The sequence below is a fragment of the Peromyscus californicus genome, unplaced genomic scaffold (assembly GCF_007827085.1).
Source record: "Peromyscus californicus insignis strain IS unplaced genomic scaffold, ASM782708v3 Scaffold_14__1_contigs__length_90479793_seg_2, whole genome shotgun sequence".
Lineage (NCBI taxonomy): Eukaryota > Metazoa > Chordata > Mammalia > Rodentia > Cricetidae > Peromyscus > Peromyscus californicus.
In genome coordinates this window covers 68,729,298-68,801,386 of record NW_026294436.1, presented here as the reverse complement: position 1 = coordinate 68,801,386, position 72,089 = coordinate 68,729,298, and the positions used below count along the sequence as shown (strand labels likewise).

Sequence of the window (72,089 nt, the reverse complement as noted above, 5' to 3'; positions counted from 1 at the left end):
TCACCAGGCAGGGTTCGGGACTCTGATGTCACCTCCCACTCTACTTGCTATGGGTTAAATGTGCTTTGAATGTAACCCTCCCTGCCCCACCTGCCAAATTTCTTGTTTTAGAGGATTGGTCCACAATGTGGTGATGTTGGGGTGGAGAAATTTTGGAAAACATAAATCCCAATGGAAGGTAAGTCACCAAGAGTCCATGCAGACAAATGGCTTCATTTTGGGTCTTATTAGTAGGTCAAGTCTCTAGGTTCTAGATTAGTGTCCAAGAGAGGGTGTTATAAAGGAACAAGGCCAAGTCCTACTTTGCTCCCTAACTCTGCATGTGACATCTCTCGTCCATATGCACTTTTACTGGAAGCTGAGGCCAGAGGCATATTCATGGGTCTCCATAATTATGAGCTAAAATAACCCTTTCTTTTCTGTAGAGTTATACAGCCTGGAGTCTCTTGTTATAGTAGCACATGACAGGCAAGACCTTAGGTTAGCCCCCAGAAAAGTCAGGAAAAGTCTGACAAGTTGCAAGGCAAATGAAGTTTTCCAGGGTTGTTGGGAAGTCCAGCCAGCTACACTCTCAAACCCACATGAATGCTAACGGAGCTTCTGGCAGGAGAAGGACAAAGTATCAGAAAAAGATGGTACCAAGAAAGTTAAGCAAAACTAGACTGTTTAGCAAGGAGCACTCCTTCTTTTCTAAGGACCACATAACTCTATCCAGGCTGCTGGGTGTCTGTGGAGGCTCTTCACTAGTGGCCACTGTGCTTCTTGGTGCTGTCCTTACGCCTCTGTGACTCTTCTGCTTGAATTTCTGTTTCTTCCTTACTCCATCATACACTTCTGCTAATGACCTCTGGTATAGTTCATGCAGCAGACAGTGACATGTTCCTGTTGTTAGACCATTTGACATTCCAAAGGAATTTTATCTTGTTTCATATTGAATTCTAGAGATAATCCAGTAATAGGGGATTCCAACAATTCCAAGCAGCCTTCTTTTCTGTCGTAGCATGTGATTAATGGTTGCTAACAGACTCATGTGATACTTCTTATATTTGGTTACACAGGGAAATATACACACACATATGTGTGTGTGTATGTGTGTGTGTATGTGTATTCCTTTTTTTCCATATACACACATAGACATGGCGCCTATTCCACTCATCCCACATGCACACACTTACTGACAGATTCTATTCAAGTCTGCATATTGCAGAAGGTAACCTTTCTCCTTGTTTTATAGTAGTGTTAAAAGAATCACTCCTTTGGACCAATTTATAATTCATTAATACCAGCTCTAATCTCTGAGAGGAGTTGTAAAGGACTATTAGTGGGATGTAATGGCTCTTTTCCAGGACATTGCTGGCAAATGGTTCAGCAGACTTTGTGTCATACCGAAGGATACTTGATGGTTTTGGTGTCTGTTGCTCTTGGACTATATCTCTCCTTGGGACAATAAAATCTGAATTTCAGCACTAATTTTGAAACTAGTGGCTTATGTAACTGCCTTTGAATATAACTCTTAGTCCTTCAAATAATACTACTATAGATAGACAAGACATTCTTTTTAACTCTGTGTGTGTGTGTGTGTGTGTGTGTGTGTGTGTGTGTGTGTGTGTGTGTTCACATGAGTGCAGGTCCACACGGAGGCTGGAAGATGGCCTATGATCCTCTTGAGCTTGAGTTTCAGGTGTTGTGAGCAGTCCATGTGGGTGGAGGAACTAACCTCTGATCCTCTGCAAAAGCAGTGCAGGCAGGCTTTCAACTGCTGAGCCATCAATCCATACCAACAAGTTGTTCTTAAGGAGATCCAAGGAAACTGACCGTCCTGAGACCCTCTAAAGGAGCCACTAGTTATGAATCTTCTTCACAATAATCCCAAAGCATTACCATCCCTCTGACTGTATTGATATTTATACAAATGGTACAAAATTAACGATGAGTAACATGCCTGGGACTGAGCACAAACCGAGATGCTGATAGTAAATCATACTAATAGTTATTATTATCCCAAGGCCCATATTCACATTCCCAGCTAAGGGAAAAAAAACACCTTTTAAACAAGAATGTCCTTGATGAGCCAATGAACACTACTTACTGGTGACATAAAATGTCAGTCTCTGAGTAACTTTCTTTTGTCAGTACAATAAAACATGAAGTAGGCATTAAGCAAACCCGATATATAACAAAATACTCTGGGGTTCCGAGGGTGAATTTAGAGACCACCAGTGTTGAGTTGAAAGAATTACTAACCAACAAACTATAGTTTTCCTAGCTTTACTTTGGGTTAGCTATTTTCTCAGAAATAAAAATAACCTATTAATCAAAGGGATGTAACTCAGAATATTTGATACTAATGGCAAACACCCAAGATTTTATGTGATAATTAGTATTTTGGAACACTTTTATCTTGAAATTAGCTCTTTTTGCTATGACATTTAGCTTGACAAATTCTCACTATTTAAAGTCCTTTTTTTTCTGATAGGAGTGATGTGACCAAATGTCACTTTCAAATATTTCATAATGGAATATATCAACATAGAAAGGGCTGCAGGACTGAGTGTAGAAAGCATAATTTTAACCATATGACTCATATGATATTCAAGTCTAGCCTGATTTATGACGTACATTTTCAATAGTACAAACACCACAGCTTGACTAATATGATCTCCTCTTACAGAGTACTTCAGTTCTATCATGTATGACCTTTAGTTTATCCTGGGACAGGCTGGGGATGCTTCAATCAGTATGTCAGCCACATAAACATGAGAAGCTGAGTTCATATCCCTGGCACCCCCATAAACACCTGGGATGACTACCTGTAACCTCAGTGCTGGGAGACAGACACAGGCGGGCCCCTGAAGCTCACTGGCCAACACATCTAGCCATTGGTGAACTCCAGGTTTGGTGAGAGATAACTGAATCACAGAACGAAACTGGAGAATGATGGAGATGCACACATGCTCACAACTGTTCTAGCAAATACCACACAGACACCGTACCCTGGAACTCTCTTTTCTCAGTAGGGAAATATGACATGTATTCTTAATTATGCCCCTAGATGGCCAGGTCAGAGGTGGGTATGACAAATCTGTTCCTTAGAAACATGAAATCCCAGCAGAAAAGCTGTAAGGACATTTTCATGTGTCCTATTTTTTTTTTAAACAACATATTATCTGGTTAAGAGTGATATTGTTAACACTCTTTTCTTTTTAAAAAAAATCATTTATGTGTATATGCGTGTGTGCCAGATTGTGTGTATATGTGTGTGTGCCGGTTTGTGTGTGTGTGTGTGTGTGTGTGTGTGTGTGTGTGTGTGTGTGTGTGCAGTGCCTCCTGAGGACAGAAGAGGGGGACTAGCCATATTGGTGACTCTGGGTTTGATTGAGAGACCCTGCCTTAATGAATAAGGTGGGAGAACAGGCCTCCACCTATTTGCATGTATGTACAGGCACACTGACACACACATGCACCCACACACGTGCACAAAAACCCACATGTACACACACACACACACACACACACATACACACACACACACACACATATATATACCACACACATAAACGTAAAAAATGACTCACAATAGATGTCTTTATGGGGTAGACTATGCCCAATGGGGGGAAAATTCACATGTGCTGTATATTTACCGTAGACCATGAATCTACAATCCATACTGCACATACCACCTTCACCTTTGTAGGATCATCCTGAGGTAGAAGTTGCCCCATCACTACTTGTTTGAGGAAGTCAAAGAGCTCAAGCCACTTGGTGGAACACACGGACAGGGTGGGGCATACCTCATTCTAGAGGACAGCCCTGAGTCACTTCCTTGAGAATTGTATGCACTCACATAGCACATTTTGATCAAATCAATCTCCGCTTTGCTTCCCTCCAAACACCCTTGTATCCTCTCCCCGTTAGCTCTCCCTCTCTTCTTCATGTGCTTGTATTTTAAGCCCACAGAGTCCACTTAGAGCTGCCTGTATATGCATGTGTGTGCGACCACCTACTGGGACATGTGTAGCCTCTCAGGAGCTGCATCCCTGAAGGAAACTGACTCTCCCCTTCCCAGCAGCCATCAACTGCCAATAGCCCCTCCCTCATCCAAGCCTGGAATTTAACTGGCTTGACTTTGGTCTTGCACACGTAAGCTAGCCTCTATGAGTTCACAAGTTCAAGTGTGTGATGGCACAATCCTGTCCAGCAAACACGTAATGCACGGACCGAAGAGCAAATTTTGCTCTTCATCCTCCTTCAGCCCTGCACCCCCTTTTTGGTCCCCTCCACTTCTTTTTAGTGTCTTTAGGTGGCCTCTGTCTGGCTAGCTCCCACCTTAAGCTTCCCTCCCACCCAAGAGATACCCAGGGCATGAAACTTGGCTAAGGGCTTCTCAAATCTCCTCAGTGCCTGCCATATTCAGTTCTCTTGGGATCTTTGTATACATAGGTTGTGGGTTGCAATGCAGTGGGTGACCCATCCTTCTAAATCACCTGGGGACTGAGCCCGTGGAAGAGAAACTGTGTGGGTGTCTCCCCTCAGAACTCCCTGGAGTGAAATAGGTGGTACTCACACTCTCCATCTCAAGACAGCAAGCCTGGCTTCATGGAACCAGCGATTGCCTCCTTCTGGATTAGAGTGTGCAGGCTGGATTTGGTGAAGGCTCTTAAGCAGCTTATTATGGACGATTGAAGGCCCAGTAAAGCCTCACAAGTTGAGTATATAAAACAGGCAGAAGAGGACTAGACACATCTGGAGGTAAGGATGATAAGACAGAGTGGTAACGTGGCCAAAAGCCAAGGAATGCCAGAGAACTCCAGCAGTTTATAGAACTGGGAAAGGGAAAGAACAGAGTGTCATCCCTAAGGTGAGTGCAGCCTAGTTTAACCTGTTGATGTGAGACCTTTATTCCCTCTAAGAGAACAGGTCCCGTCTCTTAAAGGTGCATAGCCACAGTTAGCTAACATATTCCTTAAATTTCTGCGGAGCTGGCATGTTGAGGAGTCGAATAGCTCCAGCCTATCCCAGAGAACCTCCTGATGACACACAACAGAATGTCTGCTCAAAGGGTGGGACCTGAACAAAGACACATTTCAGATAGTGCTAAAGTGGTATGACCCCTGCTCCAGACATCTCAGCCTTCTGGGCAAGGAGCTTTGGGAGGTCCATGGTCACGACAGCTGATGGAACGTGCATAGTAAGCATGGAGGATAGAAGCGTTGGAAGGTAAGTGATGAGCATTTTCAGAGGCACAGCTATTGCTAGCCTCAGTTCCTTGCTTCGGCCCTCACTTACCTCATCCAGTTGGCCAAGCAGCGAAGGAAGCCCAGGTCTGTTTACAGAAGAGAAAGTTCAGCACTGCAATGAGAGAGCCAGGGCTTCGGGTGAGTCAGAGCAGACTTCCCATTCCAGGTCCTGTCCCCATCCACAGGACATTGACAGCGAGGAAGTGGACTTGATGGAGCTTCCATGTACCACCCACAAAAAACAGGTGTGATGATGCCTACTTTCCAGGAGTGGGATGTGTCCTGTGCAGTGACTCTTGTAGGCTTGTCACAACCTGTTTAGCTTTCTTCATTGTGTTTATAGTGTAGAAACAGTTGGATAGACAAGATAGTTGAATATAGCTACTAGAGCTAGGAATTCTGGGAAATTTTACTGCCATATCACTGCATCTTCCATATAGCCTGGAATGTTCCTAGGCTATCTTCATGAACAGGTGGTGAAGGAAAGCACAGAGAGGGGAGGAAGGAGAAGAAGGAGGGGAGGAGGAAGGGGAAGAAGGAGACTAGGAGGAAGGGGAAGAAAGAGAAGAGGAGGAAGAGAAAAAGCTAGTCCACCTATCACCTCAAGGACTCTGGAAGACTCCTCTCCTTCCCAAAGGAAGGTGGGAGGTAGCTTGGGAGCTGTCAAGGGGTTTTCCCTCTTTCCTACTTGTTGTGGGTTACTTCTTTAATCATGACGCTCTTGGGTCTCTGAGATATTCAAGCAACTTGACCAAAGACAGAGATTGACATCCCAATGACTTCTCCTTCCGCCAAATCGTCTGGACCATAGCTAAGGTGCTGTATTTCTGTTAACCCCAGAAAAGGTCTGGCTTCTTCTCCACGATCTGACATTGTTAACCACCTCCTCAGCCCATCACCTGCTGTGCCCCACTTCCCTCACAGAACGAGAATGATGGCTGCCCTTGTCACCTCCTAAAGTCACTGAGGGGTCTAACAGGAAATGATCTTTGCCACTTGCAAAGCTAGCCTCCTGTGAGAACCCATAATGGATGCACTCTCACTACGGTGTGACAAACTGATACTAGATCCTCGATCCAAGCAATGAAAAAATAAAATATTAACACCGAAAAGTAAGAGAAATCGGAGTCGGTTGAGGACATTTGAGGGACACATTACAGTCCTGCCATAACTTCTGGAGATCACTCCTGCCTGGATCGAATGTGGTTCCCTGCACTTTTCCACACTGTGTTCTTGTGTGTTAACCTAAGATCCCAGGATCTATAGAGTGCTCCTCACTTCCCCCACCAACACGTTTCTCATCCCTGGGGACATCTTTCCTTCTCCAAATATGTACAAAACCAGCAGCCCCAAAGCTGGCTGTAGGCTGGCTGAGCTCAGGGCTATTCTGGGGCAGCCGGTTTGCACGCTCGCTAGAGGAGGATTAATGAGCCAGTCTGCTCATCCATTGCAATTAGAAACAACACCGCAACTATTCTGAGGCTATTTCTATGCAGGGAGCTTGAACTGCTCATCAGCCCTCCTCACTCAGAGACCTGTGGGTAATTAGGGCCCTGTTAAATATAGGAGACTTGAAGGAGAGCAGCCCCATCTATGTAGACACCCCCAGCTGGCACCCCAAGAGAAAGAAGGGAATTTAGCTCCAACCTGCAGACTCAGAGCTAAAAATGCCCTGGCCTGTTCAACCAACATGGGCTGGGCTGTCACATGCAATTTAGGAGTGAGAGTCGATTGATCTTAGTAAAGCATCCTGGCATTCATGGGCCCAGATCAACTAAGCCGCAGGTTTGACACCAGCCCATTAAAAGGATGATTCAGTTTCAGGCAAGGCCATGGGGGAGTACTGTGTCCCTGCATCTCTTATATTTGAACAAGAACAACGTAGCAAAGAAAAGCAGAGAATGGATGATCTTAGGGGTGCTGGAATGTGTGATGGTCATAGCAGCCCTTGATTCCAAAAGCCCTATATTCCAATAGTTATGGGGACCTTGGCTGATGAGGAAGTGTTTTTCTGTCCTCTGACAAGGTACTCTTAAGTAGATCATAGCGCTCTGGATTTGAGAATACTGTGTAATTCTTAACTTGTTCCCTCATGTCACCAGCAGGCTGAGAAGGAATGAGTGGGGTCAGCTATGCATTCTAGATTTTCTTATTGTCTCTCTTTTCTAGAAATTTGGAGGTGATAAGTAAAAGTAAGTACATAGTCAGAGCCCAGAGCAGGTGCGAGGGAGATGTCAGGAGTTCTCTGACATCTTGTCTCTGTGACATTTGCTCCTGCGAGTGTGTTCTCTGAGACCCGCTACTCAAAGTGTAGAACTGCCTGAGAATGTGGCAGAAATGTGGGGTCTCAGGCCTGGACTACTGAGTCAGAGCCTGCCCTTCAAAAAGGTTACCAGGCAATCTGTAGGAACATCCAGGTTTGAGACATGCTCATTGCTGGGTACCTGGGAGTAGGGATGAGCATTATTGGTTAAGATTCACCAATGTGAGGTGAGGAGAGATCGGGCACAGCTGAGCTTTGGGAAGTTAAAGGGTGGAGGCACACCTGTGCCTTGGCTCTGTTGCTTGGATTCGTTATTTGGGATTTTCCAATCCCAATGATGAGAGAAGCTGATCACTTCCTGAGCTCCCAGGATAACAGGAGACACTGAGGTCTGGGTGTCCATTCTGGAAGGGCCTCAATTGTCTACAACTTCACTTCTGGGTATCATCCTCCTTGTTGAACTTTGGGTGGTTTTTTGGCCAGTGCTGTCCATCTTTAAAATTGCACTTAAAAATGAAGATTTAAAGGACCTGGGTGGGAGGTCTTCTCCCCTGGCTTAGGCGATTCAGTCATCTTTGTGGATACTGTGGTTAACATTGTTCTAGGAGGTCATCATCCTCCACTTACCACAGGTCAGTGACTGGTCCTTGAGACAGGGACTCAGCTCAGTGTACCCCCAGAACTACCTACCTCATCCCCTCTGACAAGTAGCCAAGCTTCTAGACATGCTACTTTCCTTGGATCCATCAAACCTCTGTGTAGGGACAAGATTCATTCTTGTCAGGAGTAGGTTTTTGGTGGAAACTGGCTCCCATTGAGAAAGGAAAGGGAGTCACTCACTTTCTGGGTATTTAGGGACCTGGTGGCCATGAAGGTCACTCTCAGGGCTTGAAGTGCTAGGATGAGTGTCAGAGCTCAGACTTTCTAAAGCCCAGCTGTTGAGTCAGGCCCAGGTGTTTCATTTCGGAGAAGCCATGTGGGCTGTATTATCTGAATTCTTTATATTTTACCAAGTTATGAGGGTAGGCAACCACAGTCAAGCAGAAAACATGCTCTCTCAGCTGCAAAGCATCCAGAAGTGGCAGACACTGTATTACCCCAGTAACCCCATTCTGTGGGCAATTTTACTGACTGTTAACCCCAAGGGGAATAGTACTTATGGCTTTCCTGTGCCCCCAGGCTGGTGACGGAGGTAGAAGCCGACCTAACATAAGTAACGAAAGGATTGCATCGTTAACATTGTGATGCATACAACAAAGAAAATGCATGAAGTGATTATTGTTAAACTATTTTCCAAAATCCAAAGTACCAATGAGTAGCATCTTCCAGCTTCCATAACTGATGGTAAGCTATTTTACCCTTTGCAAGCTCAAAAATCTCCAGAATATTTAGCAATCATCTCTCTTGAATCAATCTGAGCCCCACTTCAGCACTCCACTGGGTCACATGGACCATCGAGAGGACACAGACAGACTTCTGGCTTCCAGAGTATTCCTGATGTTGTAAAATCTGAACTGAGCCTGCCAGACCGAGCATCTACAGTTGTCAAGGGAAAGATCAAATGAAGAATTCTTTATTGTTGTTATTTGTTTTTTACTCCTTTGCGGAGGGGGGGGGGTCCACCACCCGGCTCCCAAATAAATTATCACATGGAGGATTTTTATTACTTATGAATGCCCTGCCTTATATTGGCTTAGTTTCTAGCCGGCTCTCCTTATCTTAAATTGCCCTGCCTATCTTTGGCCTCTGGGATTTTCCCATTCTCTTACTTCTGTATCTTACTCTTACTCCATAGCTTGCTGTGTGTGTAGCTGGGTGGCTAGACCCTGGAGTCCTCCTCCTTCTCTGGCTGCTGGATTTATCCCTCTTTTCAGATTTCTTCCTCTATATCTTCTCTCTGCCTGCCAGCCCCGCCTTTCCTTTCTCCTGCCTTACTATTGGCCAGTTCTTTATTAGACCATCAGGTGTTTTAGACAGGCAAAGTAACACAGCTTCACAGAGTTAAACAAATAGAACATGAACAAAAGTAACACACCTTAAAACATTCTACTACATTTCCCCCTTTTTGTCTAAATATAAAGAAAGGTTTTAACTTTAACATAGTATATATATTATCAAGTAGGAATTATATTTACAATATTCTCTCCATTTGTAGTTAGCATATTCAGAGAAAATAATGCATTATCTATCCTATATTAGTGAATCCAATGTTTTATACCTAACTTTCTATCATAACTAAGAAAAACTGCAACTATAACTATCTAGTCTTCAATTCCATCAAAGACCTAGAAGGATGTAATATTACCTAACAACAGAGACATTTGGCTACTGAAAAGTCACCCAAAGTTCCTCTGTAACATTGGGGCATCCATCTTCAGCCTACAGGCCTAGAGTATGTGGCAGACTGTTCTATGAAGGAATTTTGAACTGTCCTGCCTTGTTTTGGCAAAATTCATCAGTCACTTTCCTCTGTGTCCTTCATAATGTCTGGCAGACTCTTCTGTGAAGCAGGAAGTTTGAAGGACTGTCCTGCCTTGTTTTGGCAAAGTTCAACAGTCCTTTTCCTGTGTGTCCTGCATGTCCAGTCTGCTCAGCCCATTGTCAGCAGTCAAAGGCAAGAACAGTTTCTTTGCCCAGTGGCTAACCTTGCCACAATGAAAGCAAACTTCATAATGAGTTTCTTCAATGCCCATCATTTTCTCTGAAGTATATTGGTGCTGCCAGGAGCAGATGTGTCTCATTGCTATGAAAAACTCAAAGTTAACAAAACATTTTAAATGCCATATTCTGTAGGTCTTGAAAGGTTTGAAGACCATCTATCTATCTAAAATATATCTCTGTATATGATCTGGAAAGCATACCTAACATATCTACAAATTTGTTAAAATGATTAACTACTGACCTATGTTTCTTGATTGTCCTATATATTGTATAATAATAGCTTTCAAAAACTAGAACTTTATTTTACATTTTTAAATAAACTGCATAGGTGCAATACCTTAACCAAGAGTTGAAGCACAGATACAATATGCTGTAACAGAAACAACCTTAAATTTGCAATGATATGCAAAAACACTTAAGACAAGAGTAGAAACATGTACAGTATAACAAAATTAACTTTAAATTTATATCAGTATACTATATTCTCCTAAATGATAACAAACATCCATAACCCCCCAAAAAGAAAAACACCCAACAACAAATTGGCGCACCAACTTGGAGCTTGTATATCAATCTAGAGCCTGAGAAGGCTGAACAACAATTAAAAAAAAAGGATATGGCTCCTTTAAAGTTTAAGTCAGACAGATTCAGCTGGTCACTGAGCCCTTGAGCAGCTCGTACATTAAGTAGGAACAAAAAAAATTAGTAAAAACGCCTGTCGTAGTGCAAGCATCAGCATTCTAGAGCTCTAGGAAAGTCTGGATGCAGTTCCTGGTCAGACAAAGCTCCAACCGGCCTCATGCTTGGCTTTTGCAACCTGAGAAGTGGGCAGAGCCAGCTGAGAGCTGTTCATATGCGGAGAATCCGGGTGTACCCTATTAGCTTAAAAGTTTGCACATACAGTCAAAAAAGGCTAAAAGATACACAATAAAAGAGATCCAGACAGAAAAACGTCGATTCCAGAAAAACAGATTCCAGTGTGTTTTACAATGTATGTAGAGAGAAAGAAAAAGGGTATGGGCAGTCAAAGAAAATAGTTTAAAAATAATAAAGTCTTTGAAGAGAAAAGTATAATAATAAAAAATAAGCCATGTAGAAATGGGAAATACACAGAGAGTTTGGATTCTGTATGTTGTATTGATTTTGAATTTTTTAAATCGTCATAAAGCAAACAAGAGCCACTAAGAGACATAGGATTGAAAGAGGGACTGTTGAAATAAATCAGCCTTTATACCTTAGGAATGCCTTAACTTTTGAAAAGTCAAAAAATGTATTTGTCAAATTGAAATAAAAAATGCTTTGGAGTTTTGTTCCCACAGGAGATGAAAGGCTGTGGATTCTTTCAGGGTTAATATGGATCAGGTTTGATCAGGCAAGACCTCCTGAAACTTGACAGGTGATATCTATCAGCAAAGGTCATTGCTGGTCTTCCCAGGACTTGGTCATTATTTCAAAAATTTCTCTCTAGGACCCTGAAGATACTTCATCCACAAACAGCAGGAAGAAGTATGGAGAAAACTATGCCCACATTCCCAAGAACTGAGGGGTGTGGGTGGTTTTTGGTTATTTGGTGGGCTATGGATATTGGTTATCATCTAGGAGAATATAGAATATTGATACAAATTTAAAGTTATTTTTGTTACACTCTGTATATGTTTCTACTCTTGTTTAAAGAATTTTCTTGTGAACTGATAAAAATTTAAGTTTATTTTTGTTACAACATATTGTACATATTTTTTTTTTTTTGTTTTTTTGAGATAGGGTTTCTCTGTGTAGCTTTGCGCCTTTTCTGGAACTTACTCTGTAGCCCAGGCTAGCCTCGAACTCACAGAGATCCGCCTGGCTCTGCCTTCCGAGTGCTAGGATTAAAGGTGTGCACCACCACTGCCCGGCCATATGTTTCTATTCTTGTTTAAGGTATTGTACCTATGCAGTTTATTTTAAAATGTAAGGTAAAATTCTAATTTTTGAAAGCTGTTTTTATAAACTATATTTACTAATCAGGAAACATAGGTTAGTGGCTAGTCATTTATAACCATCAAATCTGTAGATATGTTAGATATGCTTTCCAGATCATATAGAGAGATATATTTTAGATAGATAGATGGTCTTCAAACCTTTCAAGACCTACAGAATATGGCATTTAAAATGTTTTGTTAACTTTGAGTTTTTCATAGCAATGAGACACATCTGCTCCTGGCAGCACCAATATACTTCAGAGAAAATGATGGGCATTGAAGAAACTCATTATGGAGACTGCTTTCATTGTGGCAAGGTTAGCCACTGGGCAAAGAAACTTCTTGCCTTTGACTGCTGACAATGGGCTGAGCAGACTGGACATGCAGGACACACAGGAAAAGGACTGTTGAACTTTGCCAAAACAAGGCAGGACAGTCCTTCAAACTTCCTGCTTCACAGAAGAGTCTGCCAGACATTATGAAGGACACAGAGGAAAGTGACTGATGAACTTTGCCAAAACAAGGCAGGACAGTTCAAAATTCCTTCATAGAACAGTCTGCCACATACTCTAGGCCTGTAGGCTGAAGATGGATGCCCCAATGTTACAGAGGAACTTTGGGTGACTTTTCAGTAGCCAAATGTCTCTGTTGTTAGGTAATATTACATCCTTCTAGGTCTTTGATGGAATTGAAGACTAGATAGTTATAGTTGCAGTTTTTCTTAGTTATGATAGAAAGTTAGGTATAAAACATTGGATTCACTAATATAGGATAGATAATGCATTATTTTCTCTGAATATGCTAACTACAAATGGAGAGAATATTGTAAATATAATTCCTACTTGATAATATATATACTATGTTAAAGTTAAAACCTTTCTTTATATTTAGACAAAAAGGGGGAAATGTAGTAGAATGTTTTAAGGTGTGTTACTTTTGTTCATGTTCTATTTGTTTAACTCTGTGAAGCTGTGTTACTTTGCCTGTCTAAAACACCTGATGGTCTGATAAAGAGCTGAACAGCCAATAGCAAGGCAGGAGAGAGAAATAGGTGGGCCTGGCAGGCAGAGAGGATGAATAGAAGGAGATATCTGGGAGGAAAAAAGAGAAGTAGCCAGAGAAGATGGAGAATTCCAGGGGCCAGCCACCCAGCTACACACACAGCAAGCCATGGCATAAGAGTAAGATTTACAGAACTAAGAGAATGGGAAAAGCCAGATGCAAAAGGTAGATGGGATAGTTTAAGAAAAGCTGGCTTGAAACTGAGTCAAGCTAAGGCCAGGCATTCATAATTAAGAATAAACCTCTGTGTGTGAATTTATTTGGGAGCTGGGTGGTGCCCCCTCCCCCAAAAAAGTAAAAAACAAAATACAACAATTCTTTTCAGGCAAGAGACTGGCCTGAGCACAGATTCTCCCTAGAGTTTCCTTCTCTCAAGAAGAAAATTAGAGCATGATGTGAAAGGAGGTCAGTTTGGTGGGACTTTGTGTGCCTCCAGTGCAAGAATGTGCCTCTCATTGCTGTCCTCATCATCACTTGAGGCATGAGGACCCTGGGCAGCAGAAGGACAGAACAAAGTAGAAAGTAACAGATCCCAACTCAGGTCTTTCTCCAAACTCGCCTGTATATACTTTCTGCTGCTCTTCTGTTGAAACTGGAAGAGCAGGTAAGGGCCACACATTCCAGGGATGGGTGAAGTTTGGGCTGTGCTTCTAGGAAAAGCACATAACTCACCTCTCAAGGCATTTCTCTGGGCAGGCAATTCTTTACCTATTCGATTCAGAGGACATTGGGAAATTTGATGAGACATGTAGACATCCTCGTTGTAATGAACACATGTGCAGATTTGCACATGGTTTCTGGGACTTCAATGAAACCCTGAAGCTGGATTGTAACCTCTGGGATTCAAAAACTTTAGGGGAACAGCCCCCATGGTTGCAGCTTCCCATGCTGTTGTCTTTCTCTTGCTTGATTGTGAACATCCTGTCTCTGGTGAGGGGGTGATCCTCACCCTCTGTCTGCCATCTTACTAGGTGTCTTTTAGCTTCTCTTGTTATTGGTATAACAAGAGATTTGTCTTTTACTGGTGTCTCCGGGCCATGTCATTTAAAATACCTCTTCCAAGGGTGTTGGACTAGATGAAGAGCTGGTGATTTCCATTAGCCTGAGCCCTGACAACTTTGTCCCCTGCGTCTCTAGCCACCACGTGATACTCCATTAACACCTATTTTTAGTGCTCCCCTTGAAGACCCGTGCCCTTGGACACCCTTTGTTAAAAATGTGTCATTAAAATATCCCCGAGTCTTTCGGCAGTTCAATTTCCAATAAATCCACTTTACATGGACTAAATTATACTCATGAGTAAATTTCTTTTTTTTCTAATGTACTAAATTTGATGAGTAAAATTCCAATGTAGTTGCTCTTCTTTCTTCACAATTCAATTTAAAGGAGGTATTTGTAAAAGTGTTATGAACCCTTTGAAAATAAAGAGCCATTAAAACACAGAGCTTACAATTCTGACTATAATTATTTTGCTTCAGTTCTAGTACTGTGCCCCATCTCACTTCCAACCCTTCCTTCTAGAATAAGGAAGAATAGGTTTAAGTTAAAGATGAAGTTCTATCTGCTCCCACAGCCTCATGAGTTTTATGATCTCTCCTCTATTCGGCCACACATAAATACATTGGCCCATGAGAGCTCATAGAGCTCCTGAGAGTTAATAGTTAAAATAGTCTGGAATTTTGTGAGCTGTCAACTGTTTCAGATGAGAGACACTAATGGGGAAAAGATGCTCTCATCAGCCAGTAATAAAATAATGAGCAATATGGCCATCAAGGAACAGCACTTGAGGTGATGAGCAGACCATGTCCTGTGGAATCGTGCAGTCTAATACACTGTTTGGGATTCTGTGGGCTCCTCTCAAGGGTGTAGTCTGGCTGTGCATTGGGCCACAGCTCCATAAAATGAAGTATTTGTTGAATGGATAAATGCTAAGGCAAATCACCTTAAAAAAATCACCCCAGGAGAATTCCAGTCACTCATATCTAGATTAAGAAAAATTATGCATGTCAGAAGATTTTCATATATATATATACACACACATATACATATGTATATATTGAACTTCTGTTAACTTATGGATGGAGCCTAATGTTCTTTCCTCTGAGCCTTCCCCTTGTCTCTATTTAGATGACTGGCCACTTGAACTTCTGCCCAGTGGCCCACCCATGAGTCAGAAGTATCTGTGAGGGTTGATGATTGTCTCACTAAGTTTCATCTTGGAGAAGTGACATTTGTCCGACTCCTAGTTCTGCATTAGTCACTTGCTACATACTTTGCTCATATGAGCTCATTAGCTCACTTCATCCTCCAAAAATGTGATGTAGGCAAATAAGACTCAGAGGAGCGAAATGACTTGGCAAATGATACATAGCATTCATGACTTGAGTTTCTATTATTCAAGAGGAACTCATAAGAAAAAAAAAAGTGTGATATTGAATCTTCCAGGATACTTCAGAGGGCACTTACCCAGAGGCAATGCCCTGCCCATCATAGGATGAGTGTAATAATGAAGAAAAGATCTTTGTCTCGAGTTTTCATGCCTCACATTGAACTTCAGATTTATCTACTCTTGAGTCAGGAGGAAATAATTATAATTTAATCATTCTCTGAAGTAATCATCATTCTGATATGTATGCCCATGGAGTGCTCAGCAGTCTCATGATCAAAACTTCATTTTTAGTTTAGTACCAAACCTAAGTGGCTTCTGAGGAATTCTTTTTAAGCACATCTCCCCTTTTAGTAACAACAAACACACATCTAAGTTGCTGAAAGCACACTGACCGGGTGACGTGTACAGATGCAGGATGAGCTAGAAACTGAAGAATCCGAGGGCCTAGGGTATGGATGTAGGTAGCCAATCATCAGACACTGGAGACTCTTCGGAAGTAGATTGGGCTTCAGAAAGTTTAACTCTTTCAATAATAATAATAAATCAAGAGGGGAAAAAAATGAAAGGAAAAAGAATTCAGAGTACTGTTAGTAAGAAATAATGTCCATGAGTTGAACAAGAGGGGAGATGAGCAGACATGATGAGTCACCTACACAATGTAGGAATGCCTCCCCTTAGCCTTTGCTGAACCTGTTTTCACTGGGACTGTGAAGGGTGGAGGGTTTTGATGAACTCTACCAGCTGCAAGTCCTGTAGCCCATAGGATCGTGTTCAGTCCATTTTTGTATCACTTAGCATTTCTGAGACAATGAAGTGTGTTTTCTAAGTGGTAGAATCTGATTCCCTGAGGACATTCTCTGGCCATTGCGCCTTCCCTCTAATAAGAGTGGAAGTATAGGGGATTGACATGCCCTCACCTACTCAAGGAAACTTGATCTAATGACTAATGAGAGTTGATGAACAAATGCGCCAGCTCCCGTCCCTACTAGGACAATTCTTTCATTTTCTACATTGGAAACAAGATCTTGTCTTTTAATTTGTTTATCCATTCATTTCCCTAAATCTTGGCCTTAGTCCTCCTCTCCATTGCCAGTTTTATTGGATCATTTTGTCCACAGCTTCTTTTAAAATCTCTACCTTGATTTCTGCTTCAGAAAAAGAAAGACAAACAGAAAGAAAGAAAAAAAGAAAAGAAAGAAAAATTGAAGTTTGCTTCGACCGTCACAGAGTGGGCTAATAAGGAATGAGCCACCCTGTAGAAGATGTTATTTAAAAGTTCATGCTGTGAGGCACATGGGACAACCATCCCCCGATGATGGCAAGGGACCAGTTCAAATGCCAATGGCAGACCTGCATTTTGCTCCCCAAGTCCTCAGGCATGACATAATGTATAGAGATCGGACAGATTCATAGAATGATCTCTGGTTTTTGTCTTCACATGCATTCAGGCTTCTCTTTGAAATATAGCAAGCCAAAGGGAGAAAAGATGCCCAAACACTTGGCCATGAGTTATGGAGCATCAAATGCCTCCTCTCAGATCAGTAACTTTACATCTAGTACATTGTTGAAGTATGATTTAGGTGAGCCAAGACAGTGGGTGATGTGGTCCTGAGAGCTGGCCCCCCATCAGAAGCAGGAGGGCAGCAATCATCAGCAGATGCAACTCTCCCCTTGCAACCTTTACCCTTATCCTCGGGGTGTGGTTTGGGGCAAAAAGAGTAGTTCAACTTTAGCCTTGAATTACAACACTATTTGAAGCAATATTTGGAGGAAGCTGATGTCACTGCCTGACTTGCTGTCATTCCAACAGCCCTGCCTCCTGTAAACGATTTTCTACACACTGGCTTGGTTGTGCAAAAAGAGCTAGAGTAGATTAAAAATGTTTGCAAGTTTCTGGCTGCTCTTGCTGTTGAGAGGCGGAACCCAATTGCCCTCCCCTGGAATTTGTGCTTGAGTTTGTGATTTCTTTAATGACAGAACTTTGAAGAAGTGATCTGAGACATCTGTGTTTATGTGATTTTAGGAGCCTTGCCACTTCCATCTCCATTACTTGGAAAGTAACTACCGTGTCTTGAGAAAGCCCCAGCACCTTTGAGGAGAGGAGCCAAGGTTTTCAGTGGACAACTCTGGCTGAATTTCCAGTCAGTTAAAGCAGCACAAGACCTTGGTAATATATCTTCCAGCACCCCCAAAGCCACCTCGGTTCTCATCCTGATGAGCTTACGGCCTGTAAGGACCTGTCTGTTGTACATGCTTGAAACAAGTGCACGAACAAACCCAACAATTTGAATTCTTTTAAGTCACTAGGTTTTGACATAGTTTGTTATGAAGCTACCAGTAGCAAAGGTGGTAAACACAAGAGTAATACTGAACTCCTGAAGGATTGTAGGGATTAGGGACAGCAACAGAAACTGAAACAAAATGCAGTTTGATTCCTTCCATGTTCCTTCCCCTTTTATTTCAGCCATTTGTCCTATGCAGAAAAGAGATGAATTTTGAAGGCAAGTGGGACTTTAAAAATGTCTTTCAGTTATTGGCTCCTATTACAGATGCTACAGCAGATGTGTTTTGATTAATGGAGCCACTCCACATGGCTCTTGTAACCTGTGAGTACCTGTTGATATGGCAAATGCTTATTTTTCTACAGTTGTTATAAATCTGTTAAGAAAGAATAGGAATTAGCAAATTATAGCACACAGACCAAATCCAGATGGCTGTATTGTTAAAATAAAGTTCTTTTAGACCAGTTATGTCCATTCTTCTATGTATTGTGTCTCTCGAGTATTTTGATAGCCACCCTATAGACTTCAAATCCTAAATTGCTTGTTATCTCCTTACACAAAATGTTTTTGGAGGACTAGTTAAGGCCATCAGAAGCACTGTACTTTCACAGTATTATAATTACCATTACTACCCTACCTTAGGGCTATTTCAACTTGACAGCACTATGTCATAATCCAGTGCATAAGGACCTTAGTTGTATATCCATCCCCTTAGACACCACAAAGGGGTAACAGTAGTGACTGTACCTGGTGAGAAGGATGAAATAATGGATATAGATTGTCACAGACCGTGGGTACCTGAGTCACCTCTTATTCTATGAGCTTAGCTTGCTTCTCTCCTATTTATCATCTATATGATAATGAAAAGGTTGGGAAATACACCCTAAAACATTCAGGGGCCTCCAAGCGAGAACTTATAGAAGTCTAGTGAGTTTAAGAACAAAGCAACATGTTTCTACCATTTATACCTCCTACCACAGAGAAGGGGACGTAAGTGGCCTTTTTAGATTTAGGAGAGAGCATCCACTTACTGAGATGAAAGGTCATTAGTTCTGAGTAAAATCCAGAAAATGGAGTCTCTACTATGGCTCAAGGTTACCATGTTAGATGTTTTACACTCTGATCCTGCAAAACTGATGGCACTAAAAATCTCTATATGAGATAGCAATCCTATATGGAGCCATTCCCCGTTAAGTGAATCACAGAATAGATCCCAGAATAGATATTCAGAATTCAGGAGCAACACCATGTGGATTGTTTTGGAAAATCTATCCTTCCTTTAGATAGTAGTTTGAAACTGGAGGCTTGATCAGGTACCCTACAGTTACAAGGCAACCTAAATTTCCCATTATGAACTAAGCATGGTTGAGCCCTGCATGTATCTACATAAAGCATGAATAATAGCATTTCATCATCAATGGGCATGGAATACACACTCTCAAGCATAAGCAAATGAATAAGCACTGACCCACAGAGCCATGGTTCTGCTCCAGTAAATCTTGGAACCTATGTCTATAGAGTCATGGAAAGTTCTTGGTAAGGAGTCCTTAAAAAACAAGTTGACCTTGTTTAAAGAAAGCTTTGTATAATAGCTTGTCATCAGAGTGAAGGGGCTACATCATTGTGTCTCTACTCTATGGTGATCCAGAAAAATAGATAAAGGAAAAATACCCTAGTATGTAGAATTTCCATCAATGAATCTCACTGTTGATTTTTTTTGTTTTTCTAAAAGGAGAGAAAAGCAAAGATATGAAGCTGCATTGCTTCATGGGCAGTAGTTGACAGTTTTAGTAGCTTATTAGAGACTCTGAAGAAACATGGTGAGGTAAACAAAGTTGAAAAAGGGACATGTAGATGAATTGCTAAATGGCCTTATTAAATAAAAAATGTGGGGCCAGAAATTGGGGTTAAAGCCTGAGAAATCAGAGGAATAGGAAAAGCCACAGCATCCTCACCTCACCAACTCTGCAACTTTCAAAGAGAGCTACTTCCTGTCTACCCACGCCTATATGCCTTTCTGTTCTACTATCTCATTTGCTCTCTCTGCATCACTTCCTGTTCCTGCCTAGCTCTGTCACTTCCTGTCTGTCTGCCCAGACCTCCAAACCTTTATGGTTAACTAGTGTTGGAATTTAAGGTGTGTACTACCATGCCTGGCTCTGTTCCCAGTGTGACCTTGAACTCACAGAGATCCAGAGAGATCCCTGCCTCCTGAATGATAGGACTAAAGGCGTGTGCTACCACTGCCTGACTTCTGTGTTTAATATAGTGGCTGGCTTTTTCCTCTGATCCTCAGATAAACTTTATTGGGTTACACAAATACAATATCACCATAGGGACAAATTAAAGGGATCAACTTTCCCTAGTGGGACAGAAGTATCTTAAGACTGATCAAGTTTACCAAGTTTACCAAGTTTACCAATTCTGAGGATTCTGAGTATCTCTCTTCAGTCTCCCTTGTCTATCAATGAGCTCCTGGTCAAAGTCGCCATGGTGGTCAACATGGAGTGCGAATTTGCAATCAGGCACATGATCATCTACTCACCCAAGTCTAGTCTGACTATAGCAACTAATATGTGTCCAACCAACTCCAAACAAAGCCAACACTGATTTCCTGAACCAGTAAAGCACCCTCGGGGGAATTACTCAGCTATCTGATGACCAAACCATGTTTATCCTGGAAGGCAATAGTATCTTTTTACTCCATAGAAACGTACTTTTTATATGGATTTGCCTTTCCTACTTACAATAGCTTGCCAAATACAGCAACTGGACACTTAGAGAATTATTCTTACCCATCACCATGATATTTCATGCTTTGCCTCTGACTGAGGAACTTACTTGGTGGTGAATTGTGCATGGAAACAGGTTCCTACTCACAGAATTCATAAGTCCCACCGTGTTGTCTAGCACTCTGAAGCAGCAGAAAGAAGAGCGGTTCTTCTCACAAATCTGTTGCTATGCTAATGAATGGAAATATTTTACAGGACTAGAGTAATGTCTGGTAAGATGCCGTCAAGTCTGAGTCATCAACCAGTATATGTTGTTTCTCCTTTATCCAAGATTCCTAAATCCAGGAATCAAAGGATAGAAATAGAACAAGCTTCTCTAGCTGCTGTCACTGAAGAACAAAACTTGTTCTTTCTAGCCTTAAATTTAGAAGTTTTCCTTCCTATGGTAGAAACACTTCTACTGGAAGATGCAATATGGATCCATTATGCTAGAAGTTGACATTGATGCCTACCTTGGGTACCTTATATTTGGAATCAAAAGTAGGACTGGACAAGCACTGGACTGGGCTCCAGGAGTCTTGCTGAAGAAAGGGAGGAGGGATTGTATGAGCCAAGAGAGTCATGATGGGGGAACCCACAGAGACAGCTAACCTAAGCTGGTGGAAGCTCATGGTCTCTGGACCAACAGTTAGGGAGCCTCCGTGGAACTGACCTAGGCCCTCTGCATGCATGTGACAATTATGTAGCTTGGTCTTTTTGTAAGGCTTCTAGCAGTGAGATCTGGACCTGTCTCTGGCACTTAGCCGGCTTTTGGGAACCTGTTCCCCATGCTGAATTACCTCACCCAGCCTTCATGCAAGGGGAGGAGCTCCATCCTGCCTCAACTTGATGTGCCATGCTTTGTTCAAGTCAATGGGAGGCCTGCCCCTTTCTGAATGGAGATGGAGGAGGAGTGGGAGGGTGAGTTAGGTCAGTATGTAAAATAAATGAAAAAAAAGGAATTTAAATAAAATAAATTTTAAAAAACGATTCCTTGATAGATGTAGAAACAATAAGCAAGCAAACAGACAGAAAAAACAAAAGTAGGGCTGGAGAGATTGCTCATCTGTTACAAGCACGTGCTGATCTTACAGAGGTCCCAAGGTCAGGTACCAACACCCATGTTGGGCAGCTCATACCTGCCTGTAACTCTAGCTCCATGGAATCCAATACACTCTTCTAACCTCAGAAGATACCTGCACTTACGTGCACATACTCAACACACACACACACACACCACAATTAAAAAGGAAATACGTATTTTTTAAAAGAATCAAAAATAAAGTAGATTTGCTCTCCTGACTGACATGATTGTGACTGTTGCACTAACTCAGGCTGGAAGTGGACTATAAGGTTTAGTAGAAGTACATCTGGAATGCTGGAATGTCTCTTGGACTGCTGTGCCTTGTAATTAATTGCTTTTGTTGCTCTAACACAATAAATGGAAAATCATCTCAGTTGGCAAGGTCTTGGCCCTTTGGAAGGCAAGGATAAAGGATGAAGGATGCTCTTGCTGAGGACAAGGGATGCGATGAGCAATGAAAGAGGGAGCTTTATAAATACTATGACAACAAGATCAGCCCCAACAGGAACTACCTTTCCTGGAATTCCCTTGCCAGTGTCTGCCAGGGTCACAGTGCGTCAAGAAGTCTTAGAAGAAACATGCATCGAGTTGGAAAAGAATCGAAGATAAGTAGTCACCACACTGCAGAGGGGGCACCTGGGAGAATCTCAGTGAGCATGCATTTGCCTTGACCCTGTGACTTCCCTGGACTTAGCAGAGGCCATAATTTCAGCTCCTATGCTCTCTCCAGGTCCCCTCCTTCACCATCTTCAAGTCATACGCTAAGTGTACACATTGAGCAAAGGGTGCTAGGTCCTTCAGGCGTCCCACATCAAGGTGGATGGAGTGCTGATGTGGATCCTAGCTTGCCTTTGTAATTTCATCTTTGCACCCCTCTATTTCAAGTCCAGTTTTTCTCTCTCATGGCATTACTGACAGAGACTTCAGGTCACATCGGAGAGAAGCAATACTCTGCCATGAGTCTTCCAGTGTTTCTGTTTTTGATCAAATCCTGATTATTTCACACCATTGATGAAAGTAACCACAGAGACAGAAATCAGGAACCAAGGACACTATTGCTGTCATCCCACCTCCAAAGGGCAGCTCTTCTACAGGTGGGTAAAGCTATGGCTCCTAAGTATTTTATTACTCATCCTTTTGATGCTTCTACATTTTCTACTGTGCCCTGTCCCAGTATCCACCTACAACAAATGATGGGTCAGAAGATAGAACATCTGAGACTTAAGATTAAAAATATGATCACGTACGTCTATATAGTTCAGGCCCAAGCTCCAGTTCACAAATCAGGTGAAGGTTAAGACTGCTTGATCTGCCATTTGGCTTACCAGGCTTGCCCCTCAGAAGACCCAGAGAAATTGGAACTCTTTCAACTTTTGGAATATGATTTGGATCCTAATTCCACATTAGTGCTCTACCTTCCCATTTTCTCCTGTTCCTGGTCTCTTTAGCTTTTCAGGGGTCATCTCTCATTTGCTGCCAGTATGTGATCACTGAGCCCTACAAACTTTTTTTTTTTCTCTATGCCGGTTTGCAAACACCTTGTCAGCTTCCTTCCTCACTCTCCATGCTGCCTACCTCCCTCAGCCCAAAGTTAGCTAGCAGGAGCACTCTGGGAACTGAGCTGTCTATCCTGATTGGTACTCGCTGACTGGAAAAGCACCTTTCAGCAACTGAAATCCATGGGGGAGGATCTGGGGCTGCTCCGTTCATGGCAAGGTAACGAGGCCTAGTCAACCTTTCTGCGTCATTAGATATAGTACAGGGTCATTCTATTAAATCATCAGCCTTTCAGCATGGACCACAGACCCTGAGAACGACACGCGAAGAGGATGGAGACCGCTTTCTCAGAAGACACAATCATTTCCCAACTCCATCCTGAAGGTCCCAGGCAGCTAGTGAGGCCTGGAATGCTGGGGAAGCTGCTCTCCAGAGCAAGGGCAGGGCTGCTCCAGTGTGTTCGTGAAGCGATTAACATTCCTCATGAAGAAATGGAGGCTAAGTGACTCAGAGCAGATTAGGAGAAAAGACCGGAGTCCTTCTCAGAATTCTTGGTATGCTGGCTGGCAGGATTCCTGTCTGCCTCGAGGAGGCAGACCACCTCCTAAGCCCCTAAACTTCCAAACACACAAATCATGTCCACGTGGCTATTGATTCTTTCCCTTCCTTTGCAGAAGAAATGATTTTTTAAAAAGGCAAAGAGAAAGCAGAGGAAGAGATAGAGAGAGAGACAGACAGACAGACAGACAGAGGGAAATTTTTCTACCCTATCACAACTTGAACATTTAAACTTAGGGAATGAGCCTGCCACACTACTGTTTCTAAGTCACTGTGGATCAGGAGCGGACTCTCAGTATGCTCTGGTTGACAGTAAAAAACAAAAATAAATAAACAACAACAACAACAAAAAACTGTTAACAGTACAGAAACACTAAATAGAAATTTACTTTTTGCCCACTTCATACTTTATATTAGACCAAAATAATTCCCACTAGCTCTCAGTTAATTCCAGTTATGTTCAACTTCCACTTTTCTAATGACAGAAAAATTTAAATGACTCTTGGCAGACAAGCTATTTGAAAACAGAAATCAATGTCAAAATATTTCTGGTGTAACATTTGTAAGCAAATGTTCACAAAAATATTTATGTCAAATGTAGTCACATAGAGCCAGCCAGCCATGCTGGAATTCTTAGTGCTTACTCGCACCAAGCAGACGTTGGAGTACTGCTGATCTTCCTGGAGTCTGAGTCCCTCTAGACATGCACTCTAACAAAATGTGGAAAACACTGGGGTTATACTCCTCTCCCATCGTGCTTCCAACTGTCTGTGGGTCGAATACCCAGCACTGTTACCACCAAGGTGTACATCAAGAGCCGAGTTCTATGGACTGGGGAAAAGCACATTTTACAACTTGTACTATAGGGTGAATGTCCCTAAAAATGTCAGGTGAGCTAGTGTCAATGGCAGTGGGACTGGGAAAACCATAAATAACAGATTGTCCCTCATACTTACATATAGCTACCAGGGAGATGACTAGATTCTAAATCCTTAGTTCGGCAGTGATTTTGCTTTCATGTCTGATGGGAGCCCCTTAAAATCCCCAAGTCCACTGTCCCGTGGAAGAGGATGGGAGGGAGAGGAAAGGGATGTGGTCCTGGGATCCTCAGCCTCCCTGAGCATCCTCCCGGCCTTACGCCCTCATCCCCATCTCCCCAGATAAAAACCCATGCTTTATTTCTAACTATGTTGTGTGTACAATACCAGAGGCAAGAGAAGCCTGATCCTAACCAAATGAAAGAGGGGTGCGTGCAAAGAACGACACATCCCCAAACGAGTTTCATTTATATAATGAAAATAAGTCTTTACACCACCATCAAAAACACACCAAGAATTTTTTTTTTGCGAAAAATATTTTTAAATAAAGTTTTGTCTTTTGTTTTTTTACATTCTGATATACATATGTAACAAGGTTTATGGCACTGTAACCAGACTCAAATCAAAAAGGAGAAACAAAAAAAGGAAGAGGAAAGAAACAAAAAAAGAAAGGAAGGAAGGAAGGAAGAAAAAAAAACAGAGGGAGAGCAGGAGGAGGGGAAGCCACTGGTACTGTTGAATTCCTATCTCCAAGCTGGTTCGATCTGTCACTCAAGTGCCAGCTCTAACTCACCCGCACACACCAAACACCATTTTTATTGCACACGTGCCAGCGAAGGCACATGGAACAACGGCCAATTTCTTTCTATTAAAAAGAAAAAAGAAGAAGAAAAGAAAGTTCTTTCAAACCCACAGAAAGGGGGAAACTATCCAGAGCATGAAACCCACACAATCAACAATACCCTCTGTCTCTCCAGAGCATGAGGTCATCTGCGACCACTGAGGCTGCCCCCTTCTCTTCACACCTGTGAGCTCAACAGGGCATGGTTTGGTGGCGTTTGGTGGCCAGGTAGGCTCCAGGTCTTCGAAAGGCGATGTCTTTTCCACTTCCTCTGGCTTCCTTGTCACTGAAGTGTGGTATCTTCGGTCTATGAGCCCGCACAGACAACTTAGTCAGAAACTTTACAACAGCTAACAAGGAAAACTGGGGAGAAGCAAGTTTCATAATCTTTTTATTTGTTGGCTTAAAAAAAAAAAAAATGACCTCTTTAACCTCTTTGCAATACCAGATAAAGAGAAGTGGTTCTCAGTGGCATCGGAAGTTATAGTCTCCTCACACTTATTAAAAATAGAGTCTCTAGACAAGTTTGTTTCCTTTCACAAACATTTCCCCAACTTTAAAAAAAAAAAAAAAAAAACTGAAAAAAGAAAAACAGAAACAAAAACAAAACCAGAACCCTCTTCACGCCTGTTCATCTCCTGACGGAGCCACGGCCCTTCCATGCTGCCTGCCGTCACACAACCGTCTCCATGCCCATCAACTTTGGTGTAAGGATCCGTGGTGTCACACCATTGTTCAGGTCTTCCTCAAATTCCAGCAACTGCCCCATGAAGTTGAGGTTCGGGGAGATAATTGGTCGTTTGCCTTTGACGAATTTGTAAGCGTCAGTCATGGTCATCCGCGTGTGCTTCATCAGGTAGGCGATAACGATGGTGGCGGAGCGGGAGACGCCAGCCTGGCAGTGGATGAGAAGGCCCTTTCCACACTGATGAGCTTCCTCTGTGGGACAGAGAGACAGACGGTCAGGGGGCAGAGAAGACAGGGAGTGGGAGTGGGGGGGGGGGGCAGAGGGAGGTGAGCGCGTGCCTGGTGCGGCAGGGTTTCCTTCTGCACAGGAAGAATAGACTCAGGTGGCTTTGAAGCAGAATGCACCAGTGGATTCTACATGTTCAAGTCACAAGCTACAGAGTTGGCTACAAGCTACAGAAATTGGCTATAAGCAGGAGCTGCTAGTCTGCATCTTACTAAATTATTAAAAAAAAAAATTGGGGGGAGATACACATGCCACAGTGTGCATGGGGAGGTCAAAGGACAACCTGGAGGAGTCCGTTCTCTCTTTCCACAACATGAGTTTGTGGGGATTGAACTCAGGTTGTCACTCTTGGCAGCAAGCACCTTTTACCCACTGAACCATCTTATTGACCCTCATTTTTTTGAGGTGTGTGGGTGGGTGGGTGGGGGGTGCATGTTCCCATGTGTCTGTGGAAGGCCATGGTTGCTATCATGAGTCTTCCAGTTCACTCTCCATGGTATATGACACAGCATCACTTGGTGAACCCAGGGTTCGCTATCTCTGCTGGTCCAGATAGGCAGCTTGCTCTGGGGTGCCCCATCTCAGTCCCTTGTGCCATGGGATTCCAGGCAGGCTGCTGCAGCTGCATGGCCTTTATGTGGGTTCTGGTGATCTGAGCCCCCATCCTCACGCTTGCGTGAGAAGTGCGTTACCAGCTGAGCCATCTTCCCAGCCCCCTACAGTTCTACATTTAGAGACAAGATAGAGAAAGGGAGTCATCTTTGGGAACATCACATGTCACCGGAGATGGGGGAAGACACACGGACACACTCATGACAAGCAAGCCACTAAGCTCACCATAAATGTTACCAGACCTCTCTTTCTCAACTATATTGTCTCTTTTCTGTTTTCTCTAAAATCATACCACTGATAAAAAGGAAAGGAAAAGTAAGAAGAGGATGAGAGAGGAAAAGGAAATTATATTACATACACAAATGTTCGTGTATGATACAATTCTTCTTCTGATAACAATGTTAATTCTACTTTCTAGGCTATACGATTATATGACTGAAAAACTAGTGTTATTAGCAATGTATCTTCTACATGCAAGACACACACACACACACCCCTACCTTTCTTTATCCTATAGAAAATTGTTCTCTATAAGAGCTAACGTTTAATGCACAAGATTTACTAAATCTCCATGGCAGAGAAGGAATAAAGTTCAGCTAGAAAGTTCCTACACTCAGCTTCTCACCAGAGACGCCAACTGTTGTCAAAGTTAGACTTGTAGAGTACTGACCTACTGCATGGCCGGCCCTCTCCCACACATTGAACCCCTCACCCTCACAGACACTGTTCCTACATGGCAACCATTTGGAAGGCAGGAGTCCCAAGTAGCTTAGAACCAAGAGCGACAGAAACTGGCATGTTTAATATTAAAAGCGTTGGCTGCCTGTTTGTACTGGACATTTTTTGACACTTTTAGATTAAAACCAAGGAAGGCTTGCTGGAGGAATGCAGGCCAGTGATAAGGTAGACAAGAACTGGGGAAAGAGATTTATCCCTTAGCTTAAATCTTCACCGGCTGCTCACTACTAGACTAAGTGACAAACAGGATGTAAATCTCTTTCTTACCAACCCACAGACAAGCTTGTATCAAGAGACCCCAACCTCCCTTTGCCAACTTCTCTTTGGCACACACTAAATGGCCTCCCAAACCAAGAACATCAAACATGGTAGTAAGAGAAAGATCAAGGTGCACCCCGGCTTTAACCACCTGTTCCACTAACACACTAGTTGAGTGACCCCCAGGACCTCAGTCTTCCTGCCTGGATAACTAACACAAAGGACACCAGCTCACCAGCCTCTGGAACTGTGGAAACAAAGTCATTTGATTCAGGGGTTAAACTGGCATTGTTATACCCTAAACCTGGCCATTGCGTAGGCACTTGGGTGAGTGTTATTATGCTGTGAACCCCCTGAAGCCATACTATAAAATTTCAGTGTGTCCAATCAGAGGGCAAGGAGAATGAAGTTGAGCCCAAACACGTGATCCCAAATTGCTCTGTGGGCTAAATGTTGCTTGTTATTAGTTTTGTTTTCTTCTAAAAGAACAGGTAAGCCTGAATAATCCAGAAGGAATGTGAGCACCATGGCTGTAATCTTAGAACAAGCCCATCCCAGGCTGCTCGCTAAATGGAAAACAATTTCCCAACTTCCTCCACCTGGAATTAAGTCAGGTGGACTCTCCTTTTTAACAGCCTCTATCGACCAGGAACTTCCTTGTCTCTCTGGTGACAGGCATTTCTTATTTACGATTCAAGGCTTAGCTCTGATTTTATGAATAAAGGATCCAGGGCATCTTTACCCAGTGTTAGGAACTAATTAACAGGGCATGGTAAACATGGGCCCAGAGTGTTGGATAAGGAGTCCTGGCTAGGAGTCTAGAACACTGGGATGCTAGGCCCTTTGCTTTTATTTTTTTAATTCTCATTTTCTCCTCTCTCCTTCTCCCCCTCCCCCCCCCCTCTCTCTCTCTCTGTGTGTGTGTGTGTGTGTGTGTGTGTGTGTGTGTGTGTGTGTGTGTGTGTACAGGTATAGGCATACCACAGCACACAGGTGGAGGTCAATGTGGGTCCTTGCCTACCACCTTCTTTGAGATGGGATTTCTTGTAGGCTGCAGACACCAAGCTAGCTCTCCTGTGAGTGTCTAGAGGCTGTCCGCCTCCCATCTTGCTATAGGAGAGAAGGCGTTACAGATGTGTACGCCTGCACCTGACTTGCCTTGGGTTCTGGGGGTTCAAACGCAGCTCTTCACTCTTATGCAGCCAACACTTTCCCCATTGTGCCTTTCCCTCAACCCCCCAGTTTCCCTCTTGACACTAGAATTCCTGACATGAGAAGGTCACTTCACTTCTGAGTTTAGAAAACACTCTGGCTATCCTTCCAGAGTGTCCATGGTAGGGCCCAGCATTGAAGAACAAACTGGAAAGGGAAACAGACAAGCACGTGTTCAGAACTGCCAGCTTGCCAGGAAATCCATCACCCTGGTGGCTGCTAAACTTGAGACTATTTTTTTCTGTCAAAACAGCAACAATCATGAGTGTTCTTGAGACGGAGACCAGTGGCAACCAGAGGCAATAATGTGAAGCACTGGGCTGCCTCTTTGTGCTGATAAAAGTTGGGATCCCTTGGAAACAATGTTGAGAATCTGTCATCTGCTTCTACTGTCCTAGTCACCCTCTGAGTCTCGACACAATGCTACAAGAGCTACAAAAGTTAAGGTCATCATCGATCGATCGAGCTGGTGGTGGCTTCCTTCTGAGGGTAGAGCCTAGTGTTGCTAGAATTTTCTTTTGGGGTCCTACAGGGGCCTGATCTCTCTTGTTTCCCTGAGCCTGAGACAAAGCGTCAACGAGAATATGTACCTTTTCATGAGCACTAACATCAGTCTTCGTCACTCAGCGTTTATGACCTGAGATCACTCAGGTGGAAGAAAACAATTCTTCCTTCCCTTGTCTGCAAAGATGCAATGTGTGAAGGGACTCAGCACAGCATGGGCTGCTTTCTGAAGAAGTTTCTTCAGAACCAACCCTTTCACAAAGGCTGCCTCTGCCTCGGCCTCCAGTGAAGAGGCCACGCACACTGGAACTCATGGTGCTGAATGGAAATCACTTTCCCTGTGCTGGATGAAGAAAGCTGAGCGAGGTGGTCCGGAGGTTTAGGGGCAGTTAGAGGTCATGTCACAGTCTCTACCTGAAGCCTCCTTCAGAGTGGGCGGGGTGGGGGGTGCTGCATGGACTAGGCAGCAGGACCAGCTCTGACCAGTTCCTCATGTTCCCCTTCATTCTTCTGGTCGTACAATATCTAACTGCCAACCCTCCACCATCCCTTCTTGGTAACCTGGAGGATACATAGGAACTTCTGGTTGAATAGACGTTGGATAAAGAGTGATAATTTCTTTAGTCTGAATAGGAAATGGCTCCACAGACTTGTATCAAATGCTTGGTCTCCAGCAGGTGGTACCACTTCCAAAGGTCTTTAAAACTTTAGAAGGGGACCCTTGCCTTGGGAAGTAGGTCACCCACTGCGTATCACTGAAAGCAATATGTTGTCCTGGTCCCTCCCCTCCTAGTCACCATGAATCCAGCAGTCTTCATTATACACTCCCACTGCCATGCTCTGTCTCAGCACAGGCCCAGACTCAACAGAGCCAAGGACTGAAGCCTCTCAGATGATAAGCTAAGAGAATTCCTCCCTTCAGGGCAGCCTCTCAGGTAGTTCAGCCATGGAAATGGAAAGCTCACTAATTCGACTATTCTTTTATGTCCATCCAGATAGTTCCAAGACTTAAAGAAAGGCTACGGTTTAGGTAGTGTGTTTGTTTGTTTGTTTGTTTGTTTGTTTTCCTCTAACAGAGGAATAAACCTTGGACCTTTTAGCAACCCCAGAGCTGGAGGGAAGGGAGAGCTCCCCCGGCACCCTGGGAGATAATTACCAATGAATTCAAAAGCCTCTTCAAAGTACTGCCGCAGATTCTGCTTGTTGCTGTCAGTGGCTGGCAGTCTCTTGTAGTTGAAGAGGCCTTTCTCATAGTGGTACAGGGGGAGGTGAGTGGTGACGTTGATGACGTAGCCGATGTTGAGCCTCTGCATGGTGTCCAGGTCCTGAGCATCTTGCTCATTGCCGAGGAACAGGAAGGGCAGGATGGGCGTCAGCTCTGCGTTCTCGATGTCAGGGGTGGTGGGGACAGACTGAGGTAGCATGCTCGAGGCCGCAGACGCGCCGCCCCCCACCTCCCGGCACTCTTGGAGCTGGAGGGAGTTGTCACAGAGGTTTTCATGGTTCTGTTTAAAACTACTGAGTCCCCCTGGAAGGAAAACGCAGAAAGGATGTGTAAATAAGATGACAGAGCCCACAGAAAATGTCAGCTTCCCCATAGAGATGGCTGTCATTGTGGCTATGTACATGTTTAACATTTCTAAAACAAAAACAAAAACCAGAAGTCTATTTGGACACGCAGAGCCAGCTTCAGAGGGCTTGTGCTCCTTATTGCACAAACTGGGCCAAGGTGCCTGGGAACAAGTTCCACACAACACCCAGTCATTTCATCAACTGCAAATTTGAATTGCTTCTAACAGACATATGGTCCCTGGCCTATAGAGAGCCTTGTGCTTTGGGAGCTGAGAACAGCGGGGATGATACTGTCCTACAGAGAACTTCTGCGTGTATCCTGGAATTGTGCACGTGTGTCCGCACCACTTATAACTCACCCCACAGAAAGCCAAGTTCCCTCCTTATGCAGCGGAACAGTTACAAGCAGGTGCTGTGGGAAAGCAGGCTATGCTGGCCGCGCCCTGCCTGCCGAGTCGCACAGGCTCATGTGTGCCTCAGTAACCCCACAAGCACATACTGTGTCTCTCTGCATGTGAGTCTGAGATGACGACAGGGATAAAAACAGGTCACGTGTCCAGTCTACCCTCCACCCCCAGGCTTGCATGGCCACTCTGCATGGACAAGCTATTTCTATTCCTGTTATTTCTATGGCTGTCCAAAGGTAGGAAGAGCAGAGGTAAGCTGGGGCAAGGTAAGTTACCCCTGAGAGAATGACTCAGAATCTACAGGACTTTCCACACAGGTCCTTGACATCTGTAGATCTTGACTTCCAGGAGAGTGGCATCTGAGAGTGGCCCAATTTCCTGCACTTAGCTTTTAGAGGACTGTGAGTACGCTAACCCACTAATGGTGACCTCTGACGGATCTTCTAATGCACACCCTGAGCTTGAGGCTCTGCTCTAACTCCAAGAGCTGAGTCTGAAACACTTCAGAGGTCTACCCTGCACCTGCTTCCCCACTTTCAGCATGCAAACATGGTCTCCTGTTAGTACAGAGTCAGTCACTTATGGAAATCACACAGCCACAGGGGTGTGATTAGACATACAATGATATTCACACAGCACCATCTGCTTAAGGGTGGGAGCAGAGACCTGGCTCCACAAATTCTCCTCTGACTTACACACACACACACACACACACACACACACACACACACACACACACACACACACACATAAATAATAAGTTAAAAAAAGAAAAGGCTAAGTAAATACCAAAACAAAACTTAATAAGTATGTTCATCCATGGAATATTATGTAGCCATTAAAAGAATAACTCTGTAAAGAATATAAAAATCAAAGAAAATGTTTCCATTTAATGTTAAATGAGAAACAGCTCATTCAAAACGTTTTGAAAAAAGCCTAAAGCCTACACACAAAAAGAAGAATTAAGGAAATTTATGGATCACAGTTTGTCACTTAACTTTCCCTTCCTTATGTTACACGCAATTACACATGGACAAGCCTGAAGGATTAGGAAGCTCAAATTCTACAAGGTGCATGAGACACATTAAGAGACATCCAGACGGAGTCACCAGATGAGCATAAATCCCAGGAGAGCAGGATGGGACATTTGAGGCCTTCTGGGAAAGGGGAAGGCACTTGGAAGTTCCTAGAAGTAATGTCTTGCCAGTCACATAGGTTTTGATAGTCCCCAGGCATGAGGCCAAAAGCACAAAACCTGAATAAGATATATGACTATGCTAACAGAAGGGCAGCACGTCTATTTGTCTACCAGCTTCTGAATGGATACCACATTCCTCCCCATCTCAGTTCTGACCACTAGAGCAGGGGACCTGAGCAGAGCATGTCCCCAACCAATGGGCATAGCCAGCTGTAGAACAGAAGACAAGTCATAGTTTCCGTAGGAAATGGTAATGATCCACAGACAACTTAGGAGGGTCATCCTGTGCTCAGACTATGTCAAAAAGGAGAAAAGTAAAGAAAAAAAAACTGTTTTTAGGAGAGCACATAGGAGCTTTAAATTCATTTGGCTTCATTTCTGTGATTAAACTCTGCCCTTGCTGTTATCATCTGTTGTGAAATCATTATACCCGGGTGAGTAGCATAGAGGGAGCCTTCCAACTACAAAGAAAAATGCAAGATACTAGAAAAACATAACCAGTGAATGCGTAAAAACTGCCCACTGCCACTGTCCCAAACTCCACAGAGGACACTGGAAGGAGCTGTGTGGAAATCTGCTGGGCTCCACAAAACCCTCAGTAAACAGTGCCATGCTGATCCTGCTAGGGGAACCTAATTCACTTTTTCCTTAAGAAAAAGACGCTTGCAGCATTTTTTTCCATATAAGTTGAGAAAAAGAACTGGGCAACTAAACTCAAAAGAAGAGGCTAGGAGGTGGGAAAGGAGGATTCTCATTCTTCTTTAGTGTACTCAAGCTGCAATTTGTCTTAAAAGCAGCTAGTTAGAAAAGAGAATCAAAATAAAAGCATGCCAAGCCCCCTTCCACCCCCATACACAAAAAATAACCGGCATAGAGCTTTTTAAAATTCAGTCTCTGCCCCTCCTTTCCCAGTGACATCAGCCGGAGGCTCCCCACCTGCCCAGTTGCCATAGCAGTCCCACAAAGACACACAATGACATCAGTTGGCATGATATCAGCTCTTTGAATGCAAACAATACAAGAAGACCTACTTTGTTTAAGGCCTCGGGTACAACTGTGTTCTGGGGAGCCGATGACGTAATGCTAACAGGTGGCAAGGGGCCTTCCATTTGCCTAATGGGGGGAAAAACATGGGGGAGGGGCAGGTCAGAGGGAGTCTGAGACTTCTACCATAGGGTGTTATGTGCCAGTGTGAAATGGCGTGTGTTGTATGTCTGAGACATGTGGGAAGGACGCTTGTGCACTATCTGCAGGCAGAGGAGAAGGGAAAGGCCACGTGACTCAAACATCTCAGCTGGACCAGGAAGTTCTCACCCAGGGTCTGAAGAGAGCCTCCCATTAAGTCTGCTCATGCCCAGCATCTGTCCTCACACACGGGTGGTGTGCAGTGACTCCCTGTCTTTCCTGGATGGCCTTTAAGGCATCGTGAAACAGTAGTATCTCACAGGAGGTTTCAGGGAACTCTGCATGGAGGTTGTTCGTGCCTCTTAGGGGTGAGAGGGATGGGGTGGGGCTGGGATTGGTAGCAGCAGGGGAAGGGAAGAGTAGAGCTATGGAGGTCATTTTTGGCCCTCTGACCCCATCAAAGGATTACTTAATGAGGGGCTTTTAATTATGTTTGGCATGACTACGTAAGAGCTACAAGGGGCTGGGAAGATGGCTGAGTCAGTAAAGGGCCTGCAGCAGAAGCATTACAATCTGTGTTTGGATCCCCAACAATCCTATGAAGGCAAGGAACAACGTGTCTGTAAACCCCCCTGTCCTGGGGAGGAGAAGACAGGGAGATCCCTTGTACAGCACACACGCACACACTCCACAAGAATCAAAGCATCACTAACAGACTGTCAGAGTGGAGGGAGTACAGTATGGTGGTTGAGGACACATGGGCCCAGCCTACAGTGAGGACTCAGTCTCCTAGGAACTTGCATGAATCCCGTTCCCTTAGGAAGGCTCAGTTTACTGTACATCAGGCATAAGAGAGCCTATGCCTAGTGCTGGGGTAGAGGACACCTATGTGAAGGCTTATAGATCCATCACATGGCATTCAATACATCGCATCTCATTATGCTCACATCATCACCATGGCCCTCATCCACACTCAATTTAGCAATGAGAAAAGGCTGCTGGCATTAGAGCCTGCCCTGCCAAACCCTTGCTATGAGATCCTAGGCAGGTTTCTCATCTGTCTCTTCCTCAGTTTCCCCCTACCAAAGACAGAGATAACAGTAGTGCCTACCTCAATACTATCCTAAGAACAAAATAAGTTAACAAATATAGTTTGGCGAAATCATATTGGGTATGTGATAAACACTTTGTTCATTACTAGAAATAAAAGCCAATGTCATACAAAAACTCTGACAAGTGAACGTTCTAGAATTTTCACATTTTAATATTTATTCATTTGATATTTCTTTGTAGATTTGGCTAGCTTGGTACTGTGTCAACCAAGGTGGCCTCAAACTCATGTCATCCTCCTGCCTCAGGCTCTACCCTGAGTACTGCACCATCTTGTTCAGCTTAATTTTTATTTACGAAATAACTAGGAGCCAACTTATCCAAGAAGTTTCAAAATCTGAATAACATAATTCTATCTTAAAGTAAACCACAGGCCCTGTCTTTCCTGAACAACAGATCTGACTTTCTTTCTTTACCCTGGATTAGCTTTCCCAATAAAAACTTGGGATTCCTGTTTTTGCCAGGAACTGGGCTTTTTAAAAATGAAATGGCTTTTATCCTTTTCCCCAGTCCCCGACTCCAAACTGGGTAGGCTTTGCACAAACAGCTTGTGGTTATCAATGCAAATATTTTTGGGATATACACAACAATGCGGAGAATAAGAATTTTCAAGCCTTGTCTCAAAATCGCGTTTCCTCGGCTTTGAGTCCATGAGTTTGAAAGGTGATTAGAAAATATCCAGCACCTCAAAAGAAAAACACATCTGTGCTACCTGCTATGACCAGGTGAGTTCAGGGGCAGCCCAGGACGGTGACACATTCTCACTGTGGTGGGAAAAAACCTCTTTTGTAGCCACACTTCTGCTCCTGTCCTTAGCTACTGCAGTGACTTCTGTGGCATGATTCCCTGACTACAGGGCGAAAGACCTGATGTTCACATGCAGAATCTATAAGCAGGAGACAGCCATGTTCTACAGAGGACAGCCAGAGTGAGGCTTAGCCAGAAATGTAAGGAGAACACTGGCTGAAGGTCAACAAATAGAATTAGTGTCTACAGAAGGATGTGCGCTGCTATTCGAAAACTGGACTCCTACTGTTTGAGGCAAGAATATTGTTTACCTTACTGTGTCCCCAGTCAGGACATTGGTAGCAGTGAAGATCAGGGATTGGATGGAGCAAGTCTGAATTAAAACCCGACGCTAGCCCTAACCATCTGCATTACCTCTAGTGAGTTTTTTAACACACCTGCACCTCAGTCCCCACATCAGTCATTTGGACATATCCATCCCCCAGATCTCAACGCAGACACAATACTACACAATATATCTTACAGATGACAGGATTATTGGCATATAATAAATATTATTTTGTAGACCCCCAGTGGAAACAATAATACACCAGGTGTAGTCTCCTAAAGTTCTGTAGGCACAAAGAGAAGATGAAAGAATACAGCTTAGCCGGAGCCAAGTGTTTAGGGCGGAAATGTCCAGAGATGGGGTCGGAGCACTTCACACCCACCTTAATATGGGAACTACATGGAGTTCCAGCCACAGCCATCAAAAGGATTTCTACCTTTCCTTTTCTTTGAATTTATTCATATACCCAACAGACGTGATTGGCTATTTGACAGCACCAGTGATATTAAGTTCAATACCAGGAGGCATCCGTTAGGTTGTCTGAGGATCCTGTGGAAAGCTCTATGTCTTTCCCAAGGAATGGGAAAGGAAGCCATACTGAAGAGAGAGGAGGGGAGCGAAGGTGCTGTCTCCTAGCACAGAAGGGATGAAACAAAGACAACGAGAAACAGGAAAGGAGAGATAGAGGAGGCTGAGTCCAGTCGCTCTGTGGGTGAGTGCTGGGGAAAGACTCTTCTTACACATAGACCATTCGGTGGCTTCTTCAAACCAGCGTGGCTGCCTTCACTGTGAAATGCCCAGTTTATGAAAAGACATAATCAAGGAGGCATCTTTAAACTTTAAAACCAGTTTATAAGCCGAGTGGGGGCCGTGTCTTGTGGGTGGGGGCCCTCCCTGGAAACGTGTCTGCAGTTAGCCCTTTACATCTGAGTGTTTCAGAGGAACTGAGGAGGGGCAAAGCCAGCTGAGGTGAGCAAGCAGCAAAAACTGCATTCCTGAAAAACTTGAATATATGAAAAAAGCATATATTTGTAGAAATGATATGTAAGAATACGATACATGGTCTTAGAAATTATAGAAATGAAATTATGATGGGCTGGGGATATGGCTCAGTTGGTAGAGGGCTTACCAAGTATACACACAGCCCTGGGTTCAATACTCAACACCACATAAACTGGGTATAGTGGCATATACTTGTAATCCCAGCACTTGAAAGGCAGAAACAGGAAGATCAGAAGTTCAAAGTCATCCTTTGTTACAAAGTGAGTTCAAGGTCAGCCTGGGCCATGTGAAACCTTGTCACAAACAAACATCTTGAATTATGAAACAAACACACACACACACACACACACACACACACACACACACTTCTGCAAGCAACTCAATCCATTAAGGACATGGTAATCTAGAGAAAAGGTACACAAAACACACTATGTGCATACACAAAGTATTTATATAAAGAACATGCATTCCTCTAGATCCTCAACAGCTGGGGTTCACAACTTTTCTCAGAGATGTTCTCGTAAAGCTTCAGCAACCAGACGTATGTGTGCAAAACGATGCTAGAATATTCTATTTTTGTATTTGTCTCTTGTTTATGTTTCCAGATTAATTGCTTTGGTGGAAGCTAGCTTCTTGGAGAGAAGGGTTAATTCTCTTTGTACATAGGATCTATCCATCTCCTACAGGGGGACATGTATCTTCCTGTGATGTTGGGTACAATGGGGCTATAGGGGAAGTAGAGAGGTATGGGTCTGATCTCATGAAAATCGTTTATGAACGCTAAAACACAAAATAAATGTCTCTCCCTGGTGTCTACTTTAGTGACAAATCCTAGGTAGAGATCACTTCAAAAGTACCACATGTGACCAGGCATGGTGACACACACTTGTGGTCCTAGCACTGGGGAGGCTAGAGGTAAGAGGATCAAGAGTTTAAAGCCATCCTCAGCTATATAGGAAGTTCAAGGCCAGCCTGGCTTACATGAAATCCTGTTTCAAAACCAAAACCCCTCACCAACTATCTTCTTACCTGAGTCTAAAGGTCATTTTAGTTCCTTACATTAGTTAATCTAACTGGATTTCATAACATTTTGAGAGAAGAAAGGGGGAAAAAATTGGCAAATCTACACCAGAATTTGATTGAATTTGGAATTCATTGAATTACGTCTTTGGATTTTTGTGTTGGACAAAAGGATACGACCTAGACCATTGATGCTTACAGGAACTAGACACTGTTCCATAGTCTTCTGAACCTGTTCATTTCTGCTTCCCTCCGAGTGTCTGCCACTCCTCTGCCTCAACTGTGTGGGGTGGAAAAAGGACAACTACAACAACGAGCCACTGGAGAGAAACAATACTGGACTATGACTGCACTGAGACTCCAACCCAGCAACTGCTCCTTCCTGATGTCCTTGTGTGCTTAGCAAGAGGCTTGCTTCTCAACCTGTGGTCCTACAGACCCACCCATTGGCAGTGAGGGGGACGACTGCTTACATTTTGTTCATGATGTTTCATGTTTCTTTTGGTAACATCTTCACAAAAACCTCAACAGGAATATGCTTTTAAAAAGTCATGCCCAGGGTGCTGAGTGATAGCTCAGTCAGTAAAAAGTGCGTGCTTGGCAAGCAGGAGGACCTGAGTTTGGATTCTCAGAACCCACATAAGGAGCATGGCTGGGTGGCATGAATCCCAGCCCTGGGAAGGCAGAGACAGGAGGGTCCCCAGAGTTCCCTGGACACGAAGCGTAGCTGAGTTGGTGAGCCTCGGGTTCGACAAGAGACCCTGTTTCAATAACAAGGTGGAGAGTGAGGGAGACACAAAATGTCAACCTTTGACCTCCATATACATAAACACATAGAGAGAGAAAGAGAGAGAGAGAGAGAGAGAGAGAGAGAGAGAGAGAGAGAGAGAGAGAGCTGCACATATACACAAACACCACCCTTCCCCCCAGCCCCCCCCAAAAAAAAATCTTGCCTAAATATTTACCTGCAAAAAGTAGAACTGAGTCAGGAGGATCCTATGATTTATAAAAACTGAAAATCTAGGTTTTTTTGGGAGCCTTCCAAGACACGCTGACCCTGGAATGTTTTCAGAGTTTACATGATTCCTCTCTGCCCCGCCACCTCGCCCTCCCAGCTCTGAAGCAGTTCAGGGCTCTTCCAAGGGCACTCCTTACAGAACTGCTGGGGATTAAGTCTGCTTGCAGAGGAGAACCAATCCTCACCAAAAAGGTAGTCTTCGATCAAAACCCCATGAAGGGAGGTGCCCTTCGGCTACCCTCCACAGCCCACAGCCCTCAGGCTTTAAGAAGTAACCTGCATTCAGGAAGCTACACATTTCATGTGTGTGTTTGAATAACACAGGCGGATCAAGGCTGCTTAACAAGTATGTAAACACAGCCTGCTCCTTTAAACCTGTGACCTCATTTATTTACATTAGTACAGAAAGCACAGCCAGAAGCGACAGCTGATGACAGTCATGTAACTTTCCACAACGACAACAATTAAAACGCTCCAGGCCTGCTTTCACGCACATATGACTTTTATGTGAACCGGTTTCAAACTGTAAGATCTCCGAGTCTCTGCCAAGAACCGACTTAGGCTTTGCACAAATCAGTGTGATTCAGAGGTGGAGCCGCCCTAGGCTCCTTCCATCCACCTGCAGCTGGCCTCTGCCTCCTGTTCCTCCCCTTTCCCCACTCCTGACCTCCATAGTACACTGTTAAATGTGCACACCTGCCACACACACACACACACACACACACACACACACACACACATACTTACACACTCACTCATACCACCACTATCATTACCAACAACAACAAATAGGTTGGGTGAAGGCTTGGGTATGAGAAAATAACCAAAGGACAGTCAAGTCCTGGTTTCTCCAATCTTGCATGTTTTACAATTCTGCCTCTTGAGCTAGGAGAGAACTAATTTCTGTTGCTTAAGTAACGCAGCCCATGGGGTTTTGTTAGAGCAACCTGCTGTGGTCTGGATGTGCTTTGAGCAAGTACTCAAAGTCCAAACACTAGGAGCTTTGTCTGTAGGGTAATGTCCGCAGGAGGTAGAGCCTTTAACAGGCAGGGTACAATGGGAGGGAATAGGGTCAACAGGCCCTGGGCTTGGAAGGGATGAACATATTTCTCATATGACCCAAGTTAGTACCAGTGAGAGCAGGCCTAGGCCCTGAGTGTCTCTAGCTTCCATTCTTGGCATATGATCTCTTTTGCACATATTTCCACAATGGAAATGTTATCCACAATGAAGTCCTCATTAAACGCCCAACAGATAGAGCCACCTGATCTTGAACTCCCGGCTTCTAAAACCATGAAATCAATAAAAATGCTCTTTGTTAAATATCCGGCACTGAACATTTTGTTATTGCAACAGAAAACTGACTAATACATAACCCGAGCAGACTAATACAGTACCACTTTTCACTTTATTTCCCAGTTGTACTGGCTGGTTTTGTGTGTCAACTTGACACAAGCTAGAGTCATCAGAGAGGAAGGAGCCTCAGTTGAGGAAATGCTTCCAGGAGATTCAGCTGTAAGGCATTTTCTCAATTAGTGATCAATGGGAGAGGGTCTAGCCCATGATGGTTGGTGTCTTCCCTGGGTTGGTGGTCCTGGGTTCTATAAGAAAGCAGACTGAGCAAGCCATGTAAAGCAAGCCAGTAAGCAGCCACCCACCCCACCCCCCAACAGCCTCTGTACCAGCTCCTGCCTCCAGGATCCTGCCCTGTTTGAGTTCCTGTTCTGACTTCCTTCAATGATAAACAGCAATGCTGAAGTGTAAGCCAAATAAACCCTTTCCTCCTCAACTTGCTTTTTGGTCATGGTGTTTAGTCAAAGTAATAGAAACCCTAAGACACCAGTATAACTCTCTCTCTCTCTCTCTCTCTCTCTCTCTCTCTCTCTCTCTCTCTCTCTCTCACTATATATATATATATATATATATATATATATATATATATATATATATAATAGTACCTACTTTTCAAGAGTCACACCAGAACTTGTGTGCTACCTAAGAACAAGGCTCCTGGGAGCCAATCCAAGTTGATACCATACCTTATAGTCAAGCCATAAATGGTTCAAGACCAGGATGGCAGGTAGCAGTGGGTGGGGTAGGGAGAAGAGGAAGGATATGCCTTAACCACCTGTCAAGCCCATAAGAAGCAAGCTCACAGAACCTTCTAGAACTTTAGTTCCACTTGCTGGCAGCAATCACAGAAGCCATCCTTTCTCAAAGACATTCCTTAACTTCATCATGGACCAGCCCTGGCTCAAGCCTGCCCTGAGACATCTTTCTGGGCCAAGAATAGTCCTCGATGGAGACTTTATGTTTGGGAGAGTGTTCTGTACTGTGTCAAAACTCCACCTTCCCTGGTTAATCAAGAGGGAAAGGGGGCATGTCAGGGGACATGTGCAAGGCTGACAAAGAGGAATGTTGGTAAAGATGGTGCTGGAAAACAAAGCCATGTTTTTCCCAAGAGCTGAACACGCTGCTCATTTAATTCTCTGAAGAGGGGGCAAACATTCTTTGCTTTTCAGGGAAGAAGAAGCTTAAATAATAAAGCATTGCTAAATAAACAAACAGACAGAGCTACTCATTAAACCAGCCTTCAGCACAAAAGGAAAACTTGCTTCACCATCTATACAAACCCCACCCAGGACCACATTTATCTTAGACCCCAAATTAAACACATCACAACTTCACAGTGAAAATATGTTTCCCAACGGGATTAAAGTAAAGTCTAATTAAATAAATTCCTAGAAATGTCAAGAGCAAGTCTCAAGAGACTACATTCTTCTACCGTGAAATATTCCCACTGGAAATTACATGCAGAGAAGGTCATCGAAAATCATGGTAGGAGGAGAAAAAGCAGGACACAAGACAAGGTTTCTAAGTGAGTTCTAGATTGGGACCCATGACTATGGCGATGTATGGAATTGGCCGGTCAAATGCATAAGTCACTCAAACTTGTTTTGAAGGACACCCTACACTCAAACAATGGCTTTTACAACCAAGGACTCTGGAATGCTCTCAAGGTCAAGGGCTTTAGCTTGGGGAATTCAGGAAGTGACCAGGGAGAGTCAAATGCTCCTATCACAACTTCGAGTGCTTTCTTGGGCCAGTGTTTTCAGTCCACAAAAAGTATAGCAACAGCTTCCTTAAGTCAGGGCTGAAGTCTATATTTGGCAAGGCTAGTTAGCAAGGGTAAGTATTAACCATCAACGACCAGAAGAAGGCAAGGCAGAAGCTGTCTATGCGGCCACATGCCACAGTCAGATCACCCCACGGTGGCTGAGCTTTGCAAGGCCAGAATGAAGCCAGGCACCATCTCCGTTCACACCAAGAGATAGGAGGGAGGGTCTGGAAACCTCTGATGGTGGGCACTGTAGCACCAGGCTGCAGTACCGGGTAAAAAGCTAGGATGTCTTCATAGGGTACACCACATTATGGCCCAACCATAAAAGCCTGCCTATGTCTGAGGAGCTGAGCTGGGATCATATATTATCAACATGGGCTCAAGGTTACTGGAGGACCATAAAAGTAACAGTCACAATCATTACAACCTGGGAGACAAGAGAACTGACCCTGTGTGCACTCCACATCAGGCACCATAGGACATTACAGGCACATCCCCTGGAGGCCACACCCAACGCAGCACCGGGTGGAAGACTTCCTGAGGGCAGGGGCTCAGAGCAGTTCTGCTTTGCACACTGAAGGTATACTGGGTTCTATCTTATGGCATGTATTGCTCAACCTCTGTGAAATCAAGCCCATAGGTAATCCTTAAGTTTCTTCCCTCTGAGCATACTGTATGCAAAACAATGCCTTGCCACAACACAAACCAGGTGGAGGTGAGCCACAGCAAGAACACAGTCAGTTGGGGAGGTGTGAGGCCTGCATGATCTAACTGTTCCAGGGCCCTCTGTGTTCGCTGGTTGCTCTTCCAGGATTCCCTCAATGTTATACTGTGATACACACCTCAGCCCTGTCTAACTCCTGGTACCCAGCTTCTACAACCCTGCAATCTCCAAAGAGATAAGAGTAACTATTTATATGCTAATGGGGTGACTGGTGGTCTGGGAGCCCTTAACACCTCTGTATGGAACTGGTATCAGAAAGTACGAAGCCTGGTTAGAGGCTAGGGAATTTCAGCTCCAGCCCTCCATCTTGATCTAAAGATGAAGATGAAATTGAATTGCTCACCTATGGCCAAAAATTTAATCAATCGTTCCTTCTTAATGAGAACTCCATAAAAACTCCAAAGAACAAGGTTTGGAGAGCTTCCAGAAGGTTGGGCAGCGTGGAAGTGTGTAGAGAGATGGCTTGCCCACGTAGGATACAAGAGCTGCGGCATACGCTTTCCCTCGCTTTGTCTTATACATCTCTGCTGTCTGCTTGTTCACGTGCATGATCTATAATATCCTTTATAACAAGCAAGGTCATAGAAATGTTTCCCCAATCATGTCAAACTAATCAAATCCAGAGGAAGAGTTGCGAGAACTTTGATTCACAGCTAGTTGGTCAGAAGCGCAAGCCACACCCTTGGGACTTGCAACTGGTACCAGGAGTTGGGGAGTTCTTGTGGTTTTGGGCCTTTGTCCTGTGAGATCTGACACTATCTCCAGGGATATGGTGTCAGAATTGTGTTAAGTAACGTTAGGGCATCCTGCTGCTGTCGGCTGAGGAACTATTTGGGGGGTAGAGGAAGCCTTTACAGAAGAATTCCAGATAGGGAGGGTGGAGAAGTCTGTTTTCTATTCCTATAACAAAATAACTGAGGCTAAGTATAAAGAAGAAAGGGGTGTTGAGTTCCCAGTTTCGGAGACTAAAATTCTGAACAGTCCAACACTAACTCTGGTGAAGGTCACCTTGGCTGCGTCACGCCGTGACAGGTGGCATCACAGGTGGGCTAGTGACTAAGAGGGACAGAAAACCAGTCTAACAGAGGGGCTGGGCTTGCCACTTCCTCCTCCTCTCCCTCCTCCTCCTCTTCTTCGATTTTTATTTTATTTATTTTTTTATAAGTCCATAAAACCAATTTCATGTTCTTCCAAGGACAATGCCCCAAGCTGACTTCCTGTGAGATGCCACAACTTTGCAACCTCAGCATGTTGGGGAAGACGTTTCCAACACATGGACCATTGAGGGCCACTCTCCACCATATCCTAACCTTAGCCGAGCAGACAGCATGAGGACTCTGATTTCCTCTGTGACCCACGCAGATGATGCAGGGCTCAGCAAATGTGGTCTTCTAGAAGGCTCTTCCCTGACATTTGATTTACAACTATTCCCTCAGCTCACTCCTTGACCACATCATGGCATTTTATTGCCTTCAGAATACCTGCCACTATCTGAAATTATTGATGTCACCCTTTACTTTTTATTATTACTAAGAAGTGGAGCCCAGGAAAGCCCAGGTGTTATTAGTCTCAGAGGAGGCAGGGCACGTCTGCCCAGTGTGCTGGTGGCAGGCTGCCCCACACCTCTTCAGTCTAGCCTTGGGAAGGTTGTTCAGCATCTTCACATCCTAGTTTCCTTCTGGGTAAAGTAGAGCATCAACGGCAAACAGAGTTGATGCAATAATTAAATGAACTACTACTAAATGAGTTATTCAGAGAAATTGTGAGTATTCACTCTGTACCGTCTGCTCTGAATAGCAAGTGCTCATTAAATATTTTTAGATGAAATGAACATCGGAATGAGCCAGAAAGGGCCATTAATTATGTGTTGTTCCGCATTATGCTAGAGATCCAGGAGATTAAAAATAGTCCCCAAAGATAAATCTAATTGGAGAGAAAAGAAGGGATGAGAATGAGGGAACATTAGAAGAAACTGTAGTGAAGTGTCAATGCCAGAATGTTCTGAGAACACCGAGGAGCCTGGCCTGGATGATGCCACAGGCCATGACTCATGCAAGCAGCTGTGGGACAGGTGAATCTTGCTGATCCTAGGCTGAGGAAGAGGCAGAGAGCCAGTGTCAAGCCGTAGTGTGACAAACGGGCCCCCAGGTGGGGTTAGATCTACATGCTCCACACTTAGCGGTCTCCCCTTCCTCCTCTCCCATGCCTCTCATCTTCAGACATTCTTCGTGAGCAGTGGGTGACAGAGATGGAGGGAGAGAAGTTGCGAGGAAGAAGGCTTATGAGGGACACACAGGCTGAGAGAAGTCAGGAAACAGGCCAGCTGGCCCTGGGTTCAGTTCAGCATGCATTTATGAAGTGTTCACTGGGGGCTTAGGGACACGGAGCCCTGTTGCAGGCATATGTCTAAGAAAGGTCTGGTTTCACCCTCAGACCTGGCACCTCTCCCACCTAAACAGGGCCAACAGTCACAGGTGCTTTGGACACTCTCCACTGACTCAGTGAGGTACCACAATACCACATCTGCCATTAGGCATTTTCCAGAGTCCCTCTCATTTGCCTTATTAACTCTAAACTTGTGGGCTGGTTATTTACGTTTGAGGTCACCTAAAATCACATTATCAAAGATACGGAGGGACGGCTCAGTGGGTAAAACGCTTACTGGGCAAATATGAGGATGTGAATTCAGATCCCAGCACCCACATTAAAATCCAAACATTGCTAGGGGGCAGAGACAGGAGAATCTCAGGGGCTCACTAGACACGTCCAGGCAAGCATGCACTCTTGCACATGTGCGTGCACATACACGTGCACATAAAGATAAATAATATACTAGGATTGTATCCTGAGCTTTTACTTCAATGATGAGATTTTCTCTCCCCTATAAAGAGTTCTTACAGCCCTAGTTATCTCTCAGGGCTGTAGCATATACTTGTGCCTTGAAAGGCGCACCATGAAGCCTGTGGTCCACAGGAAGCAAGCATTTGGAGGTGCCATGGGGAAGGGAACATTCAATCTTGGTGCCTTTAGTCAGTTCTGACTATCTGTACTATGTCTTTTAGAAACTGAGTGACCCCCTCACCTTCACAAAGGAGAGGGGAGAGAGGCTGAAATCCTCACCTTCCCTGAGGGAGGGGGAGATGCTGACACCCTCACCTTCCCTGAGGGAGGGGGAGATGCTGACACCCTCACCTTCACTGAGGGAGGGGGTCAGTCATTTGGCCGGACTTCAACCACCGTTAAACCTCTAATGAGCAAGCCTGCATGGATGGTCAAGCGCAAAGTGCCCAGGGCCAGTGCAAGTGAAACAGATTCTAGGTCACTGTGGGTGTTTCAGGACACTTCACGACTCCGAGGCCTGTTTGTTGCATCCCTGTTACTTGCAGAAAGGAACCCTCCCTCCAATTAATGACAGAGTTTTTCTTTTCATTTCTAAGACAACCCACCTTCCAGGGTGGCCCCATCACATGCCCAGAGGGGGTTTGCAGGACAAGACTAGTGTGAGCATGGCTGAAAAGTAATGGCTAGCAGGACCACGAAGGCAGACCGTGTCTATTTTAAGTCAAGAAGGAGAAAGCAAAACAGAACAAAAACCAAAAAATAAAAACAAACATACAGGGTCATGGCTAAAATATCCGAACAGGGATGTCTAAAGGAAAGGCACTGTTGGATTTGATGTTGTATGTATGAAACATAATAAGATATACCACACAACTATGAATCCTAACAGCGCAAATGATCAAACAATAAAAATCCCTTACTCAGGGTATTCCTGAACATCAGTTTCCTTAAAGGAACAAAATCTCAACATCAATATTCAAGAATTTCTGCTAATGAGGAGAGGCCAACATGTACAGGTCACCCCATCCAGGTGGTGACACCTGAGAGTTGAAATAGAGGAGTCCCCAAAGGTTGCAGCCTGGAAGGTCCTGGGCCTGGAAGTATCCTAGGTCTCCCCGCTGTCAGGAAAGCCTTGTAGTCTGAAGCAGTTGTCCCAAGACCGTGTCATTTCATAAGAGTAGAATTAAGCTGGCTGTGGTCACCAAGGAAATGAAGTTAGGGAGACAAGCAAGTCTTAGATACCTCACCAAATGCTGTGGCGTTCTCTCAACACCAGGGCCTTCAAGCCGATGCCAAGAGGCAGTTTATTCTCAAAATACTGCAATGCAGCTCTGAGACTCCAAGGTTGACTCTGGTTGAAGGCCACAGTCCCCAGGACAACAGCCCTCACTTCCAAATAAACGCCAGTAGCAAGTACAGGGCTTCCCAGGCCACTGACGTGAGTCACAAATTCTCTGCTTCCCTTAACACCTTGGGTTCAAGAATTCGCTAGAATGATTCACTGAGCACAGGAAAGCACTTAATGATGTGCTTATGGTTCTATTATGAAGGATCCAAACCAGGACCAGCAAAATGAAGAAGCACGCAGTGTGGGTCTGAGACTATCCCAAACAGGGCACTTCTGTGTTCAGTGCTGTGAAATCAAGACGCTCCATCCTGCGGGTGTGGTCCCTGTGTGCAAGGAGGGGACACAACCGAGCTCAAGAGGCCACGGTTTGTGTCAGTGTTTTCATTGGGTGCAATTGGAATGGATTCATCACTAGCCCGTGACTGAACTTAATCCTCAGCCCAGCTCATCTCTTCTGCAGAGGTTGGATACATTCCAAGCCTCAAGCCTCCAGGCACAAGGCTGGCCCTTCTGATAGATGACTCGCTCATCCCCTGAGTCATCTCATTAACATGAACTCAGGTGTGAGCCCAGGGACTCTGCAAGAGCAAGGAAGGCACCCTTATCTCTCGGAGGATTCCAGAGAGTGAGAGGTCATCTCCCAGAGATCAGGGGCAAAGGGCAGAAAAATAAACTTACAACAATTCCATAGTGATAAGTCTGTGGACCTGAGAGTCAGCCTAGGCTTCATGTGACTCTGAGTAACTCCTTTAACTGTTCTCAGCCTCTGAACAGTAGTGGTAACAGTTACACAAAGATCGCTCTCACTGGATAGACATGCAAGTAGGCTACTACATATCAAGACTATTTTTTTAGTCACTGTACTATGAAAAATGTAAAAGGAAACAGGCCCAAATTAATGGTAATAACGTATTTTACCAAACTATTACCATTTCAACACTCAACTGAGTCTCTTATATTGCAACCCACAGAGGGTCTTTGAAATCCAATATGCATGACTTAGATCAGCTTCCACTAGCTCTGTTGACTGTCCTGTCGACCAGCCCACTCTCAACAGTCCACAGTCAGGTAGGGCACAGCCACCAGGAGAGGACAGCTCAGGCAGAGGTGTTGTCCCTATTAAATGAGTCCCTGCTGAGTGCCAAAGTCATTACTATCTGCCCTGGTTAACAGAAAGGAGCATGTATATATGTGTACATGTGTTCACATGAGTTAATGACCAATAGCACTACTCAATACTTAATACTACAATAGCAAAACTCAATACTTAATGACCAATTGCAAAAATTAGAAGTTCTATAAGCTACATGGTACCAGAGAGTCAGCTGTCTCCCCCAAGGCATGAAATAGCCACTTTTTTCTCTGGAAAACAACACTCCACTCCATGATCTGTAGTGTGTTCTGTTCCCAGGCCTCATACCTCCTCAGCACATATTTAACCCTTGCAAAATCAAGTAGCCAGGGATAACAGCTTTTGATGGGCAAAGGCCCCTGGAAGACACCGTGTGGCCAGATGGGGAAGGTTCAAGAGCTCCAAATGGCTGAAGAGAAGGAATGAAGAAAAGATGTAGGAAGCACCTGGGGTTCACTGAGTCACAAAACGATGCTCATGGTCCTCTTGGGCTACTTTCAGAGCTACCAACCATTTACATCCAGCTGAGCACCCTACTCCACTGTGTGGAAAAGCTGTACACTGAGAATAAAAAAGATGGTCACTCCTAGGAGACGGAGGCCAAGGTCATTATTTGGACAGCCTTGGAGCATCTGATTTTCAGGCTTTGAGTGGTTTTCAAAAATTTCGCTAAAAGTGCAAGCTGCATGAGGACCTGGGCTTGCAGTCCTCGGCAACCATGTAAAGGCCAGGTACAGTGGTACACATCTCAGGAGTTTGGGGGACAAAGGGCTTAGAGGGGGCTCACTAGTCAAGCAATCTAGGCCAAGTGTGAGTCTCAGGTTCAGTGAGAGAGCAAGTATCAAAAAATAAGGCAGAAATTAGGTGAGATGGTTCAGTAGGTAAAGAGCATGCTGCATACACCTGAGTACCCGAGTTCGGTTCCCGGGTCCTGCTGTGAAGGGAGAGAACAGACCCCTGAAAGTTATCCTCTGACCATCACATGTATAGTGCACACCCAAGCGCGAGCGCGCGCACACACACACACACACACACACACACACACACACACACACACACACAGTCCCCATCAATCTGGAAGCTCAATGCCTGTTGATGGTAGTACTTCACATTCACAGCCCCTATTTGTGGGGAGGCTGCTAGGCACCATCATCCCCGCATCCATCTAATTCCATTGACTTTCACCACAGAGGGCTGGGCTTCTAGCTATCCTTCAGGTAAAAATGAAGAGATCCACCTAGTAAGGGCAGGTAAGTGGACTTTTACATGCAAAATCAATTACAATAAGTTCAACCCGACTTGTACTTTGTCACGGAAGAATTAGCTCCTATTTAAAGGGTATTTTACCTATGCAAAAAAGAACTGATGGGATTTTTTTCTCCATTCTGATTATATCCATATTCTTGTGTTTCTGCATTTGCTTAAGGACTTCGGGGACTTTTGTGGTATACCCAAAAATGGGGCATGGGGGAAATAAATGTGTATACTTAGCATCTCACAGAGCCTAGTTCTTTCTGTTCTCACTGACATCTTAATGTGTTTTATCAAGGTCAATCTCAGAGGGTCAAGGTATTTGCTGCCAAGCTTGATAACCTGAGATCCTGGGACCCACATAGTGGGAAGGAAGAACAGACTCTCATAGGCTGTCTTCGGACCTCCATAGTTGTGCTGTGACATGTACACACACACACACACACACACACACACACACACACACACACACACACACACAAAGTGCAATAATGTATTTTATCAACAGTGTAAAACTATGAGTGATTCAGATAGTGTTTGTGGCCCTGGCTGACCTTTCATTTCCATAGAATATCTGGCTGCTTAGGGCATCCAAACTGCCTCACTGTGCCCCACCCAAAGGACAGACTCAGGAGCACAGCCCATGCATCAGAGGATATGTGCCATACACACACAATAGTGGCCCAGGGCAGTGGGTCAAAGATGGGGACTTCCCTTAAAGCTGAGGACTTGGGCTGGAGGCTAGATCTTGCGTTAGGAGGGGGAAAGCAGGAACTAAAAAGTGAAAGCGAGTTAGGACAACAGAAAAGACAACTCCCAGCAGGCTGGAGGCTGGCATGCATTCCTCTAAAAGGGTCTGGAGTAACATGGAGAAACTTCTGAAGCAATGGATTCCCTCCAGAACTTCCTCCATCAGAAAACCTGGCCCCAAGTGTCATGTCCATCAAGAGGCAAACTGGTTAAGCAGAGTGTGGCCACAAGACAGATGCCGACCCTGGAGAAGACAGTCTATGATGACCATGCAGGAAGTAAGGCAGCCTGCAACAGAGTGAGAATCAACTGGGGTTTCTATATGAGAATCTGCAAAACATGTACATATATGGGTAAGGAATGAAGAGAATATGTAAAAATGAAACCAGGGTGGTCAGGGCAGGATTAGTATCTCTTTTTTTTTTCCATTCTAAAGTGTTCTTAATGTTCTAACAGTAAGTGTGTATCGAGGGCTTTTACTAGCAATGAATTTTCTGCAGTTTTCTTAAAGAAAAACTGCATGAACTTCTCCACCATAGTACCAATTCAGAAAAACAAAAGGACCTGTGTGGTCATCTGTCCATCTCACCAAAATACCGAGTTGTCCCCAAACATTGAAGCAAGACACCGTAAGCAGCAAAGTCTTTCCAGGTTGCTTTAGTAGTGATGCCAGATCGTTTTCTGGGCCGATGCTACTTAATATTCCTCATTTTAAAAAAGAGTGCATGGCTTATTACTATAGATATTTTATACTATAATTATCGTGCAGTTTTAATCAATATCAGCTTCTCCAGGCAGACATTGTTTACAGCACTTAAATAACTACCTAAGTTGTCCTCCCAACCTCCATCCCATGAAAACAGCATCATTAACATCTCCATTTTCACAGACATGGTAACTGAGGAATAGAAAAGTTCACTTGTCCAAGTGTGAAATGACATGATCAGAATTCCAAGCCAGCAATCTGCTCCAGAATCTTGACTCCTAACCACCAACCTCCACTACTTCCCCTGAAGAAAATAAATACATTTATAATAGGGAGGCTGAATGTGTTTGTGAGGCAAGGCAGAATCACGGGTTCATTCAATAGCCCATGAATGAGGGCCAGGTATCAGGTATGGTGATGCATGATTGTAGCCTCATCAGTTGTGAGATAGACGCACCAGGATTAGGGGTTCAAGGTCATCCTCAGCAACACATAGCCTGGACTATGTGAAACCTTGTTAGAGAAAGAGAAGAAGTCCAAGAGTGGGGAAGTGGGGGTGGGGTGGGGAGGGTGGGGAGTTGAGGGAGGAAGGAGGAGGGGGGAGGGGGGAGGGAGGGAGAAGGAGAAAGGACAGAGGAAAATAGAGCTAAGAAACAAAAAAGTAAAGAAATCACAGAGTGACCTGCCTAACAGGACTTGCCTAGTTAATATAACTTAGAAACACACAAGAGGATGATATGTTCACAGGGGCTTTAAAAAAAACTCTGAACTATAAGCTATCTGTGTCTTCTTGGGGAAATATTCAGTTTCCAGATCTATAAAGTGGCAGAGTAGGACCAAGATCTCAATAAGAACTTTCTAATTGTATCCTAACATGCTTCATGAAAATATCTTTTTTTTTTCAACGTAGCTCACAGTGACCAAATGCTTGATGAGGCAGGATTGTAAGAAACATGCTCCTTAAAGATTTCCCATGTTATACTGAGGCTGCAGGGTCCAGAAAGACATCACGTAGATGTGAAAACTTACCAACCCCACATCTATTGAAAACATTAACGAAGTTGTGAGTTTTATTTTTCTGACTGAAGATGCTTTATAGTTTTAGATTTTCTTCCTTGTCCCACTATCCCCATGATGCCATGCACGTACCTCTCTCCACCCCACCTCTGCAGGACCTGAGGTGTTTGGGGTGAGATGATAACACTTACAGTTAGCTTTTGAGTTTCCATGTTTCCAATATATGAAGCGGGGCGCCTGATCCATAGACAGGAGCCTGCCTAAGAGCACGCTACTCTCAACACGGGTTCCTGGGGCCATTTATCTACCCGCTCCCTCCAACCCCTCGCGGTATCTCAGCCTTGGACTGCAGAAGCGGGGAGAACAGAGGTGAGAAAGGACAAGAAAGGAGACGTCGAAACCCAGCAACCAGGCAAGAGTTTGAGGGCGTGTCTCTGGGGGCTTATCTCAGAGAATTCACAAACCTGATGAGACAGCCAGGCCTCATACACAGGATGGAAAACTTATAATTAATGTCCCAATCTCTGCTAACTAGCGAGCACAAGCCACAGATCTGGGCACTCAGGGATGACAGCAGAGGGTCCAACCAACCACATGCTCTGCTCACCCACTCCAGCTTTACACCAGCCTTTCTTTTCCTTTGTCTGGTGCCCACTGTGGAGAGTGGGATATATTCATATTTAGCATCCTTATAGATCTATATTATTAAGATTCTGAACATTTAAAAATAAACTAATTAGAAATCCTATCATAAAATGCTCAAGTTCCACCACATACCAGGTCAAGGGCCTGAACCTCTGAGTCTCAGACACTGGTGTTTTCAGGGCATAGGACGCTGACAGTACAGAAATGCTTCCTAAATACGAGAAACAACATCGCCATTTCAAAGTTTCTCTGACTGAGTTACTACTAAGAAACCAAATCAAAACAAACAAAAAAAGCAAAACCTTCTGACACATTACAAGTTAACGTTTCCAGAGTCTGGTGTATAACCTGGGTTAAGATCGCTTGCAAAGTTAGCTGTAAAGACAGAGCAGGCCATTTTCACCTGAGGATACCTAAGGAAATGGGGGGAGGGGAGAGGCATTTAACTGAAGGCACCTCTGAGATAAAACAACAAAGAGACCCACAGGCCACTTTTAAATAGGAATATGATAGGCCTGAAAGGTACTCAGACCTAAAATCCAAAGAACAGCTATGTCTTTGTCCATCTTCCAGTGCTGGGGATACCAAGGTCCTTCCCATGCTTGCCAAATGCTCTACCACCAAATGCACGTCCCACCCCTGTTCTTTCTTGCTCACTCCCATCCCCCTGCCCTGGGGATTGAACTCAAAACCTGGTAAAAGCCAGTCAACGACTGGGATGGTACATTAAAACATCACGTTTAGAGAATCATATGACTCATTCTTTTCAAAATTTCACCATTTAAAAAAAAAATGTAATGTCCAAGAAAATAGTCCCCTTTTCTTCAGTAATGATCCCCTAGGAAGTTTCGTCTAGTCTTATCATTTCAAGAGGGAAACAGTGGCAACTCAGTCTTGAACCCTGGGGCCCAGAACTCAAGCCTGGCAGCTGAGGTCTGTGGCTATCACTTCTCATCTTCAGGTTATGGCTTTTTCCCACCACTCCTCTGACCCCGCCCCCTTTCCATCCGATTTCTTTTTCTTTTTCTCTCTTTCCAGTAGCAACATCTGGTACTATTTAGTGCAGCAGCAGTGGACCTCAGGGCCATGACTCAAAGGGTGTGAGATTATTCCTTCCATGGAATAAATAGAGGGTATGGAGCTGGGTAGCAATGTCCTGCTTCTTACTTCAGGCACAAGATAAAGTCGGCGAAGTGCCTACCGCAATCTGTGAGATACATTAAAGGTTCTCACAAGCAAAGGGGGCCTCTCACCACCCCTGGACCAGGCATGTTTCTTCAGACTTGATATCAGAAGTGGGCAACAGATGCCCAATGGGGTCCTACTCATTTTGTAAGACAAGAAGGCAAAACCCTCCTGGAAATACAAAGAACAGTTGGACTTTGTTTTGCTTTCCATGAAATTCAGGCCTGGGGTGGGGCTGTGAGGAGGCTTTTCACATGAATAAAAAACATTAAAGAAGTCAGATAATGTGTTGAATCTACACCCATTCTCCTCTGTAAGACACCTCTACTTTGTCAGGGAAGAACATGGATTTATGGCTTGCTAGTGATGTATTGGGTGCCAAGTTGACAAGGGACAGACTTGTGATGGCTCACCTGCACTGTCAACTTGACTGGATTGAGACTCACCTTGGAGACACACCTCTGATGTGTCCCTAAGGATGGTTCAGAAAGATGTAACTACAGAGGGATGGCCCCATCTCGTAGGCTGGAGGTCTAGACCATGTGAAAGGGGGTAAAGTCTAGAGAGCCCAGCAAGAGCAAATAGCTTCATGCTCCCGCCACCTGGCCTCCTCACCACGATGGCCTTTACCCACTCAAAATGTAGGCCACAGGAGAGCCTGCCTCCCTTACACTGCTTTCTGTAGGGTGTTTCATCACAGCAGTGAGAAGTGTAACAGATATTTATGATGTAATTTCCTTTATCTCCTGTGAAAGCTCCAAGAGGGCACAGCTTATTTCCTATGCAAAGTAAATTCAACCTTCCCTTTCTGTAAGCCACATAGAATATGGGAGGGGATACTGATTTACTAACTTTTAGGTAATGATATCTGATACAGATATATTCTCAAAACAAAAATGATGCTAAGATTTTGTTTTTAGGTTCTAGATGAAAACATCTAGAGAAAAGATATCATGATCAGAAAGCATTAGCAAGCTGAATGTAAAACATGCCTTTTATTTATTGTACAATAAAAGGGTTTTTTTTGAGACGGGATTTCAACTACCTACAATAAAATTTGAGAATAAATGCAGGACTGGAGAGATGGCTCAGAGGTTAAGAGCACTGGCTGTTCTTCCAGAGGACCTGGGTTCAATTCCCAGCACCCATATGGTAGCTTACAACTGCCTGTAACTCCATCTCCAGTGGATCTGATACTCACACAGACATACCTGCCAGCAAAATACAAATGCCCCTAAAATAAAAATAAATAAATCATTTCAAAAAGAAATGCAGACTCGTTGTTTGTTCTTTTCTTTAATTTTTCTGAATTAGTAAGATCAGAATCTAAGTCAGTAACACATATGGTATGTGGAAACGAAGCCAATGAAAATTTACCAAAGAGAGATTATGACGGTTAATCTCAACCACCACTTTGAAGGGACCTAGAGTCACCAAAAGACAAGCCTCTGGGCATGCCTGTGGAGGGCCACTTGATTAGGTTAAATATACTGGGAAGACCCATTCTAACTGTGGATGTCAGCACACCTGTGGGGTGTGGTGGGGGTCCCGGACTGGAGAAAAAGGAGGAGGCAAGCTGCTTGCAAGCATCCGAGCTCTCTGCTTCTGGGCTGCAGCTGTGACATGACCAGCTGCCTCAGGCTCCTGCCGCCATGCCTTCCCCACCATGATAAACAGTATGTACCTTCAAGCTGTGGGTTACAACGAACCTTTCCTGGCTTCAGGCTAGAGCACCTTCTCATGGCAACAGGAAAAATGACACAGGGACCTTCTCCACTTAGGGGACCAAGGAAGGCTCAGGAGCCAAAGAGAACTGTGTTTGCATCCTGGCCTCCTACCTCAGAATGGCACTTGAAAACATAACACAGGCTAAAACCCTGACCCTGAAGCACTGTTTAGTTCGCCTGTTTACCTCGTGTGTCCTTTTTCTCCGAGAGGACACATGGTGAAATTAAACACAGGTCTTGTTCCTATCAGAAACACATCCCAAGCAGTGCAGCTCAAATGACAAAGTTCCACTCTGGTGCACAGAGGAGCCCTGTCTGTCCCGCACTGTGGAGGCACTAGGAGCATGCAATAGTTCCCTTTCCATTAAAACACAGCAAATTGCTTCTTTTCAGGCCACAGCCTTGGAAAGAAATTCTGTAGGCCCGTAGCGTACTTAGAGAAAGTTAGAATCATTCTGGAAAAATAAAGCTGAGAAAAACACAAAGGTACTTAGCAGACCATTTCCTAAAGATAAACTGTTCCCTAAACAAGCTGGGGGATAAAGAACACACACACACACACACACACACACACACACACACACACACACTCCCCAACTTCACATAGTGCCTCACACAAGAAGAGCCTACTAGCATTATGAGACCTATAACCGAACCTTTCTACTCACCAGGTTGTACCACCATAACGCCACCTGCCTAAGAGCTGTTAGCATCTGAGATGTTGGCTGTATTCTTGTTTGTTTGTTTTTGTTTTTTTGCTTGAAACTCTGGGGATCAAACCCAGGGTCTTGGACCTGCTGAGCAAGTACTCTAAGCTTAGATATCCCTTTCCCAGCCCTTTACATGGATGCATCTTGATGTATTTCTTTTAATCTCTTCTTTAAACATTAAGTTCCTTAGAAAATGGGATTGAATCAATGCTAATAGCTGGCCCATATTTCCACGACCCAGGTAAAATCTGAACCATGAGGTACTGGTTTCCAAAATCCTTTGACTTAAGTCTTTTATTGTTGTTGTTGTTCTGAATGAAAACTTGAAAACAAAAAAGGTTAGGTACTAGTATTCAAAATCACTAATTATTTTATTTCATGCCGTGCCCTATACACTGGATGTTGCTACAATGTGATAATTATGTACACACACACACACACACACACACACACACACACACACACACATATATATATATCAGGACCTGGCAAGACCTATTTTAGCAGCAAAGACCAAGGCTGTGGAATTAATCATGCACGTGACCTTGGATTAGTCATAAACCTCTCCAGGCTTCATTTCCATAACTGCATAACAAGCTTGAACTAGATCGACAGTTTTCCAATTTCCCTATGCAGTAGATTCATTTGGTGAGCTTTTCCAAATCTTGGCATGTGCAGGCTGCACCCTAGACCAACTGAATCAAAATCTTCGGGAGGGGGCACCTGATAGACTGTCATGTGTCAGCATGAGCAGCCCTGGGGAGCAGCCACAGAATCAACGACCTTCCGATTAGATGACCATCCTGAGGATCAGAATTTCTATCCCTAAGCTGGATGTGTGGCACATGTCCATAATCCCAGCACTTGGGAGAGGAGTCAAGAAGATAAGGCTAGCCTGAGCTCCACTGTGACCCAGTCTCACAACAAAAATAAACAGAATACCTTTAGTGTGGAGTTAGCCTTTAGTATCAAAGTGGCTGAGGTTGCCTAAGCACTGCCATATGGATCTTGGAGGATGGAGGTGACTGCTGACCACAGCAGCAGATCTAAGGAAACATGTTCGGCTACAAAAGCCTCCCTGGCCTCTGAGGGTCTCTGCCCCGGGACCTCTCTGCCCTTGTGATCTTGTCAGACCTCCCGATGGACTGTCCCAAATCGACTAAGCAAGGAAGCACACCTTTTCACCCTTTCCCTGCACGTGCCTCCTGGGGAAACATGCTTTAGAGCTAGGTGGGCTGTTTTCCTGTCAGCTTCCTGCCCCTGTGCTCATGTTTGTAACCGGCACCCACCACTACCAAGAGTTTCCTGAACTCATCTTTAACAACCCAGGTCAGTTCACAGATCTGAACTGGTGAAGACCCAGAGTCCTGGGTTGAGACCAACTTGCCCCTTCCCTCTGTTTGAGTTACAAGAGCATCTCGAAGGCCATGGGGCCTGGCGTAGAGAGAACTGGATGGACCACTCTATATACCTCCTCTCCATTATCCCATACCATCAGGAGCTATCACCTAAGCCTCTGAGAGGTCACCCTGGAGGGGTCACACGAGCTCTTTAGATATATGCACTTCAGTCTCATGGAAAAAAAAAAGCCCAACTATAAAGAGCAAAGGGAATAAGATAGGTGTGGGAGGGAGGAGCCACGAGTCCATTTATCTTTCACTTGCACTGCAATGAGGCAGAGGAGGGCAGGTAAGTCTGGGGTCCTTCAGGGGGAGCACTCAGGACCCGCTCAGAAAACGAGCAACATCAACTCCTCTTCTCCTTCCCTCGCACTCCAGCTCCTCTACGCCACTCAGGGCTGCAGCAGCCCACACCCCCTCCTTCCATCTACCCTTTTATAGTCAGACTACAATCCTCTTTCCAAAAATAAATCAAGGCGAGGCCAGAGAAAACAAAGTTGAAAAGTTTTATACTTTCACTATTCTATCCAGGACATGAGCTGGGCAGATTTACCCATCTCATTTTCCTGAACTCCCTACAAATAAATAATTCTAGGGTATGCCCAAATTACTCAGCCTCTTGACCCAACATCTTTGTGCAATTACTTGGCACAACTGTATGCTACTTAAATTAGGTAACAGTCATCAGGTTATTTTTAGGCCCTAGCAACACACACACACACACACACACACACACACACACACACACACACACACACATACACAGCTATACCTAGGTTGTTAGACTCCCTGGAGAGAAGAGCACAAACTATCTTTTGACGGACACATTTCAATCCACAGAAAGAATGTCGAGCTACATGTAGGGACATACGCTGAGCTCGGCTGAACACTTTACAAACCATCGCTTGTGGAGCTCCTGAGTGCTGTTGTGTGCCCCCCTTTTACAAATGAGGAAGCCAGGGAGCCAAAGGCTTAAGCAACCTGCCCAAGGACACTGAACGGAGGAACCAGGAAACCTCAGGCCTGCTGAGTCGCTGTTCTCCCTACATTTGTCCACTTTTACAGATCTAGTGTGTGGCATTTAGCCTTGAGTACTAATCAGGAATTCAGAAAAACAAGAACAAAATAAGTTCGAGATATAGATATGTCTTAAAAGAGCATTATCACATCCCGGACAAAGAAAGGGGGATATAGTTCTCCCCCAAAAGAGAGCAGAGTAAGAATATTTCACAGGTCTCTAATTAAAGCACAGCCATCCAGTGTCCTGCAACTCTGCACTGCTTTCTAACGCATATTTCAGAATCAGCTTTGACCAAGGGAAAATGTTAGGCCAACTTTGCTCTTTGTTCAGGAGTTAAGTGGAAGGTTTGGGGGCTTTTTTTTTTGGAGGCGGTGTATATGTAATATGAACTTACATATTTTTATATGACTAGGTTTTTATGTACATGCCATTTTTACATTGAAAAATAGTTGAACCATGTTTGTATATTTTAATAGAAAATATTTCTAATATGAAAATGCATAGTGGAGAGTAGGAGGAAGTTTTTCACATGGATCTAACTCCCTGTGTCTCCCCTCGTTCTACAACCATCTTTTAAGCGACTTCTCGGTCAGTCATCTGCAGTCACCACCACCCCACACACCCCCTCAACCCCTCTGGTACAGAGCGGAGCTGTAAAAATCCACAGCAGAGAGTCTATCGTTGCTTTGTAATGGCATGAAGCGTGTGCAGGCCTGGCCTCTGACATACCACGACACAGGCAGAGACAGAGGCCCTGAGGGGTCTCCCGGACTGGGAGGGAAGCTTTTCCTCAGACTCAAGGGCCAGTCATTAACAGTGGCATTCCACATTTGAAGAATACTCATGGGCAGGTATATGACTCTAAGTATTTAACAGGCAAAATGTCTATACCACCCTGTAAAATACTCCCAGCTCCATTTAATGTATAATGCTAACTCTAAACATTAGACTACTGTCTATGATGTAGAATATTTCAAAACAAAGGAAGGGAAGGCGAACAGGGAAATACACGTTTAATCTGGCTGGTAGGTATGGAGGTGTTTGTTGTATACTCTAATACTTCCCTAAATGTTTGAAATTTTTGATCATTAAATTGTAAAGGCCTAGATTGCTCTGAGGGAGGGGGTGGTAGGAGACTTGCCCTTCCCACATACATAAAGGACACATTTTCCTGAACCCAGTGTTGTTGAAATGGAAGATAGCCTTACAAACACGACAGCAAAAACAGCCGCTCTCATTTTAGAAGGTCAAGGATTGTCAAGCCTTCGTTCTTAGGCCAGAAACCAAATTGCAGTTGATTAAAACAGCCAATATTAGGTGGGAAAGGATGCAGCTCTTTCAAAGGCTAAATCCCTAAAGAGCTATTCATTTGGATCACTCAGATGAAGTCGATGAGAAGCAAGGGTCTGAGGCCCCCCTCAGTGGGTAAGAATGAGACATAGACTCGGACCTAGGTCATAGCAGGGCGGAGACTATAAATTAGAACAGTAACTTAATCCAGGGGCTTCTGTGCCTCCGATCAGTTTCACCCCAACCTGACACTGCTTGACTAAAATGGCAACCCAGCCGCCACTGGACTCAGACAGGCAGCTCCAAAAATGGAGAAGAGGGCACTGGAACTGAGAGACATAAAAGTTGGACCGGGAGGGTAGCAACCAGTGTTTACAAACACGAATCAGAGTCTCAGAAGGATCAGGCATCTCTGAAAATAAATCAACAAGGCCTGGGGACTTCCGACCATATATTCTAACCATCTACTCCCACCCCACCAGCCACATGCTCCCTAAAAAATTCACTCACTCCAAAATGGTACCATTCCCAAACTAGCTGAAATACAATCTTAGATCACCAACAAGGGGAGTCCTAAAATAAACCTCAGAAGACAAGCCAGACCAGGATGCTCTGCCTCATCCACTCAAGAACCTAGAAGAAGCTACACACCATGCCTGGTGAGAGAAGCTCACCTCATCCTTCACCTCCAGGACACTCCAAAATTAACCTCTGGTTTGACCAGACAAGAGGGTAACAGAGAAACTCAATAGACCATCTCCTTTTCCTCTTCCCTAACTTGGTCCTGAATTTAGACCATTCCTCCCAAAGGTACCAAACTAATAATGATACCAAAGAAGACAACGGACCCTAAACTACATATTTTCAATAAAATTCCAAGATATGTGAAGGAAAATCCCCCCAAAACTACAAATAACCCAACCTCTACCACCAGAGCGTCTTCCAAGCTGGCCGCCACGGTGTCGCACCAATCCGAAATGACGAGCCCTCAGCGCAGCTGCCCAGGGCGCCTGGTGGTGAGGTCAGCAGCGTGTCCAGCCCCGCCCCACTGAGGCAGTCTTAACTCTGACACTGATGAGCAAGCCCAAGCTGCAGGGATCCTCAGATGTGTCTACAGGAAATGGGGAGAGGAACCCCTCTTCCTCAGAAGAGACATTTCTCAGCAACTGATGGGCCACCCCTTTACCCACCAAGCTCCATAGCAAGAGAGAGGATAGGATCCACTACACCTCACAATCAGCCCCATGTGCGAGTTCAGAATCATCTTAAAGTGAGGTACTTGCTAACTCTTCTTAGATTACCTATACAAAAAGGGCTGATTTTTACCAAACCTATCCCAACTACAGGAGAAAAAAAAGAAGCCTGAAAGCTGTTTGTCTTGGTTAGCCAGGACAAACTGTTAGAGTTGGGGAATTTGTAGATGGTGTTTTCTCATCTGCAAAAAAAAGACAAGTCAAGATCATGCTGGGAGAAGACCAGTGGGGTTAAAGCCACTCGGGGATTCTAAAAGTCAACCAATCAAGAATTCCGAAGTAAAGACCAGAGCTACACCACAGAACCCTGACATACTTGTGACTCTAAGAAAACTTACTGCCACCATCGTAACAGTGCCCTAGAATGGAGAACCCACATGCCCCCAAGGAAAGCTGTGTCTTTGTGACAATTGTCTGCCCAGACAGCAAAGGAGCAGAGAGTGGAAAGGAACATCGCAAAGCAAAAGGTGACTAAACCATGCTTCTAAGAGCACTGCCCACCACGTCACTTGGGAGAAAAGAAGCATGGGTAGAGCTGTCCCACAAAGACAAATCCTAGCTTGCTTACCTAAGCAGCCTGTTCCAACTTCAACAGGAAAAGCGCTCAACGGAAACCAGCAACACTGATGATCAACACCACTTTAGGACATTGGCTGAAGATGTGACACGCCCCACTCCCCAATGGCTCAAGACACAAAGGTAGTTTCTATCATGAGCAGGTAGACATTATCAGAAGAGTAATGCTTAGAGCCCAGAAGGACGGTGTTGGAAGACAAAGATGAGCAAGCGGGACGTGCACAAGGTCAGGGCAACACTGTGTGGAAGATCAGAGAAGAGTGGGTAGTTCAATCCTTTTGGGGATTCCAATCATCACGTTAGGGGAAACTGATGTGTGACTCCTTCTTGGGAAGAACCAGAAGCCAACTGTTGTCAGGTAACACCAGAAAGAACAAAAGGTTGTAGGGCAGTTCATATCTCCATCCCCTCAGAGCTTTCCTCGAGGAATGGATGTATTTGGAGAAATCACAATTTCAATGTGGCTTTAAAACAAAATTTTCTGCCTTCATTGATGATAACTTTATAAACAATGTGAAAGTCAAGACAATCAGACGGGTGAGAAACAGTGAGAGTTTCTCACACAAACAACTGGCACCTGCAGATTTATTTGCTATGTGCCATAGATATACTGCCTCCTTTGGGCCATCAACATTAGTTAGTTCTTGAGAAACAAAGACTTTCCAACCACTCACAGACTGAAATAGAGCTCCCAGAGAAGCTCTGACTGAGGTGGAATGTCTTAGGCAACACAGAAGTCATATCCAGGCTGGGAATTCAGCTCTGGATATCAACTCATTGCTACTTGGATTTTCTTACTACACTAAAATAAAAAGAAAAGGGTAGGAAAAAAGAAGACTGACTATTTTGGTTCATGGTGTCTGGGAGGGGGAAAGAGAAGGCTGCCACTTCTAAGAGAACCTCAGGAGGGAAGCTAACTTATCAGGATGGTATTTGGGAAAGGAGTTGGGGGGTCATTACCTTTCAACACCACGGGCTCTTTGCCTTCTCTCTTCAGGGACTCGAGGACTACGTGAAGTGGCTGGGACGGCATCACTCGGCTCGGCTCATTCGTATTCTCATCATAAACTATAATTTCTTTGGAAAAGATCCTCTTGAAAGAGTCTTTGCCTTCCCTACAGGAAATCAAGTCTAAGACAGTGATCTTGCCCTGCTGCAGCCTCCGCCGGCTGATCTTATCGGCACAGTTAATGTGGACAGCTCCTTGGATATGACTCTTGTTGTACTCCATGAAAGGCCTGCAGTCAATGATGACAGGACCCTGGCTGGACAGGTGACTCTTGCTGCATTTGGTCATCTTCTTCGCCAGGTCATTGGGATAGATGATTTTGATGCTGGCTAGCTGCTTGGGAGTCCCTGACACAGGGCTGCCCACCCCACCCGCTGGACTTAAAGAGCCTGTGTTCTCACTGTTGTTGACCATCTGGTTCGCAGGGCAGGTGGTCGAGGTTCCTATGGCGGTGGTGGCTGTGCCTGCGGCAATGGCTTGAGTCTGGGTCTGGTGATCCTTGTCGTAGGTTGCCACAGTGCAGCAGCTAGTACTGCTGCATCCACAATTCAGGGAGCGGGCAGAGCCGCTGGATGAGGGCATATACGTCAGATTCGCAGCCTTGAGGGTCACAACGGCGGTGGCAATGGCAGGAGGGTGGCTGGGACTGCCTGGGGTGGCAGAGCCAAGGTAGCTAGAGTCTAAACAAAGGTTGAGATCCTGAGGTCGGACAGGCCTAGACAGTGTCACTACTACCCTGTCGTCTAAAGGAGATGGAGGCATGAGGAGGCTGAAAACTGGCAATTCAAGAAGAACTCAAGAGTCTGCAAAGAAGGGGAAGAAGGAAAGAAAGAATAAAGTCATGTGACACAAAAGGCAGTCTCATCCAATCCCTGGGAAAGACTTCTGCATATCTCTGAGCAAAGTCAATGTCCTCCTCTAGGTGCCCTTGGTCATGATACTGTCAAAGCCTGAAGTTCACTTTGATGCATTCAGAGAGGATGCATCCTTGAGGGACCCCATCCATTCTGATGCTAAGTGGAAGGTTAAAATTGGAAGTGATGTTAGAAATGGTAATGGGCATCCTTTCATAGACCAGAATCAAAGTTCAGCCTTAGCGAAGGTAAAGGCACAGGGAGCTGGGGACAATGAAGACAGGCAGGGAGGCTCTTAGATTTATTCTGAGCCTCCTCTCCTGGGCAGAAGTATATTTCACCTGTGATGGATGCATTTGTCCTCCCTTGCATGCATTCTATTTCACTTCTTTACCCATTGCCAAGGCAAAGAGATAAGCAAGAGCCCTGTCAGAGCTCACAGAAATGAACGGCAGCTAGATTTACATGGGGCAGATGTCAACTTTCTGCGAATCAGGAATGTATCTTCTTTTAAGTCAATCTCCAGGGCTAGGAGCTAATCTTGCTTTCCGTTCCGATGGCTCCTTTGAAAAGCTCAACACAGTCCTGTTCAAGGCTTCCATGTCTTCTGTGAGCCTCTTCCAAACCAAGCCGTATGTCCCTCTTTCACTATGAATAACTGTCCTAAAACCAAGTCTCCAAAGGAGTCAGGTCTGGGACCCCAACCCAGGCTGACCCACAACCCAGTCTTCCCTGGCCCCACTTACCCTTACCCCTACTTGTGCTGTGCCCCTAAGCAAAGAAGGGTTTGGATTTCATCCGGGTAGTACAGACTCTGCACCTCCATTGGAGTGGCAACTCTCAAAGATTTTTTTTTCAGTCCTATACTGACATTCCTCTTGGAGACAGTATGGATTTCATGAGGGCAACTTCACTTGTCCCTTCACCACAGACAGGCTAATTAGGAAGCTGAGACGTGGTGCCCACAGGGGTTACCTCTGCCTCCCCTAGGGTGCCTGCAATGGGTCACTTCCCTCCTCTTCCGAGGCACAAGGCCACCCTACAACACAGCTAGAAATCCTCTACTAGCCATGTACACAGCAAAGAAATCAAACCCCAAGCAAGAGCCACTCACCTAAACGAACTTTAAGATTTGCCTGGAAAAACATCATAGATCATCGGTCTACTCATGACCGTCACCGTTCTCTGACACCGAGCCAAAGTGTCACCGGCGGAATCCACACAAGCACACACAGGAGCACGTACCCACCCGGGTCGGCATATCCCCGCTGACTCAGGTTTCTCTCACCCACCTTTGGATGGGAGCAAAGGATCCAACCTCCTGCCTTCCTCCCTCCCTCCCCATCTCACTCCCTGCCTCCCGTGCGTAGTATTTTTTTTTTTTTTTTTTTTTTTTGCAGAGCGAGTACTATTCCAGAAGCTTAACTGTGTCCCAGCTAGACCACGAATGCAGTCAAAGTCTTTGCTATTGTGTTACCTGGTAGGGGATGTCCGGGATCAGTAGCCCATTCCTTAGGAGCAGGACCCAAGAACGTGTTCCCAGAGACAGGCTGGGACCCGCACCTCCACACAGAGTGCGCGGCTCGCTCACAGGCACAGAGTGTGCACCATGATCTGCATCCTTGCAGCAGATAGCTCCAAAGCCATCCAGCCTGGCCCGGGGAAACCTCCCACAAAAATAGCGCTTTCCCCCTACCCTGTTCCTCACTAGGCTCCCTTCTACCACTAAACAGGGACTGGAGGAAAAAAACCAAGTGGTTAGAGAGTGCTCCTTCCCCACTCCTGGGGCACTTAGCATCCCTCTTCCTCGCCACCGCTGAGCATCAGCAAAGCCTTGGGCTTTGAAAACTGCCACAAGGCATCTTAACGGAACCCAAACTCATTTTCCCCCTTCATCCTAGGGGAAACAGACCCAAGAGCCTAAACCTTAGGACCTTCCTTACCTGATTGTGGATCTCTCTCTGTCTCTGTCTCTCTGTCTCTCTGTCTCTCTGTCTCTCTCTCTCTCTCTCTCTCACACACACACACACACACACACACACACACAAAAACACACGGGACCCTCCAGCCTCGGGCTCTGAGTGGCCGCGATGACTTCCACTTACTTCATCAATAAGCGCAGCCCTCCACCATCTGGCGCCCGCTCTAGCTATGCGCTCGCGCAGTGCGCCCCCATTCACTCAGCTTCATTGATCCCCAGCAGCAACACAGAGTTACTTTCTCTTTTGCAACAGCGTAAATGTAAGCTTCGGAGGGGGCGGGGCTGCCGCCGAGCGACGTCGCACTGCGCCAATGAGGATCCAGAGACCGCCGCCCGCTACCTCACAGTGGCCTGTGGCCAATGGGCGGTCGAGGGGGCGGAGAAAGAGGCGTGGTCTCACCGCGGGACGGAGGCCCGCTCAGTTGCGCTTGTGGGCTTGGTGTGTTAGAACGCGGGCGGTGATGTCATTGGCAACCAATCAAAAACTTAAAAGAGCCAGCCCGGGCCCGCGCGGAGCCGCAGCTCTCTATTTACATGTAAACCTAGGCGGCAGGACGCGGTTAACCCTTCCCGGGACTGAAGTGTCAATGGCTTGCGCTGGCCGCTCCGGCTGAAACTGGTTCTTCCGGCGCCCCGGACCCTCCCACGCCACCTGGTGCGGACACAGGCCTCGCGGGGTCTCCATTCCACCTCGTGACTCCGGGTGGGGGCTCAGAAGTGTCCGGCCAACTTTCCCGAGGCCGGAGGCGACTCGAAGCCGGGTCCCTCCATGGCCGTGACTGCGCCGCGCGGGACGTGAGCGCGCCCAGGGCTGGCCTCCCCGCAGCCCCGCTCGGCCCGGCCCGCAGATGTCGCTGCCTCTCCGGCTGCCCTACTGCTCTCCCGCGCGGCGGCTGCGCGCCGTGCTCCTGTTCCCTTACTTCCGTGCCCCGGTCACTCCCCCGCCGTCCCCGGCCTGTGCGCAGGAGCCCGACTCGGAACCCGAAGGTGGCACCCAGGAGAGCTACGCGGAGGAGGAGGCTTGGCTCTACTCCGGCGGCCACTGGGGGCGCGTGCTGAGAGGCCGCGTGGGCGCCATCCCGCAAGGCTGGGCGTGGCCGGGCACGCCGAGCATCCAGCAAGCGCCACAGCCCCGGCACTTGCCCCCACCCCCGCCCACCGCGGCCCTGGCGCCTTCCCCGGACACCTCCCCGATCGCCGTGTCTTGGCGCTCGCAGTCCATCCGCCCCACGGTGCTGGGCCGTCGGCCCTCGCTAACGCAGGGTACTCGGCGAGCCAAGGAGCGCCAGCCCGGAACTGCAAGCGCGGGAGGGAAGGAGCCCGAGCCTAGGGTGAACGGCCAGAATGAGTGGCGTTTGAGGAGCGTGGAGGAGCCCACACCTGCTCTCCCGGTTCCCCGAACTTTGGCCTTTAGAGGGGTCGCTGGTCGCAGCCTGTGTTCGGGGAAGAGAAGTGGGAAGCTGAGCAAGCCTGCCAGCACCTCGCCAGAAAAATATCAGGGAAGCTGCCGAAGAGTGACCCTGGAGTTCAAAGGAGTGGAAAAGCCTAGATGAACTATGACGAAGATGCATCAAAGAATCCTAAAGCAATAGAGCTTTTTATACCTCCCCTCCCCCTCCTAGCTCAGAGAGAAAGACCAAAACGGTGAAGTAATTGAAATGGAATAAAACATTATCTGCTCTGTGGAAGGTTCAGCTGTCCTTACTAATGGGAAGCGTTTGAAGGCATGCTTTAGACCCCAGGCATTCTCTGGCCATTGAATTAAGTGTCCATCTAGGAGCAGAAGGTTTCCAGCCATCACCTTCACTGGCCCTCTATCAATTGACAGTGATCTCCCTTGAGTTCTTTCACACAAGTGCACATTGGTGTTGCAAAAAGATTATTGTGTAGCCCTTTTCTAACACAAATACACAAATAACACACCCACACACACACTCCTGAATGCCAGCTCATCGGTGTCCAGGACACACCATTTGGTCCTTAGATCTTTGAGGACCAGCAAGGTCAGCCTATCAAGTTAGGCTGTATGTACTTTCCATAGAGGCCAGAAAAGGTCCCAGACAAACTCAGTCACCTTGTAAACGAAATGTCACAAACTATCCCATTACAGTTACTGGAGGGAAGGAGAGTCCCTATTTACGGTTTGAATCCTAGGTATTGAGGCTGACTTTTGTCTGTCCAACCAGATGCCCTGTGTTTATCTGTGTATCTATAAAACATAAATTCCCCCGCCTAGGAAAAAAAGGGGGGATGAAAAGATACTTGTGGGAGTGACCGGGGATGGTGAGGTAGGTTCTTTGTTAGTTAAAAGACATTAGAAGGGGGGTGTTTGCTTTATAAGGAAGGAGCCTCCGCATAAAGGTACTTATAACCTGTAAATTATGATTCACAAAGCCCCGAGGGGGGTAATGTGAGAAAGTAATGCATTTAATGAGATGATTATTTTATTATAGTTTCAAACTAATAAATGATTGCAATTTGGTTAACTAAAAATCTAAGTCATCCAGGCTGAAAAAAATGGGAAAACTGACTAAACCACTCATCATCAATCAAACCTGAAGCGTAGAATAATTACCAGATCACTAACACATGCAAAGACATGGAGGCTGTTTAAATTAGGCGGTACATTTGCACAGCTTATACTCAAGGAAGAAGTCAGAGTTCAGATTTTTGCACTCTCTGTTCTACAATACTTTTATAAGAGAGAGGTGATTTTGTTCCTGATTTGGAGTCATAATGTGAAAACACTTCCTGAGATGTAGCCTTTAAGTTTAAATGCATGGAATCAGTCAGCCTAGGCCATGAACACAGCCTGTATCAAACACACAGCAAAGCCTTGCTGTTCGACGTTCCTCCCAGAGAAAGAGTGAAGAATCTTCACCGCCGTTGGGATTTGTAACAAGCTTGTGTTGGTTTGTAGCTTTATTCCTACAAACTCTGAGGAGCATATGGTTTCTACCAGAGCCTTGTGCTGTGTGTTGGAGCGGAAGGGTGAAGCTAACAGAAAACATGTCTGTTAGGCAGACATGTTCTACAGGTTAAGCCAGGTGTCTAAAGGCAGAATAATGAGATCTTCAAAATAATCCTGAAGGAAAAGGTAGATTCCTGGGGATTCTGAAATTAAGTTGGGGAGAGGCTTACAGGAAATTTGGCAAGATTGAATCTCAAACCAGGTGGTGGTGGTGCACGCCTTTAATCCCAGCACTCAGGAGGCAGAGGCAGGCAGATCTCTGTGAGTTCAAGGCCATCCTGGGCTACAGAGTGAGTTCCAGGAAAGGCCCAAAGCTACACAGAGAAACCCTGTCTCAAAAACAACAACAAAAAAAGATTGAATCCCAAGATAAAGGTGATATTCAATCAGCAAGAAGTAGGGAATGTACTGAGGAACAGAAAATGCGGAGGTAGGAGGATAAGGGTCATGGAAGTCAGTCTAGGGCAAGGCAAGGAAGAGCCCCTGGAGGAAATGGCACTGAAGATCTATTCACCTGTTGAGTTTAAATGCCGTAATGAGATAGTATCAAGGGGTAGACACCTTTCTGAACTGATGATGTAATGAGGGCACAGCTTTTGTGAATGATTGGGAATTCTTGCTTCTGTCCTTTCTGCCACGTGCACACATAGTGTTTATTTCCTCCCGATTACATAGTAACAATCGCCATCCTGGAAACGGGCCAGACCCTCACCAGAGGCTCTCTTAGTCTTGATTTCTCAGACTGGGGGACAGTGGGAAGTCCAGTTGTTTTTAACTGCAGAGGCAGGATTAGTCTGGGACCGTGTGCATTAGAGCAAGTTCTAGCCCCGGAGGCCCAAATATATGTCTTCACTACTGTGAGTAGCAAACATTTGTAACTCAGAAAAAGACTCTGTGTTTCATTGTGGTGGCCACTTACACATGACTTGGCACACTTGAAAAGTGGTCAGTTGGAACTGAGACACGTTGAGAAAGACACACCTTGGATTTTGAAAACTTGTGAAACATATAAAGAATGTCACAGTATGTGTGGATTGCTTACGTTTTGGGATGTGCTGGGTTAAATAACAAGTTATTAAAATAAATTCCACAGTCGGGTGGTGGTGGTGCACGCCTTTAATCCCAGCACTCCGGAGGCAGAGCCAGGCAGATCTCTGTGAGTTCAAGGCCAGCCTGGTCTACAGAGCAAGATCCAGGACAGGCCCCAAAACTACACAGAAAAACCCTGTCTTGAAAAAACCAAAATAAATAAATAAATTTCACTCATCTTTTAGTTCAAATGTGACTAGTGGATCACTTAAAATGACTTACTTACTCTGCCTAGTTCTGCTGGATGACACCATTCTAGAACCTGCTTTAATCTGAAGCCATGTGGATGCCAAAGATCACTACACCAGGACTTCAGAGCCTCTCTAGGCCATCAGTTAGGATGATCTAAGGGGGTGAGACCTGCTGTGGGTCTCTGTGACCTGACCTCACCCCATCCCACCCTTGACACAGGTGGATAGATCTACAGATCTGGAGGGGGACTGTTTTACTCAAGAGACCACAAAACAGTCTTTCTTTTAAAGACAGTCTGACATCTCTGTCTCTGTTGTTTTTGAACCTCTGAAATCAGTATACCTGTAAGGTGATTAGAGACCCAAAGAATAGAGAAGACATAGCCCAAACCATGTTTGATATTGGAACTTGGCCCCAGACATCTTTTCAAAACTCAAGCCTGGCCTCCACTGGCCACACAGAGGTGACTAGCTGGACAGGGGAGTCCTAAGCTCCCTGTCTTCACTTAGGCGGCAAGACCCCCTTCTCTAAAGCTGCCTTTGCTTCTGCTCCACAGACTGCCCCTGACTTGTGATGTCACAAATATCTCCTCTTCATCAGAAGAGTATTCTGGCTAGGCCTGAGGGTCATGATCATATGCCCAATGTACTAGCCATGGGCTGCTGGCAATACCTCATCTGTAACTGACAGCTTCTAATTATTATCATGTGCTGCCACACCAAAGCCTGTGCGATGTCAAATTTCAGGTGTGTTAAAAATGTTTATACTATCACCTCTGGGTCTGTGTGTAAAGGATTATATAAGACATAAATGACGGAACTGGAGAGATGACTCAGTAGCTGAAGAACGCTTGCTGCTCCCACAGAGGACCTGAGTTCAGTCCCCAGCACTTATGACAGCATGTGACCAAATTGAACTCCAGTTCCAGAGGCTTGTCTGGCCTCCACGGACACCTTCACTCGTGTACACACACACACACACACACACACACACACACACACACACACATTTAAAAATAAAATCTTTCCGAACCATAAATGAGGGCCGGGGAAATGGCCCAGTGGGTAAAGTGCTCACTGTGCAAGCATGAGTTCCGAGGCGCTTCTCCTAACCCTAGAGCTTCACAGTCAGGGCAGCTGATGTTTGCTTGTAAAGACAACAGAGCACGTTAGAGCACACTGGGACATCTAAAGAAAATGCTACACCTGCAGGCAAGCAAGAGTTGCTAAGATTAAGTTCGTAAACAGGGCAGGCTCAATATCCCAACTTCAAAATGCTTGAGAACAGTGGCTACAGGTTTTCTTTTTGGCTTGTGAAATACTTATGTACACTGAGCTACTTCGGGGCTGGTTTAAATGAGATGTGTCCCTCACAGGCTCAAACATTTGGAGGCTTGGTCTCCGGTTGGTGGCTCTGCTTGGAGACTTTATGGGGAGGGGCAGCCTTGCCAGAGGAAGTGCATCACTAGGGTAGGCTTTGAGAGTTTTTAAAGCCTGGCTCCACTTCCTGTCTCCTCTGTTGTATATTTGTGGTTAAATATGTGAGCTCTCAACTTCCTGTTCCTGCCAAGCTTGCGGCTTGCTGCCGTGCCTCCGCCTGTCATGATGGACTTCTCTCCCTTTGGAAGCGTGAACCCAAATAAACTCTCCTGTAAGTTACCTTAGTTATGGTGTTTGATCACAGCAACTGAAAAATAACTAATAGAGCCAAATCTAATACCATGAAATTTCTTTATTGTGTGTGCATGCTTGCTCATATATGGGTGTGTTCATGTGAGGGCATGTGTGGAAGTCAGAAGTGAACATTTGGGTATTTTTTTTTATTTTGTGTGTGTGGATATTTTGTCTGGATGTACATATATATGCATCATGTGCATGCCTGGAGCCCATGGAAGCCAGAGAAGGGCATTGGATTCCCTGGGACTGGAGTTGTGATGGTTGTGAATTGGGCTGTGTAGGTGCTAGGAATGGAATCCAGGTTCTCTGGAAGAGCAGCAAGTGCTCTTACTGCTGGGCCATCCATCCCTCCAACCCCTGGGATATCTTCGTATC

At 45.0% G+C, this 72,089-nt stretch overlaps 2 protein-coding genes across 3 annotated transcripts; one reads left to right on the top strand and one right to left on the bottom strand.

Annotated features, from left to right (window-relative positions):
* Window positions 1-25,035: 25,035 nt before the first annotated feature.
* Dusp10 (dual specificity phosphatase 10) lies at window positions 25,036-66,022 on the bottom strand. Of its 2 annotated transcripts, none has more exons than XM_052737919.1 (4): window positions 65,911-66,022; window positions 62,903-63,754; window positions 30,875-31,246; window positions 25,036-26,360 (listed from the first exon to the last, which is right to left on the bottom strand). In XM_052737919.1, the coding sequence occupies exons 2-4, from the start codon at window positions 63,711-63,713 to the stop codon at window positions 26,095-26,097; spliced, it is 1,449 nt and encodes a 482-aa protein (XP_052593879.1). In that variant the 5' UTR covers window positions 63,714-63,754; window positions 65,911-66,022; the 3' UTR covers window positions 25,036-26,094. The 2 variants fall into 2 exon arrangements, with proteins under 2 accessions (XP_052593879.1, XP_052593880.1); XM_052737920.1 differs by lacking the exon at window positions 65,911-66,022 and adding an exon at window positions 64,920-65,032.
* A 612-nt stretch (window positions 66,023-66,634) lies between these two features.
* Window positions 66,635-67,461, top strand: LOC128110109 (uncharacterized). The gene has a single exon (XM_052737921.1). It carries the CDS (start codon window positions 66,635-66,637, stop codon window positions 67,337-67,339), a length of 705 nt encoding a protein of 234 aa, XP_052593881.1. The 3' UTR covers window positions 67,340-67,461.
* Window positions 67,462-72,089: the final 4,628 nt, after the last annotated feature.

Coding starts and splice junctions, on each gene's coding strand:
- Dusp10 (XM_052737919.1), bottom strand. CDS start 63,713: ATGCCTCCATCTCCTTTAGACGACAGGGTAGTAGTGACACTGTCTAGG. Junction 31,247..62,902: donor AGAGCCCGTGGTGTTGAAAG/GTAATGACCCCC, acceptor TTTTCCTTCCAG/GGGGACTCAGTAGTTTTAAA. Junction 26,361..30,874: donor AGAGGCTTTTGAATTCATTG/GTAATTATCTCC, acceptor TCTGTCCCACAG/AGGAAGCTCATCAGTGTGGA.
- LOC128110109 (XM_052737921.1), top strand. CDS start 66,635: ATGTCGCTGCCTCTCCGGCTGCCCTACTGCTCTCCCGCGCGGCGGCTG.